At 51.3% G+C, this 69,426-nt stretch overlaps 3 protein-coding genes across 8 annotated transcripts; all 3 read left to right on the top strand.

Annotated features, from left to right (window-relative positions):
* Window positions 1-2,870: 2,870 nt before the first annotated feature.
* On the top strand, window positions 2,871-11,812 carry Theg (theg spermatid protein). Of its 2 annotated transcripts, XM_041669970.1 has the most exons (8): window positions 2,871-3,166; window positions 3,915-4,037; window positions 4,298-4,369; window positions 4,844-4,905; window positions 5,510-5,579; window positions 6,387-6,504; window positions 8,830-8,989; window positions 11,546-11,812. In XM_041669970.1, exons 1-8 carry the CDS (start codon window positions 2,871-2,873, stop codon window positions 11,782-11,784), a joined length of 1,140 nt encoding a protein of 379 aa, XP_041525904.1. In that variant the 3' UTR covers window positions 11,785-11,812. The 2 variants fall into 2 exon arrangements, with proteins under 2 accessions (XP_041525904.1, XP_041525905.1); XM_041669971.1 differs by lacking the exon at window positions 4,298-4,369.
* A 12,430-nt stretch (window positions 11,813-24,242) lies between these two features.
* Window positions 24,243-44,381, top strand: Mier2 (MIER family member 2). 5 transcript variants are annotated; one of them, XM_041669990.1, is made up of 14 exons: window positions 24,243-24,279; window positions 28,743-28,833; window positions 29,417-29,559; window positions 29,793-29,918; window positions 30,317-30,428; window positions 30,628-30,713; window positions 30,994-31,063; window positions 32,742-32,893; window positions 33,134-33,215; window positions 33,287-33,381; window positions 41,947-42,071; window positions 42,184-42,272; window positions 42,742-43,183; window positions 43,435-44,381. In XM_041669990.1, exons 1-14 carry the CDS (start codon window positions 24,271-24,273, stop codon window positions 43,454-43,456), a joined length of 1,644 nt encoding a protein of 547 aa, XP_041525924.1. In that variant the 5' UTR covers window positions 24,243-24,270; the 3' UTR covers window positions 43,457-44,381. The 5 variants fall into 5 exon arrangements, with proteins under 5 accessions (XP_041525924.1, XP_041525923.1, XP_041525927.1 ...); XM_041669989.1 differs by having other exon boundaries at window positions 24,244-24,279; window positions 30,311-30,428; XM_041669993.1 differs by having other exon boundaries at window positions 24,261-24,279; window positions 29,317-29,559; window positions 30,311-30,428.
* A 6,090-nt stretch (window positions 44,382-50,471) lies between these two features.
* Window positions 50,472-57,475, top strand: Plpp2 (phospholipid phosphatase 2). Its single transcript, XM_041669224.1, is given in 7 exon segments — window positions 50,472-50,631; window positions 53,031-53,182; window positions 53,312-53,586; window positions 56,089-56,146; window positions 56,333-56,509; window positions 56,699-56,805; window positions 56,807-57,475. Coding segments are annotated over 7 exon segments (915 nt in total). The 5' UTR covers window positions 50,472-50,579; the 3' UTR covers window positions 56,901-57,475.
* Window positions 57,476-69,426: the final 11,951 nt, after the last annotated feature.

Raw genomic sequence — 69,426 nt, 5'->3', positions numbered from 1 at the left:
AAGTCCTGAATAGTTTCTTTCATATGTTTGATTTCTTTTACTTGATTTTCTTTAAGGGATTTGATGATGTCTTCCAATTTTTTGTTTATCTTTTCCTCCAATTCTTTGAAGGAATTTCTCATTTCCTCTTTAAGAGTTTTAAACATTCTCTTGAAGTTATTTTTTAGGTCATTTTCTTCTGCTTCTTCTATATTTGGTTGTTCAAGTCTTGCTGTTGCAGGCAGTGATAGCGCATGCCTTTACTTGGGAGGCAGAAGCAGGTGGATCTCTGTGAGTTTGTGAACAGCCTGGTCCACAAGAGCTGGTTCCAGGACAGGCTCTAAAACTACAGTGAAATCCTTTCTCGAAAAAAGAAAAAAAGAATTGCATGCCGGGTGGTGGTGGCGCACGCCTTTAATCCCAGCACTCGGGAGGCAGAGGCAGGCAGATCTCTGCAAGTTCGAGGTCAACCTGGTCTACAAGAGCTAGTTCTATGACAGGCACCAAAGCTACAAAGAAACCCTGTCTCAAAAAACCCACCAACAACAAAAGTCTTGGTGTTATAGGGTCTCTAGATTTTACTGGTGTCGTGTTACTCTTAGTGATGTTGTCTGTGTTTGTTGTAATAGGGAGCGGCGGGGCTGTGTCCCTGGCACCCGGCCGCCCACATGGCTAGCTTATGCCCCAAAATAATTACACGGAAACTGTATTCTTTTAAACATTGCCTGGCCCATTAGTTCCAGCTTCTTATTGGCTAGCTCTTACATATCGATCTAACCCATTTCTAATATCCCTGTAACACCACGAGGTGTCTTACCAGGGAATATCTTAACCTGCGTCTGTGTCCGGTAGGAGAATCGTGGCGACTCCTTGACTCAGCTTCTTTCTCCCAGCATTCTGTTCTGTTTACTCTGCCTACCTAATTTTATGTCCTATTAAAGGGCCAAGGCAGTCTCTTTATTTAACCAATGAAACAACAGATAGAAAGATGACCCTCCTCCATCATGTGTTCTTGTCTGCTCATTTATCCTCTAATTGGTGTGGTTGGGGCTGTCTGTGATTCTGGTGATTAATCTTCTAGGTGCCAGTGACTCCTCGTGGTACATCAGTGCCACAGTTCTAGTTTCCCCATTGGTCACTCCATGTTCCTGGAGGTCGCTCAGCGCTCCTGGGCTTTGCTCCGCTCCTGTGGAGTTTCCTGTCTCAGGCCTGCTCTAGCCTAGGTTTTGGCTCGGACCTGTTTCTATAAATGTCCATGGTCTGGATCCATTCCTGCAGAGGTCCCTGGCTTGGGGTTGGTCCTGTAAAGGTCTCTAGCTCTGAACTCCTTCCTCAGAGTTCCCAGACTCAGATGTACCCAGAAGGGCAGAGGACTTGGCTCAGGCCTACTCCCTCAGAGGTCCCAGACTCACGCCTGGACCTGCAGAGGTCTCTCATTCCTGCCTACTCCCTCTGACGTCCCAGATCGAAGCCCAGACCCACAGAGGTCCTGGCTCAGGCTTACTCCCTCAGAGGTCCCAGACTCAGAGGTACCCAGACGGGCAGAGGACTTGGCTCGGGCCTACTCCCTCAGAGGTCCCAGACTCAGAGGTACCCAGACGGGCAGAGGACTTGGCTCGGGCCTACTCCCTCAGAGGTCCCGGACCCTCATGTCTGCAACAACTCTTATAAAAGAAAACGTTTAATCAGAATGACTTGTTTGCAGTTTCTGGGGTTCAGTCCGTTGTTGTCATGGCAGGGAGCATGGTGGTGTGCAGGCAGACATACGCTGACTACATCTGGATCAGAAAGCTGTGTCAGGGAGCGAGCAAAGTCTGTCCCCATAGTGGCACACTTCCTTCAACAAGGCCACTCCTTGTGAGCTTATTGGGGTCAATTACATACAAACTACCACAGCTCCCTTGAGTGCGGCCTCTCCCACACGCCCCTTGACCTCCTCTCAGTCCCACCCCAGGTGGAGGCTCTCGAGCCATGGGATGAGGGCCAAGGTCCTCAGTGCCCTTAGCTCCCTCCATTTCCAGGCTGGAGATGGGGGATGTGCTGGCCATACCCTGTGTCATAGCCATATTTTTATTATGAGGATGCAAGCTGGCGTATTTGGAAGGTGCTTCTTACATAGCTTGGTGGCGAAGTCTTCTCATGTCATGGTGCTTTGAGCTGTGAGGACCTGAGAGTCGGCTACCAGGGGAGGACACAGCTGTGAGGACCTGAGAGTCGGCTACCAGGGGAGGACACAGCTGTGAGGACCTGAGAGTCGGCTACCAGGGGAGGACACAGCTGTGAGGACCTGAGAGTTGGCTACCAGGAGGACGTAGAGCTCTAGCACCATCTCTGAGGGCGTACAGTTTGGAAGCCCCAGAAACGGAAGCCTCATCTTGGTCACTTGCTATCCGATTAGCTGGCTCCGTGGTCACAGAGTGGCTGCTTGAGCATCAGACATTAAAAACAGACCCAATTCTAACCAGGAAGAAGAGATGCGCTCTCTTTGAGGGAAAAAGAAAGAAAGAACGAACGAACCTATCCCTAGAAATCCCCGTGGAACCCACAAGCCCATCGATGGGAGAGGTTGCAGCCTCTGGTGAGATCCGAGTCTTGGTTTGACTCTGGAGTCCAGTGCAGATGGATCATCTTAGCACTCTGGAGGCTGAGGCAGGAGGAGCTTGGGTTCGAGGCCAGCCTGAGCTATATAGCGAGACCCTGTCACCCCTTGTCCCCCACTCCAAAAGAAAGACATGTATAGTTGGACCCTGAACCACGCACCTCAGGCTTAACTCCCAGGCTGGATGGAATGGGGCCTCAGAATCAATGGGTGGGCATTCTGTTACTGTGGCAACCACATATCCATTTGGGTGTTGAAGGAGTGGGGTTAAAGGGTTAGGAGGACCAAGCACATGGGGGAACTCGGTGAACGCAGAGCCAGTTTGCTCAGCAACCCTGTCCCGGAGGCCAAGACTTCAGGGGGGTCAGAGCGTGGGCAGAACAATGGCGGTCTGGGGAATGGCAGTGTGGGCCCCCAGAGCACGTCATTTGACAGCCACTGGCTCCAGGGCTCCCAGGCCACCTCAGGGCTAGCCTCAGAAGACACGGAGGAAGACATTCCCCAGGAAGAGGTGGCCGGGGAAGAGCTAGCTGAGGCTCCCAATCCAGATGGTGGTCGAGAGCTGGAGGTGGAAGTAGTTGAAATGAGGTAGGTGTTGGGGAGCAGGAGGCTCGCGCTGACACACCAGTCCACCCTGGCCATCTCATTGTCCTTCCCCTCAGAGTCCCCAGCTCCCCCTGAGGCTGGGGATGCTGTTGGGGTCCAGTGATCGCTGCTGAGAGAAGTGAGCGTGACAGCTCCCACATCATGACACAGAGACTTCATATTCATTACGAATGCTCAGCCTTAATTTAGGCTTACCCCACTAGCTCTTATAACTCAGAATTAACCTGTTTCTCTTCATCTATCGCCTCATTCTGTGTGTCCTGCTTTCCTGAGATGGCAGCTGCCTGCCTGGCTGGCCCCAGGCGTCTCCCTGTCTTTCCCTCTTCTCTCCTCTATCCCTTTCCTGCCAGCCCCGCCTATCCCTCTCCTGCCTCGCTGTTTCCTGTTCAACTTTGTATTAGACCAACCAGGGGCCTTGGGCAGGCAAAGCAACACATCTTTCCATGGTTAAACAAACGCAATACAAACAAATGTTAACACCTTTACATACTTAAAGTAATAATCCACAATAAGTGAGCATTGTGTTCTTCATTCTCTCACCGGCCCCAGGAGGTGGGAGCTGCTTTCTTCCAATTCCATGGGCTCAGGGCTCAGTTTCTAGACGTTGTGGAGCCTGGGTGACAAAGAGACCAGAGCCAACCAAAGATCCCTGATTGTGGGGGACTGTTCTGTAGTTTCTCTGACACGTCAAGGTGGACCAGTAGACCCCTGACACCATACTCTGTTGCAGCCAGCTGTCCATCACTGAGCGGACTCCCAGCATCTCCACAGCCAAGAGCAGGAGGAAGAAGAAGGGCCGGAGACTGTTGGAGCTGGCAAAACCCAAGACCAACTGGCAATGCCTGAGAGACAGGTGAGGGTTGGGGCCCATGAGGTGCTGAGACAGTGGGAACTCCAGGCCTGCTATGCTCTTCTGAACCTTGTCTCCAACCCGTTTCCCCTTCCCCGCATCACCATGGGCAGGGCACCTAGAGAATAAATGGGCCATTGGGGAGGCATCAGGCAGGACACCAAAGGTGGGGTCCTTGGGTGGTAGCAGAGGAGATTGAGGAATCTGGGAGTCAGTGGGGACCCAGAGGCAAAGGCAGGGCCTGGGACCCTGTCTCATCGCAGGAAGGGGTGCTGTTGTAAGGGCTATGCCTGGATTTCCCCACGTAAGAACAACTTGCAGTTCTGCCTGTATTGGTGAGTTGGGGTGTCCCCTCCCTGTGTCACCTGTCCATGTCAGGGACATGCCAGGCCCCAGGGTTACACCTGAGCTGCCTTTTCTCCAGGGATCAGGTTCTGGGGGTGAAGGGCTCTTGGCTGGGGGCTCCCGCGTGCTAGGATTGTCCTGCTTGAGCTCCCCTGCTGTGGACTGAGCCTGATGGCAGTGTCTGTGTCGCTGGGGGTCCTAGGTCTCCAAAGGGCACTCGGCCTTCCCACCTGCCCCGTCTTGGTTGGACTGTGGGCATCGCTCTACACAATCTGTTTTCCCTGGTACTCGCTGCCCTTGGTCGGCCCGACCTCTGTCTCCTCCAGGCCCTCCCTCCAGTTTCCTAGGGCTGCCCTTCCTGGTTCCCCAGCTTCCGGTTCATTGTTCCAGGACCCCGGGCTTCCTTTCCCCAGCAGGGCGCAGGGCACAAGGCCTCTGCCCTGAGCTGCTCGGCTGTATTCCAGGCCTTCTGTATACTGGACCGAGCGGTTTATCGAGGACACCACCTTGAGCATCACAGTCCCCGGTAGGTCCCGTCTCTTCAGGGCAGCCTGGGTGTCCTCTGCCTGGCCTGGGACCACCTGATTCATCTCCCCAGTCTTCCCCGACCTCCCCAGGACCCCAGTCCTCCTCCACCTCCCTGAGTGGCTCGAATCCTGTAGACACATCACAGGGCATGGGGCTCCGGGCAGTTTCCTGGGCGAACCTGGGCAGGGCTAGTATTTGTTTCACAGAGAGTCCCACCTTCCCCCCGAAATGGGATCCATCTTCTTTGAAAGCACAGACTTTTAACAAGAGCTCTTGTGTGGATGAGCGTAGCAAGCAGGGTCTCTCTTGGGGCTCCAGATTCAGTCACAACCCACAAGCACTAGAAATCCTAGGCCAACACTAACTTCCAACAAAAACCCAGTTTCTGAGCCTCTTGTGCTCAGCCCTGGACAGGGAGGAGCTATAGTCCCGGTGTCCTGTTGTCCATTGTATTATGTATGCCTGTCCTCCCTATGAGAGGGTGTCTGTGGACACCCATGTCTATGGCCTGGACCGGTGGAGGGTTGATAGGACCCCTGGGGTAGAGGGTGCTTCCCACTGAGGCCCAGTGTAACCATGGTGACTGGACCATTTCTGTTCAGAGGTATCCCACCGAGTGGAGGAGCTGTCGCGGCCCAAGAGGTTCTACCTGGAATATTACAACAACAACAGGTGAGAGAGGGCAGGCAGATGCCACAGCTTGGAGGCCCTCCTCTTCCTCTCCCAGATGGGCTTTGCATGTTCCACTTCTGGGTCTTGATCTCAAGAGCTCTTAGCCCACATCCGATGGTGGACTGACCTCAGGGGTCACGGGGACAGTACCCATAGGTGATCAACCTGGCCTCGTGTCATTGCTGCTCTTGACTGAAGGCTATAGAGGTGGGACCTAGAGGACAGCCATGCTTTCTGAAGCCTGTCCTCAGAGCCACTCAGACAAAGCACTGTCTCTGTGCACAGAGATGATAAATCCCCACTGATGGCTGACGCGAGCCCCGTGCCACCACTGTGGAGTCCTGGGTTTCCATACCTGTGTTTATGCCGTGTTGTCACCTGAGGGGGGCAATGCCCTGGCACTAGAGTGGATTTCAGGGTGAGCCTCTGGCAGCCAATGGGAGAGGTGGCTTAGCAGTTGCAGAAGACCAGGTCGCAGCAGATTCTTGTAACAGTGTTTACTCCTGGACAGGGAAGACAGGGACCCGGTTTTACCCTTTGAGCTCAGCCTTTCGGGGGTAGCCGCAGGACATGTTATGTCTGTGTCTTCATCCCTGTCAGGATCCTGATAGGGATGGAGCTGGCCACTCTACTCTCCGGGCGGGACATCTGGGAGAGGCCTGTTTTGACCCTCGCTGGATGTCCCAGTGTCCCCTGGCTCCCACATCCAGGAGCATTCTGAGAATTCTAGGAAGACCACACACACTGTTAGTCCCTCACGGGGACCCAGAGGTGTGGGGTGACGGCGGAACTCGGGGTGCCTTTTAGGACCACACCCATCTGGCCCATCCCTCGATCCACTTTGGAGTACCAGCCTTCTAACCGGGTGAAGCAACTGGCTATTCCTAAGGTCCGCAACAACATCTGGAGCATCGACATGTCTGAGGTAGGTAGCGCTGGCCATACTCTGAGTGGGGGGGGACAGCGGGGACAGCTGCATTTGGGTGTAGGTGAGGGGGACAGGGATGCAGCCTTACGGAGTGGGTGGGTTCCCCCTCCCCCACCGTGGAGTCCAAGGACCACCCCCAGTCAAGCCAGCATCTGGCCTCTGGCTAGGGTGGGGTTCCACTGAGAAGTGACACCACCCAAAGGGATGTGACCAGTCACTCTGTGTGGTCATTTGAACCTTCTTTTTAAATAATTTTAAAGCCCAGGTGGGGTTCCCTGGCCAGACAGTCTGGCTGAGTCACTGAGCCCCAGCTTTAGTGAGAGACCCTGTCTCCAAAACCAAAAACATGTCAGGCATGGTGGTGGTACAAGCCTTTAATCCCAGTCCTGCAGAGGTAGGAGGAGGCAGGAAGAAGCAGGTGGATTTCTGTGAGTTCAAATCTAGCCTGGACTACATAGTGAATTCTATGACAGTCAGGGCTATGTAGAAACCCCGTCTCAAAAACAAAAACAACTCCCCCCCCAAACGAAAAAGCAAACTAAATTCCCTGCTTATCTCAGAGGTGAATTTTGAATTTGGTTTTCCTTTGGATCCAAATGAGAAGACGGTTCTTCTGACCCACTGCCTCCTGTCCCTGCCCTCACACTCGGTGTGACACACCCAACCTCCTTCCTGCTGGGTCCTGCATTCAGGTCACTTCCAGTGCCTCAGGGTTGCAATCCCCTCAGGCCTCTGTGGTCGCCAGGACCCTCTGAAGAGTCCAGGTTCCCTGGCCTGGAGTTGAGGCCCCATGGGGGACTTTCTGTCCTTCTCAAGCGCTCCCTCTGAAACAGGTGAGGGTCTAGCCTCAGCCAAGCCCTTCTGTCCTTCTCAAGTGGCTCCCTCTGAAACAGGTGAGGGGCTAGCCTCAGCCAAACCTTTCTACCCTTCTCAAGCGCTCCCTCTGAAACAGGTGAGGGGCTAGCCTCAGCCAAGCCTTTCTACCCTTCTCAAATGGCTCCCTCTGAAACAGGTGAGGGTCTAGCCTCAGCCAAGTCCTTCTACCCTTCTCAGTGGCTCCCTCTGAATCAGGTGAAGGTCTAGCCTCAGCCAAGTCCTTCTACCCTTCTCAGTGGCTCCCTCTGAATCAGGTGAAGGTCTAGCCTCAGCCAAGCCCAGGCTTTGCCCAGTCACACTGGTCCTACACAAGGCCCAATTTGTGTGTGTCTCGTTCCTGTGCTCCCTGGCCTGGTCTCTCTGGTTACAATCCATCCGTTGTCCAGAAACCAGCTCGCCAGGGCTAGCACTGCGTCTTCCTGCATGCGTTGGCTCTTGTGGAGCTCAGCAAGTCCCGCTAGTATCATGTCTGTGCTAGTATATCCAGTCCGTGTATCAGCATATACACGCAGGCTTCTCTCTGGGCCCGTGAGAGTGTCAGTGGGGAAGACTCAGGCTGGGGAATGCAGCAGCTTTTCAAAGGTGGGTGTTGAGCCGCAGCCACGGATCTAAAGCTGAGGCCGTGGACAGTGGGCTCAGTTGTTATTAGCCCTGGCTGTTCTTCTGGAGGACCTGGGCTCCACCCACAGCACACCCCTGTGCTGACTCCAGTTCTGGAGGATTTGGCGCCCTCTTCTGGCTACTGAAGGCAGTGCACACATGTGATGCACAGACTCAAATACACATACAAATTATAAAAATATTTTTTTAAAAAGAACGTACCGTAGGAGAATATGTCTTTTGGCTTGCTTCCCTTTCCTTCCTCAGCAGCCCCTCCACGTCCTCCCACCTCTGCCTCAGCAGCCCCCGCATACCCTCCCCCTTCCAGGTGAACTCAGCATTGCTACCCGCTGGCTTTGCATGTGTGTTACGCATTGATGCCAGAGCTGTGAGGTTCACTCTGAGTCACAGGAAGCTGTGTAGAGTTGCTCTCCTGCTCTGGTGTCTGTAGCCTCTGCGACCACACTGTCACCAGCGATAGCCTCTTTTCTCTCTGTTTATTATTTATTTTATTCATTTTGAGACAGGGTTTCATTCTGTAGGCCAGCCTGGCCTCGGACTCACAGAGATCTGTCTGTCTCTGCCTCCCCAATGCCAGACTAAAGACATGTTCTGCTATGCTGGGCTATTATTATAGTATTTCTGGTATTTCGCTTGATGATTTCCTTCTCCGAGTCAGCTGAGAGCACTGTCATTTTGTTCCTGGATGGGTTCTTTGTGTATTAAGGTCATTAATCCTTGTTGACCACATTGCGGACCTCACTTCTCTCCAGGAGAAGGGCACTCTTGCTCCACAGACTTGAGGGATCGTGTCTGCTTCACTCTTCCCCCTGGTCCTGTTTTCAGGTTTCCCAGGTGTCCAGAGCAGCCCAGATGGCAGTCCCCACCCCACGGACCCTTAGCCTGGCAAAGCCCAGGCCCCCAGCCATCCTCATGGAAGAGTGGGACCCTATGCCGAAACCCAAGCCTTATGTGTCTGACTATAACCGTCTCCTCCAGCTGGCAAGTGAGTGGCTGCCCTCCTGCTGTGGGGTGGCTGAGGAGCCAGGTGGAGGCCTGCACTTGCCAGGGCTGTGTCTTCCTTGGGCTGCATCCCCCGCAGCTGTAGACTAGTTGTCTGAAACCTGGCAACTATCAGAGGGTACAGCAGGCAAAGTGGGTGCAGGGCATGAGGTTGAGGGCAGGCACCTGGCAGCCAGGCTGAGCTGGTAGGGCTGGTTTGAAACAATTATTTGTTTAATTCCCTTCTGTGTGAACGTCGAATAGCCATTCACCAGTGGCAAAAGTAATGCGTACTGTTCACAGGAAAAATGAAAGAGGCTAAAGAAGAAAGTGAAAATAACATTTAATGTCACGGCTTAGAGGCCACACACACTGCAGCCCCCGTGTGGGCTGGTTCATACACCTCTTCCAGGCTATCACCCACTCTCATACTGACCAGTGGGCTGAGCCGTTGGCACGCTGGAGCCCCGTGACTTCCAGGGCACAGCAGTCAGTGGGCTTTGGTGACCGTCACTGGATACCTTGCGTGTTGTTGGCCTCAGGACTCCCCTTCCTGTGTCGTTCCTGCACCCTGTCCACCTCAGACACAGAACCCTGGCACAGTTTACGTGCTTTCTGCACATAGCGTGACCTGTACGCCTTTGTTCTGGTCACTGTGTGCTGGCCCCCAGAGCCCACCAGCTCGTAGAGCCGCTGGTCTGTGCTGCCCTGGGCCTGTGCCTGCACAGCTCGGGGCTTCCCCACCTTCTCCCCAGCTGCCTCTGTCCCAGGTTCTGGTTACAGTTTGGAGGTCTCTTTAGGGAGGATGGTGGCCCCCTGAGGTGATGCATTCCAATCCACTTGTCCTTTTACACTTTGCCTGTGGGGTTTTCTGTTTGTTTTCTCAACAGCAGATGGTGAGGGGTGAGGCCGAGGTGGCGTGAGCATGTGTGAGCATGCATGTCTTTGTGTGTGTGTTCCCTCTCACCCAGGCCTTACTGTGTACACTGTGGGCTAGGGTTTTGCTGCCCAACACGAGTGCCCAGTCCAAAAGACTGTGACCAGCACTTCCAGGCGCTAAGCTTTCCAGGCGCTCCCTCTGCTGCTGACAAGTGGGGTGTGCTTAGCGGTGTGTGGGAGCGTGCACCCAGTTCTGCTTCTATCAGTCCTGCCAGAGCGGGAGGGGGTGGGGAGGAGGCGGGGCTCTTCTCCGCTGTCACGCTGTGCTTCAGAGTTTTAACGCCCAGATGTTGGGGTTAGAGAGGTGGCCCAGTGGCTGAGAGCATTGGCTGCTCTTCCAGCGGACTGGGATTCAGTTCCCCCTAGCCTCCATGTGGCAGCTCAAAACCAGCAGTAACTCCAGCTCTAGGGGACCCGGCATCTTCTTCTGACCTCTGAGGGCACCAGGCACCCACAGATATGCACAGATGTGCATATGGGCAAAAGCATTCATACATATTAAACAATAAAATTATTCTGAAGCAGAGATAAGCTCAGGCATTACCATTGCTGGAAAGCTCAGGTGCTCTGAGTCCAGGGAGTGTAGAGTCTCCTGCCTTGGGGCCGCTGGCTCCCAGACGCTGGCTCAGTTTTGTCCCAGGACCTTTGCTCGTAGAGCTTTGATCCAACCTGAGGTCCTTCTGGGTTCTGAGGACAGGGCTTGTGTTAGCTGTTTACCCCGCAGTTTGAGGACACAGCCCCAGGGTTGGTGCCCCCACATTCAGGGTGTTCTTTCCTGGCTCTGTGAGAAAGGCTCTTGTAGACAGGCCCAGAGGCGTGTTTCCATGGTGATGGAGACATCACAGGGTTCCAGTTCTCTTCCCCGGGGCTTCTGTGGAGTAGGGCTGTTGACCCTGGTGTGTGTGTGTGGGTGGAGGGCTCGTCCATCTTCACCGGGGCCCAGGCAGACAGGGACTTGATAGAGGCTGTGGCTGCTGTTCTGGGAGGATGGGACTGTGAGGTGGGCTGGCCAGGAAGAGGCCCATGGCCACTGGCCAGGGAGAAGTCCTGTAGCCTTGTACCCCATCTCATAGTGATGCCAAAGGCATAGAACACACAGACCAGGGTTGTCTTCTTTCCACCACTGCCACCAGGTCCAGGTGGAGAAGGATCCACGTTCTCCCTGGTGCCTGTGTCTCCTTTCTGAGCACCATGACCAACTGAAACGTCTTCTCAATTCACCCTCTTAAAAGATGGTTTTTGATATATTCACCAAGTTGTCCAATTATCACCTATCCGGCTCTAGAACATTCTTTTACCACAAAAGAAAACCTTGTCCTCTTGAGCAGTCTCTTGCACCCTCGAATCCACCTCCTCTTTTGGGTTCCCCTGTCACGGACTCCTGTGCCATCGTGTGGTTTGAGTCTGGTCCTCTCACAGCCGCTCACGCGATTGTCTCCCAGCCTCGCTTGTTCTGGTCATGGCTGTGTGTGTGCACGTGAGTGCCGTGTGCTGTGTGCTCCATGTGACACTGTGAGCGTGGCCCACAGATTCTGTCACTCATTTGCTGGTGGGCGGACCCAGCTTGGAGCTTTGCCTGAGAAGGCTGAGCCTGGCCTTGTTCCTCTCTTCTGCCCTCCAGCTCCCAAGGCTCTGTCAGAGAAGTGTGTTCCTGACCGCAGCCCTCAGTGGGAGGTCCTGGAAGCCACCAAGAGAGCAGTGGCCAGTTCACGGATCCTCTCCCTGGCCCAGCCTAAGATCCGCAAGGACCTCAACGAGGGCTACAACCCGTACTACATCTCTCCAGCCTCTCTGGTGGCCCAGGCGTCTCCTCGCATTTATGAGCTAGCCACCCCCAAATTCATCACCAAGAAAGTGTGACAGCCAGGCCCGACCTCCGGCCCACCCCCAGTAAACACCCAAGTGCATCCTCACCTGTGTGCCTGATTTGCTGAGCTTCGTGGCCTGGGCATGGGCGGGCAGGGACGCCTCAGGCCACAACAATAATAACGCTATTTTCACATTCTACCTGCAATGTGCCGCCCTTTTATTTCCCATCTCAAGGGACTCTGAGGCTGGGCCTCAGGCCCTTGCCCCATCTCCCTGACCTTCCTATCCTGTTGTCTCCCACATACCCACACGGACCTCAAGTTCAGCCCCATGGCATGCTGGTCCTCCTCTTATGGGGTTCCTGCCAGCATCCTGAGTTTCACCGTTGAAACTGTCACAGGGTCATGGTGTTTGGAGGGAGGATTGGGAGGCAGTGAGGCTGGGAGGGGAGCACTCTTGGCCACTTCTGCCATCCGAGGGCACGTCATTGCACAAGCTGAAGGCACACAGCAGGACATGGCTTCCAGGGCTGTCGGAAACAGACTTCTGTCTGTCAGGTCTTCAGACGTGGCAGCTGGTTATGCAGACGTGTGGAGCAGGCTCCGGGTTCCCAATGAACCTCCGCGGGGTCTCTCACCTCTCAGGTCCATGAGAGCTGGATGAAATAGAGGTACTTCTTTCTGGTAGATCCTGGGAGCACATACTGGTCCCGTTGTCCCAGAGTCTCCGGGGCCATATTAGCACGAGGCCCTTCCTTCCTCCTCTGGAGCCAGCAGCTCCTGTCTCCCAGTCTCTGCTCCAAGTCTCCTCTTCTCTGAGGATCCCATGGTGACACTTGGTCCACTATGGTCCCCAGTTTAGGGGTCTTTACCTAATCTCAATGAGAATATTCTAGAGGGGGGAACTGCACAGGAGAACTCTCCCTTATTGTGGAACCTTCCATAGAACCTCCTGGGTGGCTGGCTGTGTCACGGTGAGCCAGCTGCCCTGGTCATGACAGTGAGAGAGGTCTGCATTATCGCTGTAAGCATCATCTCACAGATCCTGGGCTAAGCCTGGGAATCCGACAGTCTTGCTTGTGAGTTCTCGGAAAACATGAACTTTTCTGGTAATTCAGAGGATATGATTGAGCACTTGCTGCCCAGACCTAGACCAAGAGTCAAAAAGTCAGCATCCAAAATGAGACAACGGGGATGTCTCTGAACGGAGCCCCTCATGTTGTTGGAGGAGGCCGTTCTCGCAGCACTGGCAGCTGCCAGGCAGAGGTGGTCATCCAGGACAGTGGGGGTGGGGGTTCCCATTTCTGCAGTGCTTGGGTAGTGCACTCAGGAACTGGGGGAGGTAGTTGGATGTCTTATGTGGCCTGAATGAGGCTCTACCTCTTTAGAGACAGACCATGCTCAGCTCTGGTTAGTGACAGGGCAACCAATGTGCCCTTTGGGGCACAGACTGTGTGTGGCTGCTGCCTGTGGTCATGCTCCCCCTTCACAGACGCCTGGGGTCCTGAGCTGGGGGTAATATCTGATCACAGGTGGGTTCAACAGATTGCAGGATGGAGGCAGAGGCCCTGACAAACGGAATGATGGCCATCTCGGGGTGTCAGAAATAGGTTAGTTTGTTTTCTGTCAATGAACTAACCAAAAGACAGGAAAAAAATGTTCCAGGAAATCTTGGGAAGTCCCAGAAGAGTCATCATATGATACCTGGGAAATTGGGGTCCCCCTCTTTGGGGTTCCCAGTCTTATTCATAAAAGAATTTAAGAATTGCTACAAATGGCAGTTGGAGGACCATTGATTAGAGTTTCAGATGGAAACTCCAGGGCAGGCAAGCTGAACAAATCAGAGCTGCCTGGAAGGGGCTGCGGGTGCGGGGGAGGTGGGGGAGAGAAGTAACAAAGGCTATACCATCTGAGATAAGGCAGAGAGTAGTGGCAGGAGGGCAGCTAAGGTGGACAAAGGAGAAGAAGTTCAGAGCATTAGTTCAGAGGTTGAGGCTCTGGACCAGCATCTGGAAGAAAAAGATACTTAAGGGAAAAGGAAATAGTTCCTTCTGCATCAGCCTCAGAACAGCCTCACAGTGGCTCCCAGGGGCTGCACTAGGGGCAGGGAAAAGGTCTATTATCTCAAGGTGAATCTGCCTCCTTAGGGGTGATTCCCTTCTGAGGTTCCTGGCAAGCTCTACTGTCTCTACCTAGAGGTAGATGTCATTCCTTACAGGGGCTCTGTGTCACCAAAGCAGAAATCATCAGTACAAACACAGGAGGCGACCAAGGAAGGGAGGAGAGCAACCCAATCACCTGCTCAGGAACATTCTGATCTTCTGGCCTGGGCCTTACCGTTTAGTCCAGGCTGACCTTGAACTCAAGGTATCATTCTGTCTGTACTGGAATTCTGTAGACCAGGCTGGCCTCATACTCACAGAGATCCGCCTGCATCTGCCTCCTGAGTGCTGGGATTAAAGTCGTACGTCACCATGTCTGGCCTCTCTCTAGTTTTGCAAACAGACTTGCCCCAGAGGGCAGCTCTCTGTGTCACTCTCTCTGGGGAAGCCTTAAATGCTGAGGTCATCACGGGCTCTGCCCACTGCCTGGCGGTTCCCTCACCTTCTGCCTCCACGTCCAGAGATATCCTTTCCCCAGTATGAGTCTCTGTTTGCTTCTGTCTTCATCGAGGCTTCTACTGCTGTGATAAAACACTATGACCAAAAGCAGCTTGTGGAGGAAGGGTTTATTTAGTTCACACTTGCACATCACAGTTCATCACGGAAGAAAGTCAGGACAGGAACTCAAGTAGAGAAGGAACCTGGAGGCAGGAGTTGATGCGGAGACCACAGAGGGGAGCTGCTTACTGGCTTGCTCCCCATGACTTGCTCAGCCTGCTTTTTTTTAATTTTATATTTATTTATTTATTTATTTATTTATTTTGGATTTTTCGAGACAGGGTTTCTCTGTAGCTTTTGGTTCCTGTCCTGGAACTAGCTCTTGTAGACCAGGCTGGCCTCGAATTCACAGAGATCCACCTGTCTCTGCCTCCCGAGTGCTGGGATTAAAGGAGTGCACCACCACTGCCCAGCTCAGCCTGCTTTCTTATAGAACCCAGGACCACCAGCCCAGGGATGGAACCACCCACAAAGGGCTGAGTCCTCTCCCAACTACCACTAATTAAGAAAATGCCCTACAGGGGTGTCTACAGCCCGATCTTTTGGGGGCATTTTCTCAACTGTTGTTCCCTCTTCTCAGATATACCTACCTTGTGTCTAGTTGGCCTAAGAATAGCCAAGGCTGCTTCCTAGAGAGTATGACCTACAAAAGGATGGGAAAGGCTGGCTCCCCACACAGGAACTTTTGGCGGCCAGGCTGTGTCTGGCAGTGACAAGGCACAATTGTGGGACCTTGTGCTGGTGACTGGGAGAATAATGCAGACATACGGGTTGCTCGTAGGCTGTCCTGCCATGCATTCTGAGGGCAGTTCTGACACAGCTCCTCACAGGACTAGGTGCCATCTCGTTTGGGGACATCTTTCCTACTGTGATGCTTCTTGTGACTCAAATGACGGCGCCCCTTCCGAGATTCATTCCTAAAGTGACATTGTTAAGAGGGTGATTGAGTCTTCATGGGATTAGCACCTTATAAAAGGGTTTGAGGTTGAGGAGGTGGGGGGGCTGTTTGCTTGCCCTTCCACCCCTCCACCACGACAAGACACAATCAAAGTATGCCCCTTCTGGAGGACCCAGCACTCGGGGTCAGCCACTGACTAGATTGGCCAGCCAGTGAGTTTTGGGACCTACCTGTCTCCACATTCCCAGAGCTAGCTACAGACATGTAGGTCTGGCTTCTAGATGGTGCCAGGGATCCGAACTCAGATCCTCATGCTGCGTGTCAGGCACTTTACTGCACCTTCTCCCCTGCTCTGGGAAATGCATTTCCGTGGAAGCAGTCTTTGAGACTGGATCTCCTGACGTCTTGCAGGGGCTAGGATTAACATATGGGCAATATGCCTGTTTTTTTTTTTTCCTGTAACTGTAACTTGAGTTACAGGCAGTTGTGAGTTGCCATGTAGATGCTGGGAATAGAACCTGGGTCCTCTGGAAGGGCAGTGGTACTCTCACAACTGAGTCACAGCCCTGAGGGTTTTTTTTTCTTCTCTATACAAGGTTTCTCTGTATAGGCCTGGCTGTCCTGGAACTTGCTCTGTAGACCAAGGTGACTTTGAACTTACAGAGATCCGCCTGCCTCTGCCTCCCGAGTTCTGGGTTTAAAGGAGTGCGCCACCACTGCCCAGCTCAAGAAGCCAGTTTTAGCCGGGTGGTGGTGGCGCACGCCTTTAATCCCAGCACTCGGGAGGCAGAGGCAGGTGGATCTCTGGGAGTTCGAGGCCAGCCTGGTCTACAAGAGCTAGTTCTGGGACGGGCATCAAAGCTACAGAGAAACCCTGTCTCGAAAAACCAAAAAAAAAAAAAAAAAAAAAAAAGAAGAAGAAGCCAGTTTTAATTTATGTCCTTTATAACCCATTTGTGGCATCATTATTATCGAGAAGTATCTTGTGGTGGTGAATGAGAATATGACCTCCACAGGCTCCTCTGTCTGAACAGTTGGTCCCCAATTGGTAGAACTGTCTGGAAAGGACTAGAATGTGTGACCTTGTTGGAGGTTTTAAACACTCACACTATTCCTCGTAGTGCTCTGCTCCCCTCCCTCCCTCTTCCCCTTCCCCCGCCCGTCCTGGGCTGTGGTTAAGATGCCTGCTTGCCTGCTGCCTCCCTGCCATGATGGTCATGGATTCACCCTCTGAACTGTAAGCCCCAGTTTGAACACTTTCTTTTGCAGGTTGCCATGGTCATGGTGTTTTGTCATGGCAATTTAAAAGTAATTAAGATACCTTGCTACACCACCACATTGTTCTTGAACTCTTGGGTTCAAGTGATCCTCCTGCCTCTGCTGTAGGAGGCTGCTGGTTTGTTCCCAGCCAGTTAGACCAGAAATAACCACATAGAAACTGTATTCATTAAATCAATGTTAGGCATATTTCTATCTCACTCTTATCTCTTAAATTAACCCATTTCTATTATTTTATATTTTATCACAAGGCCTGAGACCTACTGGCAAGGTTCTGGCTGTTCCGGCTGGCAGCTTGCATCTTTCTCCTCTGGCGGCTCCATGGCATCTCCTGGACTCTGCCTACTCTCTCTATAGATCTCTTCAAGCCTGGCTATATTCTGTTAAGCCATTGGCCGAGAGCAGCTTCTTTATTCATTAACCAATAAAAGCAACAAATATAGGAAAGACTTCCCACACCATTTCCTCTTTTCTGCTTAAATAAAAAGGAAGGTTTTAATTTTAACATAGTAAAATTACATTTAACAAAAACAGGTATCAAGCAAGAATTGCAGTTACAATATTGATATCTACTTTATCTCTTATTATAACTAAGGAAAACTATAACTATCTATTCTTCAACTCCATCAAAGACTCTAGAATGATATAATATTACCTAAGTTAATAGGAAGTGCATTGTAAGCAACTTCCAAAACTCTAGAATCGACAGAGATGTCTCACTGCCTGGACAGTCACACAAAGTTCTTCTGTAACATTGGGAAATCCATATTCAGCCTACAGGCCCATAGTATCTGGCAGACTTTTCCATGAAGCATAAATTTCAAAGACAGTTCCGCCTATATTGGCAGTTTGTCAGTCACTTTCTGTGTCCTGCAGAATGTCTGGTAGACTCTTTCATAGGTCAGAAACCCCGAAAGACCATCTCACCTTTAGGCAAATTTAGCAGTCATTTCTCTGTGGGTCCTGAATGTCCAGTTCATCAAGCAGTCCAGGCAAGAGCAGTTTCTTGCCCAAATGGCTAACCAACTCCATATGGAGCCTCTTCAATGCCCATCGTCCTCTTGAAGTTGATTGGTGCTGCCAGGAGCAGATGTGCCTCACTGTCATGAAAAGTCCTAAGTTCTTAAAATGTTTTAAATGCCATATTCTGAAGGTCTCTGAAAGATTTGAAGAATATCTATCTAACTGAAATGTATCTCTATATATCTAAAAAACCTAACTAACTTGACTACAAGCTTGACTATTATAGATGACTATCTACTAATCTGCATTTCTTAATTATATATTACATTTTTAAATGAGCTGCACAAACACAATACCTAAATCAAGAGCAGATACACACACACACACACACACACTTGACCTTAAATCTGTATCAACAAACCAAGATCCATACCTATGCAAATTTCTATAGCATATCCCCCTTTAAATGTAAACAAACCTTTATAAACAATATTTGGGAATATGGGCATAGTTCTCTCCAAACTGCTTCCTGCTTTTTGTTGGGTGAAGTATATTTGGCGGTGTTCATGGCGACCTTTTGGGGGTCTCGCTCCATCAAACCACATTAGTCTGGAATTAATCCACAGGTTCTCATCTTCTGTGGAAACAAAAGCAGAACCTTTTTTTCCAAAGCAACAAATCCTTAGACCCAATTTTTGGAATCAAGATACATTTAAAATATATAGGCTGGTTTAGGTTAACAGCCCATACAATAAAATGTTTCTCTGTACTTAGCTCCTTCACAGTCAAAAAATTCAAAGAAAACACAATAATATACATAATTCAGATTCTCTGTGTATTTCCCATCTTTACGTGGCTTATTATTACTTTTTTACTCCTTTTAATTTATGACTGTCTGTACTTTGTCTCTTTAAAGACTTTGTTTTTAAAAGCCATTTAAACTTCTTTTTAGAACTTCTATACCCCTTTTCTTCTCTCTCCCAAACCTACATACATTTATCCAACACTGTGACCCATTTAGAGGTCTTTTTTTTAAAATCTAAATCTGTCTTTATTGTGTATCTGTATTTTCTGACCAGAAGCATCTTTTTTTTTTCTTTTTCTTTTTGCTAAGCGAGTATGGCTAGGGCCAACAAGCAAGGCCCTGCCTGTTGGCTCTGCCCAGTCTCACATGGAGGAGGCATGTTCACTGCCTCTGAGGCTGCCTGGTGGGAGCCATCCTCACCACCTCAACTCTAGGAAGCACCGTGCAGCATTTAAACCCCTTTTATCTGAGTAAAAGCTAAATCTGCCATGCAGTGCACTGCATGGCCTGGGAATATCTTTGTGTATGGTGGTGGGAACCCGCCATGTTCTCCTGCACATCTAGCAGACCTGATTCTGCCGCCTGCCCAGGTGGGGAGTGCTGAGCCACGGGCATGCTCTCAGTTTCCTACTGACCCTGAGTGAGCACATAGGCATCAGGACCCTAAGTGGTCAGCCACAAACATTTCAGACCACTTGGTGCTCCAATTTGTTGTAGGAGGCCACTTGTACATTCCCTGCCACTTAGACCAGAAATAATCACACAGAAACTGTATTCATTAAATCACTACTTGGCCTATTAGCTTATACATATTTCTAGCTCACTCTTACCCTTTAAATTAACTCATTTCTATTATTTTATATTTTATCATGAGGCTCATGGCCTACTGGCAAGGTTCTGGCTGTTCTGGCTAACAGCTTGCATCTTTCTCCTCTGGCAGCTCCATGACTCTGCCTACTCTCTCTATAGATCTCTTCCAGCCTGGCTATATTCTGTTAAGCCATTGGCCAAGAGCAGATTCTTTATTCATTAACCAATAAAAGCAACACATGTGCCGGGTGGTGGTGGCGCACGCCTTTAATCCCAGCACTAGGGAGGCAGAGGCAGGTGGATCTCTGTGAGTTCGAGGCCAGCCTGGTCTACAAGAGCTAGTGCCAGGACAGGCTCCAAAGCTACAGAGAAACCCTGTCTCAGAAAAACTAAAAAAAAAAAAAAAAGCAACACATGTACAGAATGGGTTCCCACACCATGCCTCTGGCTGCCAAGCAGCAAAGATGCACATCTCCCATCTCCATTGTGGTATTGTTGGAGCAGCACTGACACATCAACATAGTCCTCCAGTCTGTGACTTCAAATCTTTACGAATATGATTCAAGGGACTGGAGAGATGGCTCAGAGGTTAAGAGCACTGACTGCTCTTCTGGAGGTCCTGAGTTCAATTCCCAGCAACCACATGGTGCCTCACAACCATCTGTAATGAACATCTGGTGCCCTCTTCTGGCCTGCAGGCATACATGGAGGCTGAACACTGTACATAATAAATAAATAAATCTTTTAAAAAAGAATATGATTCAAGCCATATTATGACATAATAGACTTAGAGACATTATGGGCAGGAGGACACTAAGATCACCATTGGGGTCAGCCTGGGTGCAGTGGAATACTGGCCTTCTCCTGAGCCTAACAGCCATCATCACTTTCATGAGGGCAGTCATGAAGACTGTAAGACATCCTCAAGGTCGGGCCTGTTGATTCTCCCTCACAGAAAAGTTGAGAACTGTCATTAGCCCTCCTCTGAGATGCCATTCCTTCCTACACCACCCTCCCATCTGAGTGGTCCCAGTCTGTTCACGGCCTCAGGAGCTGATAGAGTTCACAGGGTGCAGGGGGATCGTCTGAAAGGAGAATCCCATTTACACAGCTATGGGGACATTATCATCATTCCTGGGTAAGACTTTTGATTGTTCAGCTGCCTTGGGGTCATGCACAACTCTCTGTGAACCCAATACACTCACTGGCTTGCCAAGTCTGGCTTCAGGGAATAACACACAGTCTGTTGTAGGAGCCCTAACGGTGAACCCCTGCTTGTAGAGAGAAGTTTATGTGATACTGGGCCAGAGGGTGAAGGGGACGGGGCTGTGTGGAGGAACCACGGTGGCAAAGCCTCTGGAGTTACGGATGGTTGGGAGCCGCCATGTGTGTGCTGGGAACCGACCGTGCCCCTGCATCTCTCCATGTGTGTGCTTGGGACTGACCGTGTCCTCTGCATCTCTCCACATGTGTGTGCTTGGGACTGACCGTGTCCCTGCATCTCTCCATGTGTGTGCTTGGGACTGACCGTGTCTCTGCATCTCTCCATGTGTGTACTTGGGACTGACCGTGTCCTCTGCATCTCTCCATGTGTGTGCTGGGGACTAACCGTGTCCTCTGCATCTCTCCATGTGTGTGCTGGGGACTGACCGTGTCCTCTGCATCTCTCCACATGTGTGTGCTTGGGACTGACCGTGTCCCTGCATCTCTCCATGTGTGTACTGGGGACTGACCGTGTCTCTGCATCTCTCCATGTGTGTACTGGGAACTGACCGTGTCTCTGCATCTCTCCATGTGTGTGCTGGGGACTGACCGTGTCCCTGCATCTCTCCATGTGTGTACTGGGGACTGACTGTGTCCTCTGCATCTCTCCATGTGTGTACTGGGAACTGACCATGTCTCTGCATCTCTCCATGTGTGTGCTGGGAACCAATCTTGTGTCCTCTGCATCTCTCCATGTGTGTGCTTGGGACTGACCGTGTCTCTGCATCTCTCCATGTGTGTACTGGGAACTGACTGTGTCTCTGTATCTCTCCATGTGTGTGCTGGGGACTGACCGTGTCTCTGCATCTCTCCATGTGTGTGCTTGGGACTGACCGTGTCCTCTGCATCTCTCCATATGTGTACTGGGAACTGACCATGTCTCTGCATCTCTCCATGTGTGTGCTGGGAACCAATCTTGTGTCCTCTGCATCTCTCCATGTGTGTGCTTGGGACTGACCGTGTCCCTGCATCTCTCCATGTGTGTACTGGGGACTGACTGTGTCTCTGCATCTCTCCATGTGTGTGCTGGGAACCAATCTTGTGTCCTCTGCATCTCTCCAAACTGTTTTTTTTTCCAGATTTTTATTTTCTGTGTATGCATTTGAGTGCATGTAATATGTAACACATTCGTGCAGGTACCCTAGGAAGCCAGGTGACATTGGATTCCCTGGGTCTGGAGTTACAGGTAGTTGTGAGTTGCTATGTAGGTACTAAGGTGTGGAAGCCCATATGTGACTCAGTTTCCATCTGCAGCTCATTCTGACTTTTAAGTCATTTGAATTTAATCTTGCCTACTCTGCTTTTTAAAATAACCTTGAGGGCTATAAGGGACTTCTGATTTAGCCCACGAGAAAAGAGCAGTGCTGGCGGCAAACCTCAGGAACAAGATAGAAAGTAAGGCAGCTTCTGAGCAGCAAGCACGTGTTGGAGGAGGCTGCTCAGTCAAGGACAGGGACGGTCTTGTGGTTGGTAACTGACTGACTGTGCTATGCTTTGTTCTGCTTTTGTATAGAAGCAAGTTCTGAAATAAACTCTGGGCTGTTTGGCTGTTTCGGCATGACCAAACAGATCGCCTGATTCTATCCTGTGTTTTCTGTCTCAGCTTCTTTCATCTGAAATTTCCTCAGCTTTGATGACCCCAATCCAGGAACCCTAGCTGACTTTGTAGGAGTGGGTTCCTACACTAGGGATGGAACTTGGGTGCTCTTTAAGAGTGGCAAGGGGCAACTGAGCTGGTCCCCGGCCCCTTTGGGCAATGTTTCAGCCTATATCCCATGGTGAAGTCACTCTGTCGCCCAGACTGGCCTTGATTTGACAGCAATCCTCCTGCCTCAGCCTTCTCAATGGCGAGATTACAGGTGTGAGTTACCATATCTGGCTTTACTGTGAATTTTCCTTTTTTAAAAAAAGATTTATTTATTTATTATGTATACAACATTCTGCCTCCATGTATGCCTGCACGCCAGATCTCATCACAGATGGTTGTGAGCCACCATGTGGTTGTTGGGAATTGAACTCAAAACCTCTGGAAGAGCAGAGGTGCTCTTAACCACTGAGCCATCTCTCCAGCCCGTGAATTTTCAAACAAGCATATTCTCTTGCAGATCCATAAGACAGTCATCAATTTTGGGAAACTCAACACTGATCCAATCCTTTACATCTAGACTTCAGTTCTATCCATAAAGTCTGAGAGTCCTGTGTGGCATTTCCCTTCTCTCCTGGGTCACTAAATGTCAAGTATTGCATGTTGTTGATGGAACTGGAAGACTTCTACAGCTCCCAGTCTTCCAGCATCGGCTACAGAATGTTCCTTTTCAGGCTTGGTCTGGAGCCCACGCCTCTGTCAAGTTTCGGCAGTCTGGATGAGAGATGCGTCCCAGCACCACCTGGGAGGTGCAGTGGCCACCTGCTTTCAGTAGGGATACTCACGCTTGCCACTTGGACAAAAGGTCACCTCAGTTCTCCATGGCAATCATTGAGTCCATGGGGAACAAAGACCCCATCTTGAAGAGTTTTTCTCTTCATCCACTTGTCCAATTGCTTAACCTCCTGTGATAGATTAATTTGGTTTTTGTTGTTTCTGGTTTGTTTATTTTGATATAGGGTGTCTCTATGCAGCCCTGGCTGGTCTGGAACTCGCTGTGTAGACCAGGTTGGTCTTGAACTCACAGAGATCCACCTGCCTCTGACTCCTGAGTGCTGGGATTAAGGGTGTGCACCACCATACCCAGATTTAGTTTGGTTTCTTGAGGCAGGGTCTCGAGCCATAGCCTGTGCTGGCCTCAAACTGATAATGACGCTCATGTCTCAGTTCGCCAGGCATTGGAGTTACAAGTGTGAGCCACTATGCCTGGCTTTCTCTAGCGATCCTGTCACAGCTCTGTAGGCAGGCTCAGCCTTTCTCCTGAGTTCCCTCTTGTGCTTGTTGAAGTGTCTCAAACACTTCTGGATTCAGAATCCAGGGGGCAGTTGTATAGTACATGCATTTAGTTCATGGAATGAATGAATCCACAAGTTTTTTTTTCTCCCCTTTTCCTGAGGAATCCCAACCACAGGGCCCAGCAGATGTGATGGCTGTGAACAGGGGAGTGGAGGAGGGGGGCGCTGGCGCAGGGGCAGGAAGCAAACCTTCTGTCTTGGGTTGGCAAGTTCTCAGGGCCAGGGCAGAGCCTTTTTCTTCCAGCACCCAGTGGTGCCTTCAGTTCTCAGCTCAGTTGCTCCTGGCCCCAGTGGGAAGGCTCATCGGGTGACCTGTGTAGACCAGAGTACTTTACCTCCGCAAACCCAGGTTTGCCTACCCGAGGGTCTCCATGTATCTCCCGTTCTGTGTGCCTCCTCCTGACAAGGTCTGTGCACCTGTTCCTGAAGCTCCCGTGTGCGCCTGCCCTCTGCACCTCCTGGTACCGTTCCTCACCACAGGACCACCTCCTCATTCCCCGCCCCTGTGAACTGTATCCTTCATCTCCGGACTAGCCCTCTTCCTCATCACCTCTGGACCATCGCTCTGACCTCCAGGCCACCCATTTCACTTCGGGACCAACTCCCGACAGACTGGCCCCTCACCTGTGGGACATCTTCACTTGTAGACTGTTCCTCCTCACCTGTGAGCCACTTCCATTCCCCTACAGTTCTGTCTGCCCCCCTCACCTGTGGCTGGGCATCCACACGAGAATCAGCAGGTAGGCTGATGCCGGAGTGGGGTACACGGGCTGAGCTACAGCCCTTCCCTCCGCCCCAGCACACCTACTACGTGCCTGCTGCGGCCCGCCCCACCCCGCCTCCCAGCGCCTCCGCCAATAAGCGCGCTGCACCGCATCCGGGGACCCGCTTGGCCGCCGCCTCCCGCGCGCACGCTCGGCCATGGCGGAGGTAAGTGCGCGGCTGGGCAGCGGCCCCTCCCACACGCTGCCCTCAGTCGGCTTGGTCTGGCTCGTGCTCTCCCAGCCCGAGCGCCCCGAGCCTCCCTTCCACCCCCGGGCCGGAGCGTGAGCCCCGTGGGCGCCCGCCGCGCCCCAGCTCGGCCACGGCGCGCATGCGCGGGTGGGCGAGGGGGAGGGGCGCGAGGCGCGGGCGACCGGGTGCCGGGCCGAGACCCGGGGCCGCGCGGTGGGAGGGCCCTGCGGACGGGGTGGGTGGACGGCGCTGGCGTCTGGGACGGCGACGCGGGGCCCGCAGCCGAGCGCGCTGGGGTGAGCACGGAGCGGAGTCCGCGGCGCTTTGCGAGTGGAAAGTTTCGCGCGTGGAGTTCGTCTGGCTGTAGGAGGTAGGGCGCGGGCCTCCCCGCGGGCGCGGGGTTGCGGAGCTCTGCCCAGAGCCCACCTGCACCACTGGGTGCGGCCGCTGAACCCCGGAACCGGCCCCCATTGAGGCGCCGCGAACCCGCCACTCCAGGACTGCAACTCAGCACGGTGGGCGAGTGGGGCCGCTTGGGTAGCAACAGGCCCGCGCTCGGGCCACAGGGTCGCGTTCTGGAAGTCCACTTGGACCTCTCTGGCTGGTTGATCCGGAGGGCTGTTAGGGGCGTAGTTCCTTTTTTAGGGGGCTTTTGGGGAAACTGAGGCAGATCATCAACCTTCGGGACATGGTGGCCAAGTGGGTGCTGTTGGGCCCCAGGCTACTCTGCCCTGGGTGACTTGGGTGGTGGAGACTTAGCAGACTGCCTACGTCCTGTTCTGGAGTCTAGGATTTAGAAGGGGTCAGTTTAGAAGGCCTCAGTTTCCCCATCTCAAGTGGGACCGTGTTGGTATCTTCCCATAGCTGAGAGGTCCAGTGGAGTCCTGATGCGTCGTCCTCTCATGTGGTGGCGTCCATATATCTTTAAGTCATAGAAGTGGACACGGTCATCTAGAAGTCCTCTTTGTTAGTGCTTGTTAGTGTGTGGCTCAGTGAAGGGTGGAACCGTCTTCGTCTTCACAGGGAGACGGCCACCAGTCTCAGCTGTGGGGGCCCTGGTGGCTTGTCCTGCTCTTAGTCTAAGCTTTATCTTTTCCCTGTGCCTACCTTTGCTGCCCTCCTGAGACCACCCACCCCATGGAGTCCTCCCTGGTACTCTGAATTCCCATGGAGCTATCCCCCAGTTGTCGCACCTCATCTGGCCCTGGGATGCCTTCTGTGACCCCACTGCCCAGCCTCCACCTTGTTTTCTTCATGCCTATGCCATCGTTTAGCCCCCATGTATTTGTCGTCCTGTGTCCCAGCTCCACGTGGGTGGAGACAGGCTGAACCCGTCTCTGGAGATGTCCTAGGTACCACAGTGGAGGGGTGAGGCTGGGACACCGGGGGTACGGGGGCACTTGCCTGGGTGTGGATGAGTCTTTCTCTGTAACTCCTCGGCATTCATTTAACCTCATAATTCTTGGAGTTTACTTGAGATCTTGTGAGTTGCCATTGTAGGTAACTGGACTTAGAACTAATGCTGAGGCTCCTTCCCCATGGGGCTGTGGGCTTCCACACATGTATGAGGTCTCTGCACGGCTTGGGCTTCCTCACATCATGGCGTCCATACTGTAAAAGATGCTCTTTGGAATGCTGGGGACAGCCTCCGAAGTTAGTACCTCTCCTAACAGTCTCAGTCTGGTGGGTCCTGGGTGGAGACCTGCCTGTGAGGCGCCGCCTGCACTGTGTCTGGGCTTCTGATGGTCAGGGTGATGGTGGTCATGCTAATCCACTTGCATGCTCATCCTCTGTTCTCAGGGACCTGGATGGGGGGCCCTGCTTGCCTCTGGCCTCTTCCTTGGGTTTCAGCCTCTAGTGTGTTTGTCACTGTGTTATCTTAGCTCCGAGGGGCATTGCTGTCCTTTGTCTTTCCTGATGTAGGGAAATAGGGCCTTGGACCACCCTTTAAAGTGATGTACCTGGTTTTCCAGTGATCATGTCTATCTTGGGGATGTTGAACTTGGCCTGGTTGGCAAGTAAGAAACTGTGTGGCTCCCCAGTTGGCTGAGCCTCTCACTGTTCTTAGCTCCTCTCTGCTTGAGACTGTTTAGGTCTGACCCCACTGAGGAGCCCTGACCTCTGACCTGAAACAGGACATTTTTCTCATTTTGTCTAGATAACGAGACTGAGACTGTTGCTAGGCTGCTGTGCAGCTGTGGGGCCCTTCGGGGTCTCCCATCTTAGTTAGGGCTCCTGACTGTAGGGAGAGAGGCCAGTCCTTGGACACTGGGACACCCTCCCCGTGCCTTCACATCTGCCTGTTGATCTGCTTGTAGCCTGTGTTCCTAGAAGGTTAGGACGCCTTGCCTCACCACACCAGGTACAGCCTGCCTGAACGCCTTGTTCTTTCCCTGCCTTCAGCCCCTGCGGCTGTCCTAGGTGGGTCCCTTGCTGAGTGAGCAACTTGACTTCTCTGGGCTGTAGTTTACTTGTTTCTTTTCTGGGAGGGATGAATGCTTCACCTCTGAGGTTCTCTGAGGACCTAGTGCTACAGTGCTCTAAGTTTTAAACTTTCTTTAACATTCTAACCTTTTTTGGGGGGAAAATGTATCTTTATTTCTTGTGTATTAGTGTTTTGCCAGAAGAGGGTGCAAGATCTCCTGGAATTGGAGTTACATGGCTGTGAGCTGCCATGAGTGCTGGGAATTGGACCCCAATGCTTTTAACCACTTAGCCACCTCTTCTGCCCAAATAATAATAATAATAATAGTAATAATATTAATATTATTCTTAGCAGCAGCAGCTTTGCTGCGGTACACCCTGTCTGTCTCCCTTTTAGTGTGTACAGTTTGGTAGCTTCTGGTGTTTTTGAAGTTGGTATAACTGCCAACACAATCAGTTGAGAGTGTTCGGTCACCTCTAAAGGAAACCCTGTCCCCATGAGTAGTCACCCTGGCCCCTTTCCAGCACTCAGCCAGTACAAACCTACTTCCTGTCTCAGGATTCACCCCTAGTGTGCATCATGGTGCCCCCACACTGTGTGACCTTGTCTTTGTAGTGCTCACAAGGTTCCCCTTGGTTCCAGTGGCACGTGTAAGAGAGCCTTGCTTGTTCATGACTGTGTGATACTCTGGAGTTTCGTTCATCTGTTCCTCCCACTTCTGATTGAGGTGAATGACTCTCCTGGAGTAGAGGTGCTGGTCACATGGTGGTGTGACTTTGGGGATACTGCCAAGCCGTTCCTGGTGCTACATTCTTGTCTCCAGGAATGCAGGCTCTGATGCTCCTTCCCTGTTCTGGGCTTACTCTTGGAGTGCGCTCTGTTCTCATAGGAGCAAGATATGTGCTCTGGGTCTGAGACATTGCAGGCAGGACCATTGTCTTTCTCTTCGCTCAGTAAACGGTCTGTACATGCTTGTGCCTCTTTCCAGATATGTCTTTGCCAGTGTTTCCTCCCCATTCTGTGAGTCCTGTCACAAGCATGTTTGTTTGGTTAGGTGTGTTGAACTCGTGTGTCCAGGCCCTTGGGGAGTTTGTCTCAGGTCCCAGTTGTGCCTCTGACCTGAGCCTGTCTGTGGACGCATACCGCCCTGCTGAGATGTCTCTGATAGTCATCTGTGAAATTGGGAGCACCCTGTTGCAGGATGGTTTTAGCTCTTCTGGGTCCCCTTCTGTGTGCTGTTTGGAATTGGCTTGTCGATTTCTACAATTTAGGTGGTGTTGGCTGTCTAGGTCACTTCCGAGGGTCTCCGTCTTCCAGTGTGGGGACCTTGGCCAGGAACATGGTTATCTTTTCTCTCATACCAGTTGTTTCTCTGTCAGCAGAACATGGCTGTGTTCTTAGGGAGCATATGCTGTGTGCACCCCAGCTGTTGTGAGTGGAGTTGTTTACTTAATTTACGGACTCTCCATAGCTGGAGTTTGGGACCAAGATGGCGTTTAGCCCTGCTGAACCATCTCTGTGTCACCACCTGGAAGAGGTGCCTGTCCTCTGTCCCTTCATTTCATTCTCTTGCAGTGACACTGGAGCCTTAGCTGGTGTTGATGGAATGGGGGATGTGTCCAGGCTCAGCCCTGAGGTCGCTTGGTCCTGGTTTCACAGACATGGCCTCAGTTTGCTGCCACTTGTCACCTCCTCTCAGTACAGTGGGACTGGTGTAGCTGCTGCTTTCTTTTCTAGAGCTGCTCTCCCCAGCCAGCAGAACCCTTGAGTCCAGTTCCGCTCTGCTTTGTCAGAAGTGCTACAAGTCTATCCTTCTGTGTCTTTATCTGTCGCCAAGCCCCATGTTTTCAAGGTCCCTCCACACAGGATCTGTGATTGGGCAGTCCCCAGACTGCTTTCCCTGCTGTCCTCAAAGTTACCCAGTGGCTGGGCTCTCACCAGGGCCTCAGTAGCTGCGTGAAGTCTGCTTGTGGGTTCTGGCTCCTGAACCAGCACCACCTTTCTTTCTTTGCAGGCCTCCTCGCTGGAGAGGCAGAGTCCTTGTGTGGCCCCCTGCCTTGCACACAGCCTGTGCCCTTGGGAGTGCAGCTTGCAGGCCACAGCAGGTAACCATCCTCACCCTTGTGCCCTAGACCTCCAGAGACAGAGCCCGTGCTCAGCCTGACTGAGAACACTGGGCAGCTCAGTGTCCCCATCAGGTGGCATCGCGCTCAGGGGTCAGGACGCTCCCTCTCCTTGGAGCCATGGGACGGTGGCTAGCTAACTGAGAATGACAGGGGTGGCTACATGCCTGATGACTCTAAGGTCTCTGGCCGGTCTGCTGGTCGTCTGCTGTGGGCCCTTGTGGGTGAAGTGATGAAGGTTTCTGCCACCATAAATGTCACATGGATGGGCCCTGCAGATAGCAGAGCTTGGTGCAGCTACAGTGACTTGTGTGGTGTTGCCTATGTGGCCCCGCATGTGAATTGGGCACCATGTCCATATTGTCCATAGCCCAGAACCAGGGCTATGGCTGTGGGGCCGGACCTGGGACACCTCCATTGCCTTCCACAGTCACCTGACTGATGCCTCCCCTCTTCTAACCCCAGTGCCCTTCTAGACCCATCTGCTTCTGCCCAGTCTCTGGGCCCTCCAGACCTACCCCTGTTCAGTCCCCACACTCTGCCTACCTGCTGAACTCTCCCACAGTGGTATCCATGGGCTCTGCAGACCACCGGTTTAACCTCGCTGAGCTCTTGTCCCAGAACTACAGCCTCCGAGAGGGCTGTGCTGAGACCCCGCAGTGCCCTGACAAGCCGGAGGACCAGCTGGACAAGGACTTCATCGCACAGGTGTGGTCACTCACCAGTCCGATCCAGTTGCTCCCCTTGTTCTCCATGTGGTTTGCATGGTGCTGTGCTGGCCCCGCCTCAGCCTGCTTATCTCCTCTGTGGTCCTGATGCAGTTGTAGTGCCCCATGGGGACTTACTGAGGGGTGTCAAGGGGTCTCAACTGTGGAGGTCAGCGGGACTCAGGCACAATACTAGGCTTAACGTCCCACATGGGTCCGGTACTCCTTCCCCAGAGCAGTGACATGCCCTTGGATGAGCTGCTTGCACTGTATGGGTACGAGGCGTCAGACCCTATCTCTGAGCAGGAGAGCGAGGGCGGAGACGCAGCCCCAACCCTCCCGGACATGACCTTGGACAAGGTGAGTGGAAGTGCCCCTGAAAGGTCCCCAGGGAGCCACTGGTTGCCCTGAGTTGGAGGTGAAGAGCAGGGATATCAGGCCCAGGATGGGGAGCTACTCAGTCAGCAAGTGCGACAGTTGCCCAGGGTTGCTCTGCTGCTCTTCCTCCCTCTCTGGTACAACCACAGTGACCCTGCCCTGGGGTAGGGCTGACACCCATTCTGGTTCAGGTGATGGATGCCATCCAGGGGAACTGTGGCAGGGAAAAGAGCTGGAGCCCCAGAGGGCATGTGGAGTCTGCATCTTGGGCTAACACAGACAGTGTCTTGAGTCCCCTCCGCCTGGCAGGCTTGGCGTTTTTTGTTGGTGTAGATAAAGTAATTGCCACACTTGATTTGCTGTCCCGTTCAAAGGAGCAGATAGCCAAGGACTTGCTTTCTGGGGAAGAGGGGGAAGAGACACAGTCCTCCGCTGATGACCTCACCCCATCTGTCACCTCCCACGAGGCCTCGGACCTCTTCCGTAACCAGAGTGGGTATAGTGTCACTGTCACTAACATTGCTGCTGTGTGTCACCTAGGCCTGCACGCACAGCCTCGGCTGGGGGCTTTGCCAGGGAGATGCTATGGTGGCCCAGGGTGGGGCTGGGGACCGCTGTGCGGACTGCCATCAAGCCCCTGGAAGGGCCGACCGTACTCTGGTAGGTCCCCTTACTGCCTCTCTCTCTTCAGCTCGGTTCTTGGCTGGTGATGATGGCCCAGGCTCTTCGGTCTCCTCCGACACTGAGGACACGCTTCCTGCCAACAAGTGCAAGAAGGTGTGGAGCTGTGTTGCCACGCGCCTCCAGGGTGGGCGGGGCCACCGTGTGCCTGGACCTCGTTGTGTCTCTGCTGCTCTGGGGATGACTGACCCAGCATCCTTCAGGGCAGGGCAGCAGAGTGTTCTGTCTCACCCACCAGAGTACAGAAGGGGGCATTGTCTGGCAGACCCACAGTTCTGGGTGGCAGCCTCTGCTTGGAGTCCATGGTGCCTGTGGGGTCCTAGCTTCATGTCTGCCATTCACTTCCTGACCCTCTCCCTGGTCCTTGCCTCTGCAGGAGATCATGGTGGGGCCTCAGTTCCAGGCTGACCTCAACATCCTGCACTTGAGCCGACATTGCGACAAGAGTAAGTGGTCCCGGAGGCCTGGGGTTTTGTCCAGGGACTCCGGGATTAGGCAGCACCTCAGCAAGTTTCTGTTTGCTGTCTGCAGGTGGAGTCCACCAGCCTTAGCAGTACCCTAGGGTAATGTCCCTTGCCCAGGCTGTGGGTTCCCACTGCCCGTGTGTACTGGCACTACCAACAGCACCCTTCCCTGGATGGGTCTAGTGTCTCTTCCGGGCCTACCCTGGATACGATATGCTTGCTGCTCCTGTGTCCCCTAATTGTTCCTTGATCTGGGAGGTCACTTCCTGTCTGGACTTCTTGCCTCCTGCCTGCAGGGCACTGCCAATTGAGCATTCTGCTCTGCCTGGCAGCAGGGGTCAGAGACCTTGCAGGGGATGACTGCTGGGTTGTGGACTGTGCAGGGTGTGCCCACTTAGGGTGCGGCACAGAGACACTTAGTCAACAGACACCTACACTTGCCCCGCTGTGTCCTTGAGGACTGGTGTGCACCCAGCTCTCAATGTCATTCAGGCGTCTTCCGTGGCCTCCAGTAGTTGTCCCTCTGTGGACTGTCTGCTGCTGTGCAGTGGGTGTCAGCTATTCCTTAGTCTCACATTCATTCATCTCTTGGCTTGTGTCACATTGTCCCCAGGTGGGTGGAGAGTTCCTGGACTGTGGATCCAATGCTTTATCCAGTGCCCATATGGTTTGCAGGAGTTGTTATTTATTTGCATGTTTGGGACACAACACAGGTTGATTCTGTTCCTGGTAGTTGCCAGCTCGTGGCTTCCCTCCTGCTGTCAGGGTGGTGTCAATCTCCGTCCATTTGTTCAGTAGCTGGCCAACGCTTTGTGGGTCGTCAGTGTGTATATTTTGTGCAATTCACTGGGGACATAGTGGCCTCTTCCTTTGCATCTTTTCACGTTATGCCTACAGTGTGTGTGTACACCAGGTTACACTGCCCTGTGAAAGTGGCAGGAAGACTCTGCTGTCCCAGGAAGTGTGTGTCCTGCTGCGAAGCTGTCTGGGTTGTGCTTCACTTCTGCTTTTACTCATTTCAGTTTTTTAAAACAAAAAGTTTCTCTTTGTAGTCCAGGCTGACCTGGAACTAGTTCTGTAGCCCAGGCTGACCTGGAACTAGTTCTGTAGCCCAGGCTGACCTGGAACTAGTTCTGTAGCCCAGGCTGACCTGGAACTAGTTCTGTAGCCCAGGCTGACCTGGAACTAGTTCTGTAGACTAGGCTGGCCTTGAACTCACAGAGAACTGTGAACTTTTAGCTGAGTTCATAGACTTCAGTGTGTGTGTGTTCTCTTGTTTATTTCCCTTTTTGAGACAGGCTGGCCTAGAATCTTCTGTGTATAGATGGGCTAACACTCTCAAGTGCTGGGCTCCTCGGTGAATGCCACCATTCTGGTCGAGCTCTGCTGCTGTCCCCTTTGTTTCCGCTGTGTTTACTGTGTACCAAAGCTCTGCCTGCAGCTGGGCATACCGAGTGGTGCTGCCTCTGGGGCCCTGTTCACTGACTTCACACCCCGCCTTTTTTGTTCCCTCAGTGCCCATAGCCCCCTTGGGTCCATTTGATGTTGAACTGCAAGTGCCAGGAGTTGGTTTCACCCATTGGGAGGTGCTGAAGCGCCTGCCCTGGCTCCCCTGGTGTGGGTGGCCATTGTCACACCTGACTCCCAGCCTCTTCCACAGTCTATGAGAATGAAGACCAGCTGCTGTGGAGCCCCAGCGTGCTCCCAGAGCAGGAGGTGGAAGAGTTCCTGTACAGGGCAGTGAAGCGGAGGTGGCAGGAGACGGCTGGCCCCCAGATCCCAGAGGGCGAGGTGGTTAAGGACAGTGAACAGGTAGGGGTCACACACTGGGCACATCCCGGGAATGGTCAGGCAGTGTGCTCGTAGGGTGGACTTCACATTGAAACAGCTTGTGGGGGGGCAATGGTGTCAGTCTGATCACACCTGGGGGCCTTGGTGTGGGTGCTGTGGCCATGGCTCTGGGGCTGTGGTGTGGGTGCGGTGCGTGGTGTAGGTACCCTCCATGCTGGCCCTGATAGGCTGGTGGAAAAGCTAAACCACTCTCTGCCCTAGGCGCTGTACGAGCTGGTGAAGTGTAATTTCAACGTGGAGGAGGCCCTGCGCAGACTGAGGTTCAATGTAAAAGTGATCAGAGGTGAGCTGCAGCCCTGGGCTCCCCTTTGTCCCTGCTGCCCCCAGCTGCCTGAGCACCCCCTCTCTTTGCAGACGGGCTCTGTGCCTGGAGTGAGGAAGAGTGCAGGAACTTTGAACATGGCTTCCGTGTTCATGGGAAGAACTTTCACCTGATCCAGGCCAACAAGGTGGGTGAGGTTCACTGTCCTGGCAGACCTGCCCTTCCTGTTGATGGCTCCCCTGGGTCTTGGCCACGCTTACCAGGCCCCTTTCTCACCCCAGAGTTAGAAGCTCCTGTCCCGAGCTGGCTCCTTCTCACCCACACCCTGTCACCTTTTTGTCATCCAGTGCTGCACACTGGAACGGGACGCCTGGGTCTTTCTTCCTTCGCAGACCTGGATCCCCATGGGCACCTGCTCCGCTGCAGTGCCACTGGCCCTGCTCTGGACTGACGTGTGCACAGGCCTCCGCCTGGGTTGTTAGGTTTTGTGGCTGCTGGCAGCCTAGCCCTGCGCTAGCCTGATTGCCTGGAGTCCGGTTCACTTGAGGAGTGTTGTGTTATCTTTAGTGAGTGGTGGTGCAGGGGTGACTGTCACTGTGCTGGGTGCTGGCCAGAGTCAGTGCTCAGTCCTGAACTGTCCCACGAGGAGCGCACTGCAAGGTTGGGTTCCTCAGATGATGACCTGTGCCTGTGGAAACCGGCCCTGCCTACACATGCGCAAGGCCTGCCCTCTGGGCAGGAGGTGTAGATTCGGGGCCTCGGGGGTGGGGCCGTGAGTCAGGGGATATCAGGTGCGACACTACTGGGGACATTGGAGTAGCAGTGCCATAGGTCATAACTTGGCACAGCTCTGGGATTTGGGATGCATGGTGGCCGTTGTATGATCTGCCACCTGTAGTCCAGTGTAGTAAGGGAGCTGCGGGCTGCGTTCCTGCCACCTGGCTCCCGGCTGCCTGGCTAGCTTATGCCCCAAAATAATTACACAGAAACTGTATTCTTTTAAACACTGCTTGGCCTATTAGTTCTAGCCTCCTAATGGCTAACTCTCACATCTTGCCTGACCCATATTTAGTAATCTGTATAGCACCAGTCTTACCAGGAAAGATTCAGCATGTCTGACCTGGCGGCTTGCTTCATCGCGGCTGCCCTGGAGAGGAGAGGCATGGCATCTGCTTAACTTCCTCTTCCTCCCAGCAGTCTGTTCTGTTTACTCTACCCACCTATGTTCTAACCTATCAGGCCAAGCACTTTCTCTATTGTTTAACCAATGAAATCAACAGATTGATATGACACTCCCACATCATTTCCCCTTTTTCGGTTTAAACAAAAAAAAGAGAAGGCTTTAACTTTATCATAGCAAAATTACATATAACAAAACAGTTATCAAGTAAGAATTACAGTTACAATATTTATATCTATTTTATCTTTTACCATAACAAAGGAAAACTATAACTATAACTAACCATTCTTCAACTCCATCAAAGACTCCAGAAGGATATAATACTACCTAAGTAAACAAGAAATAAGCAACTTCCAAACTCTAGAAATGATAGAGACATCTCATTGCCTGTACAGTCACCCAAAGTTTCTCTGTACTGTTGGGGCATCCATCTTTGGCCTACAGGCCCATAGTTTCCAGCAGACATTTTCATGAAACAGGAAATTTCAAAGGCAGTTCAGTCACTATCTACTGTGTCCTGCAGAATGTCTTGCAGTCTCTTTCATGAATCAGGAACCCCGAAAGATCATCTCACCTTAGGCAAGTTCAGCAGTCCTCTCTCTGCGGTTCTCTGTGTCCAGTTTACGCAATAGTCCAGGCAAGAGCAGTTTCTTGCCCAAATGGCTATCAAACTCCATAACGAGCCTCTTCGATGCCCATCTTCCTCTTGAAGTAGATTGGTGCTGCCAGGAGCAGAGTGTCTCATTGTCATGAAAAGTCCTAAGTTATTAAAACATTAAATGTCATATTCTGTAGTCTTTGAAAGATATGAAGAATGACTATCTAAAATATATCTATACACATCTAGAAAATCTAACTAACATGACTACAAACTTGACTATTATAGATTATCTATTAACAACCTATATACATTACATTTTTAAATGAACTACACAATCACAATACCTTAATCAAGATCAGAAATACATATACATATAACAAAATTGACCTTAAACTTGTATCAATAAACCAAGATTCATACCAATGCAAATTATTCATATCTATATCATATCCCCCTTTAAATGTAAAAGAACATTTATAAACAATATTTGGGAACATGGGTGCAGTTTTTTCTCTCCAAACTGCTTCCTGCTGTATGGGGGTGCTGTTAATCAGGTCTTTCATGGTGTAACCTGTGTGTTAGATTCCTCTCAGTTGGCAATTGAGCAAAGTAATTTTTTGAGGGTGTTCACAGCAACCTTTCAGGAGGGTGTGGTCTATCATAGCATATTGGGATAGAAGCAATCCACAGGATCTCATCCTCTATGAAAACAAAAGAAGAATCTCTTTTCCAAAGTATCTTATCCTTAGATCCAGATTCTGAAGTCAAGGTATTTTCAAAATATCTATCTTTTATAAACAAATATCTTTTAGCAGCTGTTGCTCCTTCCTCAGCATTCAAACTACTCAAAGAGAGCATAATAGCATACAGTATCAAAATTCTCTGTGTATTTTCCATCTTTGTGTGGCTTTGTTTTAACCTCTATTTTGTTTATTTTTACTTTTATTTTTTGAGACAGGTTCTCTGTATATCTTTGTCCTAGAATAACTCTGTAGACCAGGCTGTCCTTGCACTCACAGAGATCCTTCTGCCTCTGCCTCCTCAATGCTGGGATTAAAGGTGTATGCTACCACTACACCTTGAACTCACAGAGATCTGTCTGTCTCTGCCTCCCAAGCATTGGGATTAAAGGTGTGTGCTACCACACCTAAAGTCACAGAGGTCAATCTACCTCTGCCCCTTGAAGTCTCAGAGGTCAATTTACCTCTGCCTCCTAAGTGTTGGGATTAAAGGTGTGTACTACCACACACCCAACTACTCTCTCTCTCTCTCTCTTTCTTTTTCTTTCTTTCCTTTAAGAACTTTAACTTTTAGCCTGCATATATTTTTTTTAACACACTAAACCATTTAGACATTTTCTTCAACTTTGAATCTTTCTTTTACTGTATATCTCTCTTTTTTGACCACATGAGTCTTTCATTTACCAAGCAATATTGGTAGGACTAAAGCCATGGCTTTGGTGGCTGGATCCTTAGCTTTACAGCCTCATGGCAGAGGTACCGGCTGTAGCCATGTTTATTGCCACAACTCTATGGTGTTTCAAGGTCCCTGCCAGCAAGCAAGCTGCAGCACTCTGCTCACAGGCCACACTCAATAGGTTTGCCCTGGCAGTATGGACCAGAACACCAGTATTTTAAAACAGCACAACTTTTTTCCTGCTATGGCTGAAAACAAACAAGCATGCAGTCAGCTTTTATCAATACCATTTAAGTGTTTCATGGCAGGACCTCTTAAGAGCTGCAGGGTTTTGCAGCTAAAGCTGAGTCAGGAAGCCTCTCTTAAATGAGAGCACTTGCTTGCCTCTAGCAAGCAGAGCAGACCTGAGAAATTGCCGCTACCAAAAAAAATGCTTTATTCTTTCCCAAGCCTTCTCAAGCTTTCTGCGGATTCAGTCATCCACGTCTGGGCGCCATTCTGTAGATGGAACTGTGGGCTGTGTTCCTGCTGCCCGGCTCCCAGCCACTGGCTAACGTTACCCAAAATAACAACACAAACTGTATTTATATAAACACTGCTTGGCCCATTTCTATTAATTTGTATAGCACCACGAGGTGGTGACTTACCAGGGAGATTCTAGCCTATGTCCATCTTGGGTCGGAGCTTCATGGCGTCTGCCCTGGAGAGGAGAGGCATGGCGTCTGCCTAACTTCCTCTTCCTCCCAGCATTCTGTTCTGTTTACTCCACCCACCTATGTTCTAACCTATCAGGCCAAGCAGTTTCTTTATTGATTAACCAATGAAATCAACAGATTGATACATGGCACTCCCACATCATTCCAGCCTACCTGGTGCACCACAGATGAAGCCTGGCATCTGCACCTGTGTGCTGTCAGTCGCTTCCTGTCACTGCACCTGTGTCCTGTCAGTCACTTCCTGTCACTGCACCTGTGTGCTGTCAGTCACTTCCTGTCACTGCACCTGTGTGCTGTCAGTCACTTCCTGTTACTGCACCAGTGTCTTGCCAGTCACTTCCCTGTCACTGCACCTGTGTCCTGTCAGTCACTTCCTGTCACTGCACCTGTGTCCTGTCAGCCACTTCCTGTCACTGCACCTGTGTCCTGTCAGCCACTTCCTGTCACTGCACCTGTGTCCTGTCAGCCACTTCCTTCACTGCACCTGTGTCCTGTCAGTCACTTCCTGTTACTGTACCTGTGTCCTGTCTGTCACTTCCTGTCACTGCACCTGTGTCCTTTCAGTCACTTCCTGTCACTGCACCTGTGTCCTGTCAGTCACTTCCTGTCACTGCACCAGTGTCCTGCCAGTCACTTCCCTGTCACTGCACCAGTGTCCTGTCACTTCCTGTCACTGCACCTGTGTCCTGTCAGTCACTTCCTGTCACTGCACCTGTGTCCTGTCAGTCACTTCCTGTCACTGCACCTGTGTCCTGTCTGTCACTTCCTGTCACTGCACCTGTGTCCTGTCAGCCACTTCCTGTCACTGCACCTGTGTCCTGTCAGTCACTTCCTGTCAGTGCACCTGTGTCCTGTCTGTCACTTCCTGTCACTGCACCTGTGTCCTGTCAGTCACTTCCTGTCACTGCACCTGTGTCCTGTCAGCTACTTCCTGTCACTGCACCTGTGTCCTGTCTGTCACTTCCTGTCACTGCACCTGTGTCCTGTCAGTCACTTCCTGTCACTGCACCTGTGTCCTGTCAGTCACTTCCTGTCACTGCACCTGTGTCCTGTCAGCCACTTCCTTCACTGCACCTGTGTCCTGTCAGTCACTTCCTGTTACTGTACCTGTGTCCTGTCTGTCACTTCCTGTCACTGCACCTGTGTCCTTTCAGTCACTTCCTGTCACTGCACCTGTGTCCTGTCAGTCACTTCCTGTCACTGCACCAGTGTCCTGCCAGTCACTTCCCTGTCACTGCACCAGTGTCCTGTCACTTCCTGTCACTGCACCTGTGTCCTGTCAGTCACTTCCTGTCACTGCACCTGTGTCCTGTCAGTCACTTCCTGTCACTGCACCTGTGTCCTGTCTGTCACTTCCTGTCACTGCACCTGTGTCCTGTCAGCCACTTCCTGTCACTGCACCTGTGTCCTGTCAGTCACTTCCTGTCAGTGCACCTGTGTCCTGTCTGTCACTTCCTGTCACTGCACCTGTGTCCTGTCAGTCACTTCCTGTCACTGCACCTGTGTCCTGTCAGCTACTTCCTGTCACTGCACCTGTGTCCTGTCTGTCACTTCCTGTCACTGCACCTGTGTCCTGTCAGTCACTTCCTGTCACTGCACCTGTGTCCTGTCAGTCACTTCCTGTCACTGCACCTGTGTCCTGTCAGCCACTTCCTGTCACTGCACCTGTGTCCTGTCAGTCACTTCCTGTCACTGCACCTGTGTCCTGTCAGTCACTTCCTGTCACTGCACCTGTGTCCTGTCTGTCACTTCCTGTCACTGCACCTGTGTCCTGTCAGTCACTTCCTGTCACTGCACCTGTGTCCTGTCTGTCACTTCCTGTCACTGCACCTGTGTCCTGTCAGTCACTTCCTGTCACTGCACCTGTGTCCTGTCAGTCACTTCCTGTCACTGCACCTGTGTCCTGTCAGCCACTTCCTGTCACTGCACCTGTGTCCTGTCAGTCACTTCCTGTCACTGCACCTGTGTCCTGTCAGTCACTTCCTGTCACTGCACCTGTGTCCTGTCAGTCACTTCCTGTCACTGCACCTGTGTCCTGTCTGTCACTTCCTGTCACTGCACCTGTGTCCTGTCAGCCACTTCCTGTCACTGCACCTGTGTGCTGTCAGTCACTTCCTGTCACTGCACCTGTGTCCTGTCAGCCACTTCCTGTCACTGCACCTGTGTGCTGTCAGTCACTTCCTGTCACTGCACCTGTGTCCTGTCTGTCACTTCCTGTCACTGCACCTGTGTCCTGTCAGTCACTTCCTGTCACTGCACCTGTGTCCTGTCAGTCACTTCCTGTCACTGCACCTGTGTCCTGTCTGTCACTGCCCTGGTGCCTTGGTAAGATACTGTGTTACGAGGGGTTCAGGAAGGGCCTGTGTTTGCCTTCCAGAGTGAAAGGCTGTCACTCATGCTCACGTTCCATCCCCTGCTTGTCGTTGCTTCCCCTTTATTCACCCAGAACCACTACTTATTGGATGGTGCCTTCACATTCAGGGTGTGTTCTCCATACCCAGTTACATCTCTCTGGAGACTCTGACACGCCGATTATGTGTGTCACTTAGGTGACTGGACACTGGAGTTCCCTTTCTCCTGGATTCTTCCTGAAGAGAATGCATCCAGTTCCCTGTACCTCTCTCTGCATAGCATTTATAGACTGGGGAGATGGCTCTGCAGTCAAGAGCACCGGCTGCCCTTGCAGGGCAGTGCCTCACAATGCCTGTCACTTCAGTTCTGAGAGATCTGTTCCCTCTCTGATTTCCAGGTACACCACGCATACACATGATGCACATACATACATGCAGATAAATACTCACACATAAATTGCTTGGCATGGTGGCTCATGTCTTTAATTTCAGCACTCAGTGAATCTCTTTTTAAGTTCAAGGCCAGCCTGGTCTACAGAGCGAGTTCCAGGACAGCCAGGGCTCCATAGAGAAACCCTGTCTCAAGCAAGAAAACAGAGAAAAGCAAAACTCTAAGCTCCATACTCTGTCCAGTGGGGCTCAACATGCAGTACTGTTCTTTCTGCATGAGCCAAAAGCACTGTTGAGAGACCCTGCTTGGCTGATCCCACATGCCACAGCTTGTGTCCTGCTCCTGATGACTTCATAGTCCCGCCACTGTAGCTGTGTTGCCACAGCTCCACACTATGCCTGCCGTTTTTCCTGGTTCTGGTACCTCCGGCACCCCGGCATCTCCACTGGACTTGGGCTTTACCTTCGGAGCTTGCAGTGGCTTTCCAGCATGCCGGTGCAGGCCTCCGTGCCTTCTTGCACTTGGCATTTAGCATCTGCAAAGACAGCGCTTGTGCTTGTTGCTGCTGGGTTTTCCTGCCAGCCCAGCTTGTGGTAGCCCTTGGTGCCGGTGCTTTGGTACCTCTGCTCCTTGGCTGCACCTGGGGAGCTAGTTTGCTTGGGCACTTGCTTTGAGGAAGGGGCCCTGTCAGCGACCTCGGTCCGTGCTCCTTTCTCATGGACTTAGGCTTCAGTAGACCTTCTGTGCTGGTTTCTGTGTCTGCTCCACTCTCCCATCGCAGGGCTCAGGGACACGGTGCTCGAAGCTGCACTTGCAGCTGGGGATCTCACTTGAGGTCTGTGTTCCCACTGAACCTCAAGTTCTCTTCTCTCTGTTCTGTCACTGTTGATCTGAGCAGGTGCAGTGCACAACGCATGTGCTGCAGCTGCTGCGGCCGTATCTGGACAGGGTGCAGTTCACAGTGAGCGCACTGGTCTACCTTGAAGTCTCCACGGAGCAGCTGTATCTATATTTTGAGACAGGAACTCTCTACATATACCTGGCTGTCCTGGAACTCACTCTGTAGACTAGGCTGGCCTTGAACCCAGAGATCCGCCTGCCTCTGCTTCCCTACTCCTGGGATGAAAAGTATGTGCCACTGCCCAGCCGTGTCTGTTACTTTTGAGTTCAGCCGCACTCCAGTGTTCAGCAACCAAATAGGAGGAAGCTAGAGGTTTTGCCAAAATGTAGCCAGCCTTGTTCCCTATGGGAACCTCGGCTTCCACTGTGCATGTTTCTCTCCACACTCTGCCCTTCGGGGTTCCTACCAGAGTGGTTACGAAACTCTGCTAGGCACTAGAGCCTAGAGCTTCTAACTCAAGTTTCAAACTTTTTCACTGTCCTCCCAGATACTTGAGGACCACACCGTCAGTCCAGTGACATTTCTCAGCACTGGTTTTCTGTATTAGTCACTTGCTTATTGCTGTGACCAAACCTCTAGCCACAAGCATCTTAAGGACGTCTGTTATTGGTCATGATTTGATGGTGCAGTCTACCACGGTGATGGGAACAAGAGGTGATGGTCATATGAGTTCTCTCCCAGTCGCCAGGTGGATACTGGTGCTCGGCTGATATCTTTTTCCTGATTCATCCTGGACCCCACCCGTATGCAGCTTGTGGTTTCCTCTTGTAAACCCAGAAACACCCTTGTAAATTATGTGTGAGCTGTGTCTCCTGGAGGTTGACTGTGGATGGGCAGCACTGGCCCAGCAGTGCACGACCTCAGCTGTGTGTGTCCTCAGGACGGCTCCAGTCCGTGTTCACACTAGCCGCTGACTCCCGGGGCCAGCACCCTACACTTGCACTGCCCTCTGGCTGGAGGCTCTGTTTGTCTGTGCACCTCATGGGGAGCAGCGCAGATGTCCTGGGCGCATGGAGCCGAGATGCAGGAGGCAGTTGCCCACGGGGTGAGGCCAGTTCTCACGGTGTCAGGAAAAGAAGGCTGGGAGCTAGTTGATGGAACAGGTGGGGTCTCAGAGGTTCCTGTGGGGAGCCTTTCCTGCTGCCCTGTGGCCGCAGCTGTGCGGTAGGCCCAACACATGCTTGTGGTCCATACAGGTGCGCACGCGGTCAGTGGGCGAGTGTGTGGAGTATTACTACCTGTGGAAGAAATCTGAACGTTATGATTACTTTGCCCAGCAGACGCGGCTGGGCCGGAGAAAGTTCGTCTCCTCTGGAATCACGTGCGTGCTCATGCTAGCCATTGGCCAGGGTGGGTGTGTAGGGGGTATGAGGCAGTCCCTCCTGCTGGAGCCCTGCTTCCCTGGCTTCCTTCTCATAGCCCTCTCTCCACAGGGATGCTGAGCAGGACCTGGATGGCCTTGACCCCGATGGCCCTGCCCGGTTGCGCCCTGAGCAGGAGTCTGAGGCAGGGGTGCCCATAGGTGAGTTCTCATGAGGCAGGGCTGTGGGTAAGGACGGGGAACCCAAGCCTTGCAACACTGTCTCTGTAGTGAGCAGTGGGCCTGCGGGGTCTCGCTCCTAGTCCACCCGTGCTGACCCTGACTAGAAGGGAACAGAAGTGTATTCACGCAGAGCACACGATTAAGGACTCTGTTTCTACGTCTGTCTGTTGGCAGAGGCCTCATCTCAGTGCTCTGGCATCGGGTCTTAATGGTTTCCTGTGTCGTACTTGTGGGTTCGCAGGACTGTCCAGTGTTCACACTGCCCAGCAGGGTCCTGTTTCATTTCTGTCCACTGAGCTAGTTTACAAAGCCATAGCTTGTCCGTAGACAAGGCCTGCTCCTGATCTCAGTCTCTGTGGCTGGGCCGGCTAAGGCCCCACATCCGTGAGACCCAAGAGGAGCATGTGGGGCTGTGGGGGCTGATGCCATTCCCCTGTTCTCCCTTCAGAACTACCGAGTGTGGACATTCCAGCTGGTGGTCTCGATCTGCCCGGAGTGGGCTCAGCTGAGCTCCCATCCTCAGAGCCAAAACCATGTTCGTTCCAGCCTCTGGAGAAGCCCCCTGCCGTGGCCTCGCTCCAGCAGCCCAGCAGCCTGGCCACCCCGGCTGAACTCCCACTGGTGGTGGCTGCTGCCGCTGCCGCTGCCGCTCCTGCTCCAGAGCCGGGCACCAGCCCCAGACTGGCTGTGGACCTTGCCCTACCTGAGGAACTGCCGCTTGTGTCCAGCCCTGTGGATCTGAGCGAGGACACTGCAGAGCCCATGGCTCCAGCACAGATGGCCTTGTCAGTCACTGAATTTGGACTCATTGGCATCGGAGATGTGAACCCCTTCCTAACTGGCCACCCCGCGTGCCCAGCCTCCACACTGCGCTCGGAGCCTTTGTCACAGTGAGTGCCGTCCTCAGCACCTTCTGCGGGCTGGCCAGTGGACTGTGGCTGCCCTGTCTGTACCTCTTCTGTGGCTTCCTTAGTGCTTGGCGTGGTGATATGTTCACATTGTTCACAAAGCTCCAAGCGGGCGCAGGCTCCAGGTTCTGTCTAGGCAGAAACCAGAGCCGTGCTCTGGGTGGGAGCAGTGGGTGGGGATGGGCAAGGCCTGGGTCACTCAGCTACTGACCCTTTCTTACGATTTCTCATAGGTGCAATGTGATGACCTGTTGACCCCTGGTCATCTGTGGGCACACGTGCTCAGAATGGACATGGCAGCACTGCCAGGCCTGCCCGTCAGTCTTCCTGACCCCTCCCACGCAGGCCTGCATGGTGCCTCCTTTGCTTCAGAACATGATGGGACTCAGTGAAGTGGCCAGGGCCACACAGACCCCAGACCTCAGCATCCAGTACCGCCACAGCCCCTGGCTGCCACCATGCCATGGAGTCACCCTGGAACTGGTCTCAGAGAGGGCCCATCCCCACGTGGACCCAGCCATTGGCCTCAGCCTGCAGGGGCTGGGCAGGCCGTGCTGCCGGGGCTTTGGGCAGACTCATTATGAACCAGAAGCCTCTGCCCAGGCGCCCTCCACAGGCCAACTCCTTCCCCACCTCAGCGGGGTTGTGGCCGCCAGCCTCTGCTCAGCGTGGGACCCTGGGGCACAGAGCCATATACCTCGCCCTGTGGCCGCCCTTTCTCAGCCCTTTGCCGTCTCCACTTCAGGAAAAGCCGCACTTTATACCCCACTGCCTCCTGCCCGCACCCCTCCCCTGTGCTGAGGTGGGGCCTCAGCAGCCCTGGTGGGTGAGGAGCAGGTGGTCCGTTCCCTTCCTGCCCCTCTCCTTGGGGCACCTTGGGGTACCGCTCTGGAAGCACCACCCTGCCATCCCCCTGTCCTGAGGGTCTCATTTCTTTGGAAGCTCCTAGCAGGGTGGCTGGGTCTGTCCGTCTCGTCCTCAGCCTCCCTCATTTTATTTATGTTGGTGTTTACAATTCGGAGTGGGGTCCCTGGGCAGGCAGCTCCGCCCGGTGTTGGCAGAGCGGTGCTGTTTGAGCCTGTGTGGCTGGACTGGACCGTCCCTCGCCCCACCGAGGACACTGTGATGTGAGACTGCCTTTGCCCAACTCTATTTTATTTATTAAACTTGATTTGAAGCCCGGGGTGTCTATGGTGGCTTGGCAGGAGCTGGGAAACCTACATTGCCCTTGTTAACGCTTAGGGACTCTGGGTAAGAGTCTGGCTGCACAGCAGAGCACATCTGAGAGGTGTGGGGTCAACAGGTCACACAGGACCCCATGGCATAGGCCCAGGCAGCCTGGAGGTTGCCAGTAAAGCTCAAACGTGGATTATCAGTCGACTTTGGGTGGAGCCAATGGCAGAGGAGACACTTGGGGCAGAGCCCTAGGGTGGTGGGCAGAGGTCAGTGTTTGCTGGGACAGTAGGTTGGGAAGGTGTTCTGTGTGGCCACCATTGGAAACTTGTACCTGGCATCACTTCCTTGGGTACTGCAAACAGGCTGGGCAGGGACAGGGCGATTGGACCCAGACATTGGGGCCCAAGGCAGAGAGGAAGGAAGGCAGTCTGGGAGAGAAGAGAGAGCGCGTGGGATCTGAGAGTCCCATGCTGTGGGAGGCTTTTCTTCTGTGTGGACAGTGGGTCTGTTCCCATCCACCCCTCTGTTCATATGGCTCCTATTAACTCCAGGCCCATTCATAGTCTTGAAATCTTTTTTTTAAATATTTATTTATTATGTATACAATATTCTGTCTGTATGCCTGAAGGCCAGAAGAGGGCGCCAGACCTCTTTACAGATGGTTGTGAGCCACCATGTGGTTGCTGGGAATTGAACTCAGGACCTTTGGAAGAGCAGGCAATGCTCTTAACCTCTGAGCCATCTCTCCAGCCCCCTCTTAAAATCTTCTTAAATTTTTCTGCTAAAACACTCCGTGTTGTGTCTGCTGTCTCTTTGTATTCTGTTACTGTTGTATTTTATGTGTTGGTTTTCTGTTTTGTTTACAGGGTCTTGCTGTGTAGTTTAAGATGCCTCAGACTGTAGAACAGTCTGGTCTGAAACCTGCCATTCTGCTTAGGAGGGGGAAAGGAGAGAGGGGAGGGTGTGTGTCTGTCCATCCTTCCTTTCCAAGTTCTGTACTACGGACATATTTCCAGTCCTGTGTTTTCTATTTATATGTATGTATACTTTGGATGTACCCATGTCATGGGAGGTCAGAGAGTAGCCTGGGGTTGGTTCTCGCCCATCTTGTTACCAGGTCTTCGGTCCTCAGGCTGCTGCTGAGCCAGCTCTCTGGACTGACCCCAAACTCACTGTGTAGCCCAGGCTGGCCCATGCTAATCCCCTTTTCTCAGTTTGCTGAGTGCTGGGATTATAGGCCTGAGCCGCCACGCCCAAAATACCTGTGTAGTTTTGACAAGTTTTGATTGCTGATTCGGGTCCTAGAAGACTCCGCCGACTTTCCCATTCCCTCAGCTCACTTGCTGCCACGTCAGCCTTGCTTGTGTCTGGCTGTTTCTGAGGATCTGAGTCTATTTTTTTTTTAACTTAAATTAATTTTTCTCAGGCCAGGCAGTGGTGGCACACACCTTTCGTCCCAGGATTTGGGAGGCAGAAACAGGTGGATCTCTGAGGTTGAGGCCAGCTTAGAGTGAGTTCCAGAGAAGACTCCAAAGACTCTGAGAAAACTGTCCCGAAAAACTGGGGATCCGAGAGATGGCTCAGTGATTAAGAGCACTGGCCTCTCTTCCAGAGGACCTGGGTTCAATTCCCAGTACCCACGTGGTAACTCACGACTGTAACTCCAGTTCCAGGGCTCTGACACCTTCACACCAATGCATATAAAATAAATTTAAACAAATTATTAAAAATTATTTTTTCTCATATAATACATCCCTCCTCACCTCTCTGTCTCTCCTGTCTTTCCTCCCACCTCCCATCCACTCTTCTGGGGGCAGGCCTCCCGTGGGTATCAACCAATCGTGGCATATCAAATTGCAGTACGATTAGGCACTTCCCCTCATGTTAGGGTTGGGTAAGGCGACCTGGTATGGGGAAAAGGGTCTGACAGCAGGCCAAAGAGTCAGAGGCACCCCCACTCAGAGGCACCCCCACTCACATTGTTAGGAGTCCCACAAGGACACCAAGCTACATAGTCGTAATATATGGACCTAGAGGACCCAGGTCAGACCTGTGCAGGTTCCCTGGTTGTCAGTTCAATCTTTGTGGTCTCCCATGAACCCTAGTTAGTTGGCTCTGTGGGTTTTCTTGTGGAGGCTGCTGGGAATGGGTCATCGCCTGGCTTGGGGCTGCAGCCCTGTGTCTTCCCTGTGGAAGGCCTGTGTCTTTCCACTTCTGCCAGCAGGTCCTTGGGTGAGATTTCCTGGGTCTCATGTCGTAGATGGGATTTTCTGGTGTGAGTGCAGGGACAGCTGAGACCCCAGGGAAGTTGCTGTGTCTGTGGTGTGTTCTGCTCGGTTCTGGGAGCATAGACCAGCTGCAGGACATGCTTCTAGGCCAAGAGGTTTGCAGATCCTTGTATGGAGCCTAGGAGAGCCCTGGGCTGCTGCAGAAGTTATGTTGGGACACCAGGGGGGCTGGAATTGAGAGGAGCACCCTGAATTCTGCATCATGCTGACTGGTGACTTCACAGCATCTGTGCCTTGTACAGGAAACTGACGACTTGGGGATCAGAACTGGGCTGGCAGCCCTCACCATCTGCAGCTGGGGCAGATGCCAGGCCACCCTCATGAGTTCAAATGGCTACAGTTCCTACCAGTGCTGTCCCTGTTTTTTTAGCCTAGCCCTCAGGCTGGTGACAGCCCTTGGCACCAGGCCTTTGTGTACAAGAGTGGGGGGTCTGTGTTGGACCAAGCAAGTGGATGTTGGCTTGTGAACCTGGATGGGGCTTCTCCAGACTGCCTTGGAAGAGGGAGAAAACCTTCCAGAGCTGGAGGATCTGGGCCTGCCACTCCCCTGAACTCAGGCTCTCTGACTTGGTCAGAGCTCTAGGATATGATGGACCCAGGCCTGACTCCGTTGTCTAGACTTCTGCTCAATTCTCAGTGGTCCTCAGTCTCCCAGTCTGTAGTTTCTTCTTCTTTTTTTTTTTTTTTCTGATTTTTTCGAGACAGGGTTTCTCTGTGGTTTTGGAGCCTGTCCTGGAACTAGCTCTTGTAGACCAGGCTGGTCTCCAACTCACAGAGATCCGCCTGCCTCTGCCTCCCGAGTGCTGGGATTAAAGGCGTGTGCCACTACCGCCCGGCCCTAGTCTGTAGTTTCTTGATGGGGTCACCGGGTAAAATATGGGTACTCAGATTCCCCTGAAAACCAGCTATTCACTGCCTTGGCTCCATATTACCAAGAATTATGTTTCTGCTGATAACAACTTGTTAGCCCGTTGCTCAGACCCTCTGGGCTTTGTCTTTTCGTTTGCTTGGTCCACAGCCCCACCCAAGCAGTCATCTGGTCCAGGCCTTGTGGCTGGCATGAGGTCACAGGAATGGTGACTTGAGGGGGATGTACAGAGCCTCCGTGTAGACAAACTGAGGGCAGGTGGTCCGTGGGGGTGGGAGTCACTCCCTGCTCCTTTGGAGCTCTGCCCAGCAGACACTTGTCACACCCTGAGGGACTAGCAATAACAGTGGGGTCACAAGGTGTCTACCTCGTGTTCCAGAGCCCTCAGCTGGCTGCCACGGAGTCCCTCTGTGCCTGCCCCTCAGTATGGTGCTTCCGCTTTTTATTTTTGTATGTACTAGGTCCTGAGCAGCAGCAGCAGGGAAGGAGGCAGCCGTGTGAGGAAGGGCTGTGTGGGGACTGCAGTGCTGCTCACACCTGCCCTGTCCCACTGTGTGTGAGAGCAGCTCACCACTGCACCACCGCAGCCAGTGCCTGCTCAGCCGTCCCCAGTCCTGCATGCTGCTGGTATGCATCCTCTAGCCGCTGCCTCCTGGTGCTCACGCAGGGGAGTGGCTAGGTAACGGGCAGGAGCTGCCCAGCTTGGACCTTGCAGGTGACTGGCATGGGGTGAAGACTCAGAGAGGGCAGAAGGTTGGTTCTGCAGTGCCCTGGGTCCCATTGCTGATGGCGGCCCACTCCCCTCTGCTTGTGGGGTGCTTCCTGCTGAGTATTTCCAGGGGTCCTAGGCTGCAGGGTCTGTCCACAGGGACGCATCCAGATTCCCTGCCTTGGCCTTCATCTTGCCTGCATCAGACTGTGTGGAACCCTTACCCTGACTCTGGGGAGGGGAGCCCTGAAACACCCTCCAGATCCCCAGGGAAAAGGAGAGTTGAGACCGCCTGTATGCAGGTGGTGTCTAATAACTGTAGATCCTGATGGCCACTTTGAGTGTCTTGCAGCATTCCTTCAGAGACACTGAGTCCCCAAGGCTGGAGCTAAGCCTGAACTCCATTGCCCCAGGAAAAGGCCACTCCTCCCGGGGGCCCCTGTGCAGGATAGGCAGCTTGGCCTAGCATGGAGGGAGAATTCTGCTAGGGAAGTTTCTCACTATTTGTGGCCACGTTGGTAATTGATTAGGAGCCATGACCCCAATCCTAACCTTAATCCTAATTTTTGCCACCTCCACAAGGTTTTAACACTGACCCCAATCCTTCCGAGCTTGTTCAGGCTTCTCCTCCCCCAGTCCCTCCCATTCATCCCCTCTAGGCTCACCCTCCTCCTTCCTCACACTCCCCAACCCTGCTCCAGCCTATACTCTCACTCCCTATTCTCTCAGCACACAGTAGGCATTCAGCTTAAGGGACCCTAGCGTATTTTACACACAATTGCAGTGCTGTCCTAACCTGCTAAGACTTTTAATGGTTAGGTCCCAGGTAATCAGAGGTTGAAGGAGGCAGAGAGGATGCCACATGTGTCGCAGGCATAATCCTGGCACCCGAGTCATGTGCCTCCAGGAGCAGCAGCAGGGAAGGATGTCCTCTACACTTGTGTGGATGGTGTGAGCGAAAGCTGGCATCGGGGAGCTCTGCTCACACTGCTCTCAGAGCCCAGTCCTCAGAGTCCAGCCTGCGGCCTCGGTGGGGGTGGATGCTGGAGATGGGTGCAGACAACCTGGAGCCAGGTTTCTGCACAGTCCTTGTCCAGACTCAGTGGCTGGCAGGTTACTGTGTGTCGAAGGTGCTGCCTGCCAACTTCATAGGTGACGTCTAGGGTGCAGGGGCCCTCTCTTACCCACGAGCAGGTCACTGTGCTTCCCTGTCCCAGCACCAAAGGGTAGGCAGTTGGGTTCTCTCCGGACCTCTCTGCACAGTCCTACACCAGATGACATCCTGCAGGAGCAGGTTGGGGAATCTTGGACTTTCATCCAGGGTCTGGTCCTCTCCTGTCCTCCCCTATCCTCAAGTCTCAACCATCTTGAAACTCAACCCTGTGATGGGAGAAAGGCTGATGGTGGCCATGAGTGTGGCCTAAGTGGAGCCTCAAGGAGTGTGATCTCCCGAGTGAAAGGCTTCGTGAGGTGGCCTTTTACACATGCATTGGAGCCTGAACTTCCTCTCCAGTGTCCACATGCCCACTGACTCCCAAATGTCCCTGGCCCAGGGCTCCAGGACACCCCTGGGACAGGGTGGTCTGGGACTGCATTCATGGGTCAACCTCAGAACCTCTGTGGTGGTGGATCCCTACAGTGTGCTAAGGGGCGTGATCCTGACGGGAATGTTAAGGAACCTCTTTAAATGTCAGGGACCACAAGATGCTAGCTTAGAGGAAAGGCGGGTCTCTGTCTGAGCCCGGTCACCCCGTGCTGGTTTCAGAGGTGTCAGGTGCCCTCCCTTGGAAAGGCTGAGGAGATCAACTCCTGAGTGTGAGCTCAGTGCTGCCCAGGCGGCTGTCGGCTTGCTCTACCCGCAGCTCTCTGCACACTCCGCAGAAGTGCTGGGACGCTTGGGTGACCTCCAGCCTGAATCCTAGACATTGGGTGGCCAGAAGACTCCTTTCCAGGTGAGAGACCCCAGTCAAGCTTTGGAGGCATATTCTCAACCCGGAGAATCCAGAATGCTAGCCTGGAGACTTCTCCCAGCTAGGAGACTTCTGTTTGTCCTGAGACCCCTCCCAGCCCGAAGCCCCCGCCCTTCCTCGCCGGGGTCAAGGTGGTAAACACACCTCTCAGGGCCTCCGCCCTCTCCTTCCCCCTCCTGCCTCTGCACTTTCTCATCGTGCCACGCCCTCCCCCAGCCCCGCCTCCGCCTCGCTCGGGCCCTTTTTTCAAGCCCAGCCCTTTCCCTGGGCCGGGCAGTCTCCACGGCCATGTGATCCTGGGGCTGCTGGGACGCTCCGGAACAACTGGGACCAGCGGGAGTCGCGGGCGTCCCTGGGCAGGGACGACATGGAGCGGAGGTGGGTCTTCGTGCTGCTGGACGTGCTGTGCGTGTTGGTCGGTAAGAATCTCGGGACCCGGGGACGGGAACTCTCTCCCAAGTGCACGCTCCCACGGTCCCTCCTGCCAGTGCGCGTTCGGGATGCCGACGGTGGTGACCGGTGCTCCCCACTTCCCTGTGCACGCCCTGCCAGCCCTCCTGGGCGCTTGGCAGGATCGGGGCTGCCTCTCTACCTGTGGCTATTCCTGGGGTGTGGGTCCCAGCAAGCCAGCAACAGGAAGTCGCTCGAGTACCTCGGGGCGACGTGACTCACTTGGGCGGGGCGGCACCAAGACCCTGCAGGCCAGTGACTCGTGGCCAAGGTCCAGCACGGTGCCCTCGGAAGGCGGGGACGTCCAGGCTCGCACAGACAAACCTGCCAGTCCGGTTCAAGCCGTGGGGAGGAGCATTCCGAACCCCCAAGGCGCGAACAAAGACCAAGTGTTTGTTGGGGGGGGGGGCGGGGGGGGGCAGGAGACAGTGAGTGACTGGATCCTACACCGAAGGTGACAGGGTATTGTCTGTCCTCCCCTATTCTGCATCTCCCTCTCTTGGTTCACCTTCCGTATCCCGGAAGGATACTTTATTTAGCTTCGCCCTTCGGCAGCCAAGAGGCCCCGAGGGACATCCCCGAGCCTTGGGCACACTTTTTGACCGTATGGGTTTATTAAAACATTTCTGTTGCTTTAACTCTGTGCTAGGGGCTGGAGGACTTGGAGATAGTTTGCATTTTTTCCTTGGGAAGTCCTGGGTCCTCAGAGGCGGAGTTACCCAGGGAGTCACAGCAGCAGGAGGAGGCCAATGCCAGCCTGTTCCCCTTAGTCAGCACAGACTTCGGGTGCTGGCAGGGGAATGAAGGAGGCCCTTGCCTGTTGATGGGTCCCGAAAGATACCCAAGGAAGGAGGAAGGGAGTCGGTGCCCTGGCTCACACCTGCCATGCAGCCCAGCCATGCTCTGAGCTTTAGGTCTGCCCAGACCTTGCACAGAGGTCTGTCCCTGTGCCTGTGGTCTGCCCGGGATGTTCACTAAGCAGACTCATTGACTCCAGTGTCTCCCGGGATGATGTCACCAGATCCTTTGACTTTCCACTTCCTATAAACGAGATAAGGGATTTGCTCAGACCTGTTTCCTCGGACCCTCTCTCCTCTCACCCTCTACCCTTTCTCCTTCTCTCTTCTCTCTGACCATCCCTTTCCCTCTCCTCCTCTGTGATCATCCTACCTTGTCCTCTGACCTCTTCTCCTTCAAGCCTTCTCTCACTGTCATGAAGCCTGACCCCTCCCAGGGGACATTGCTGCTGTCACCCTTACATTTTAGTCCTGCCTCTTAGCTTCATGATGTTGTCACCTTCCTGGATCATGTCCCCTCTGGGCCTTGGGATGGCTCAGCCATGTCAGGGACTGTTTTCTGGCCGTCTGCTCCCCCTTTCCATGCTGAGGGAGGCTATCTCCTTGTGTTCTCCTGGCACTCACGGCCTGAAAGCTGCGTCCTCCACACCCAGCTTCCCTGCTCATGGGCAAAGGGCACTTGCCCAGGTTTGCCTCTTTGGGGTGTCTGTCTTCCCATGCCTGTGGAACAAGGTGCTACTCGCTGTCTTGTCCTTGTGACCTGATCTCAGGTTGCAGCTCTGTTCACAGCTTCTCTGCCAGGTCATTTTCCAAGAGGTTCTGTGTCTCTGGGCTCTGGTCTGAGCTTCCCATATCCAGGGCTGGGTCCATCTTGTCCAGTGTGTAGCTGTCAGTGGCTCAGGACTTGGAATGAAGGCAGATAAAGAAGCAGAAACTAGGGGCTGGAGAGATGGCTCAGCACTTAAGAGCACTGACTGCTCTTCCAGAGGACCTGGGTTCAATTCCCAGCATCCACGTGGTAGCTCACAAATGTCTGTAACTCCAGGATCCAACACCCTCACACAGTGCAAAACATCAGTGCACCTTAAAAAGGGCAAACTCTAGGGAGAGCCCTCCGACTGTGCCCTTGATGTGGTGACACAGCCCCACAGCCCTGCAGTCTCGCCTTGTGTTGCTAGATGATCTCACCTACCTTCCTAGGCAGTGAGCCCCCAAAAGTGCCTGCCGCAAACACAGCAGGCATCTTGGTGTTCTTATGCAGATGGAGCAGTCCAGCCAACTGTTGCTAAGGCAACAGGAGCCATGAAGGGCATCAGGGGCTGGAATGAGATGGGAAGAAGCCATTGTGCTTCAGTATGGTGTCTAGAGGCTGTGGTTGCTGGTGCTGAGTCAGCCCGAGGGAGGCCTAAGGTGGGGCCAGAGTGCAGCATGGTAGAGCTGCTCAGTGGCTGGGCTCATTAACAGAAGTCACTGAGGAGTTTCCCATGGGGTCATGGCAGAGCGACCATGATCCCAGGACAGAAACCATGTGGGCAGGATTTGCACTGTGTGGCTTCCCTGGCTTCCCACAGCCTCTCTGCCCTTCGTCATCCTGACTCTGGTGAACACACCATACAAACGAGGGTTCTACTGCGGAGATGACTCCATCCGGTACCCCTACCGTCCAGACACGATCACCCACGGACTCATGGCTGGGGTCATCATCACGGCCACCGTCATCCTTGTAAGGTGGAAAAGTGCTCGGGTGGGGGCCGGGTGAGCCCTGCCCTGAGGTAGGTAGGGCCCAGCTCCCTAGGAGGATCCACCGTGGGAGCGGTGTCTGCCGCGTGCTCTGCAGCTGTTCCGTTGGCAGGTCTCATCGGGAGAGGCCTACCTGGTGTACACAGACCGTCTCTATTCACGATCCGACTTCAACAACTACGTGGCCGCCATCTACAAGGTGCTGGGGACCTTTCTGTTTGGGGCCGCTGTGAGCCAGTCTCTGACCGATCTGGCCAAGTACATGATCGGCCGGCTGAGACCCAGCTTCTTGGCTGTCTGTGACCCTGACTGGAGCCGGGTCAACTGCTCTGGCTACGTGCAGCTGGAGGTGTGCAGGGGCAGCCCTGCCAACGTCACTGAGGCCAGGTGGGTACTGACTGCAGCCCAGGCAAGGCTCTGAGGGACAGAAAATCTGGGGTCTAGTCAATGAGAAAACCTGTCAGCAGAGGCAGGCAGAGAAGCTGGTCATGGGTCTTCCTGTGTGCAGGCACATAGTGGGCAGATAGTCTCAGGATTCAGGTGCCTGGGAGGCAGTGGCCCGCCCTGCAGAGGTGGACTGGCTGCCGTTTGCGCCTCCAGGCTTGTGACTGAGTTCTTTCCTCTTCAGCGTCCTCTGTGGTGAGCTTGTTTGCTGTTGGCACCATTTCCCTGCCCATCCTGCTCTTCTGAGCTCTGCTGCTCATGTCTGGTGTGGCCTGTGTGTCCGCACCCACTCTCTGTTGTCTCCACTGACCCCTCTATCTGCTGGCTCTGATCAGCCATAAGTCCTCCAGTGCTTTCTCTCCTTCAAAACTACAGGCATTTTCACACCCATAATGCAGTTTTAGATTTTTGAGACAGGATCTCCCTGTGTAGCCCAGAATGACCTCAAACTTCGCGTCTTTCTGCCTTAGTCTCCCGAGTGCTGGGGTGACAGGCTTGCGTCACTGTGGCTGGTGTAGACTGTCTCCTCGGCTTCTGTTTCTTCCGTCCTCACAGATGTTCTCATCTCTGGATGTTTCCGGTGACTGGTTGAAGTGTCTGTCCCCTAAGCTTGGCACTTGCTTCTCCGTATGGACAGCTTTATGTGCGTGTGCTTGTGTGTCCACATGTGTGTGCAGGCCGGTAGTCAGTCAATGGCAAGTGTCTTCCTCAGCTGCTCTCCACCACACACGTGTGTCTTCCTGCATGTATGTACGTGCACCACATTTGTGCAGGAGTCCATGGAGGTCTGAGGAGGACATCAGATCCCCTTGACCTGGAGTTACAAGAGGTTGTTATCTGCTGTGTGGGTGCTGGGAACTGAACCCTGGTCCTCTGCAACTCCAGAGCCACCTCTCCAGTCCACATTTTATTTTAAGACAAGGTCTCTTGCTGAAGCTGGAGCTGTACAATTCTAGACTGGCCAGCAAGCTCCAGGGAGCCGTCTGTCTCCAGCTCCCCAGGCCTGGGATTACGGGCATGCTGGGATGGAGTCTGCAGTCCCAGGATTATGGGTGTGCTCCACACCTCACTTTCCCGTGAGTGCTGGGATGGAGCTCAGGTCCTCATTCTTACAGAGCAGGCTCCTCTCTGACCATCTCCCCAGCTCCTTAGACAGCTTGTTTATTAGTCATGATATGTGTGTGCATGTTTGTTTTCTCAGTATGTGCTCTCTCTCTCTCTCTCTCTCTCTCTCTATATATATATATATATATATATATATATAATGTATGTATGTATGTGTGTATGAATCTATGTATCTAAGTATCTATCTATCTATCTATCTATCTATCTATTTTCCTGCAAAACAGTGATTTTTGTCTGTTTGTCTCTTTATGGCCTTACTGATGATCAAATCAATGGCTTTGACTCACACACGCCAGGCATTTCCCGGGGAGAATGGACAGTGTGGTCACCACTTAGTGACTTCCCTGAGGGAACAGTGTAGATGGCCATGTCTGAGGGTCTGCTGTCAGCTGGTTGGCAGGATTGACATACATTTCTCTGTTTTCTGGGTGCTAGGGTGGAGTTAGGGGCTCTGCCTTAGCCCTACTTTGTCTGCCAAGGTTGTGGAGTGGCTCTGGGGGTGCCCTGGGGGTGCCTGGTCCTTCTGAGCCTCCAAAGCATAGCCCCCAGGTTGTTGCGTGAGCTCTGAGGCAGCAGTGACTGATATCTTTATAAGCGAGGTGATATCAGTACCTCAGACCACCAGCTGTCGCAACAGAGGCCGTGACAGTACTGGGTGATTGCCACCCTCAGTGTGGTCTTGCTGGCCAGGCTTGCTCCAGGAGCAGGTAGGAGCAGGTCGGGGAGTTGGAGTTGGGGAAGTGAGAGTGAGGAGGGGAGGTGACCGCTCCATGGTGAGTGTCCTGTGTGTGTAAGCCTTCCCTCAGGCTAAGAGACAGGAGAGATGGCTCAGTGGTTAGGACCACTCTGCTCTTCCAGAGGACCTGGGTTAGATTCTCAGAACCCACAAGGCATCTCACAACTATTTGTAGCTTCAGTTCCAGGGGATCTGATGCTCCCTTGTGGCCAATTTCAGGCACTGCAGGAATGTGGCACACAGACATAGATGTAAATAAAACACCATATACATAAAGATATATAAATCTTAAAGATGATTTATTTTTGGTCTCTCTCTCCCTCTCCCTCTGTGCATGTGAGTGCTGCTGCCCTCAGAGCATCAAATCTTCTGGTAGTTGTGAGCAGCTGATGTAGGTACTGGGTGATGTAGGTACTGGATGATGTAGGTACTGGGAACTGAACTTCGGTCATCTGCAAATGCAGTCAGGACTTGTAGCTGCTGAGCCATCTCTCCATCCCCGCTTTCCATAGTTTAGAGTTGCACCCCTCTGTGGCTGCCAGCTCCCCAAGGGGTTCCACTGACTGGCTTGCCCTCCCTCCCAGGCTCTCCTTTTACTCCGGACACTCCTCCTTCGGCATGTATTGCATGTTGTTCCTGGCGGTGAGTGTCTCCCTTCCTCCCAGGGAACCTTGTCCAGCCTCCCCTTCCCTGGGCCTGGGTCTTCCCTGCTGCACAATGGAATACGTGGAGGAGGCCCTGAGGGTAGGGGGTTTACCACTCTTGCGTTGGGCTGGGCAGGGTGTGGACACCCACGGGCCCAGCTAATGCAGGCTGATTCCTCCACAGCTCTATGTGCAGGCCCGGCTCTGCTGGAAGTGGGCGCGGCTGCTGAGGCCCACGGTTCAGTTCTTCTTGGTGGCCTTTGCAATCTATGTGGGCTACACCCGTGTGTCCGACCACAAGCACCACTGGAGTGATGTCCTCGTCGGCCTCCTGCAGGGAGCCCTGGTAGCGTGCCTCACGGTGAGCCCTGCCTGCCTCAACCTATAGGACCCAATGTTGCTGTGACCTCTGCCTGCTCATCTGCTTCCCAGAGCTTGCCCCTCACCACTGGCCCCATCTCCTTTACAACCCTCATTGGCTCCTCCCTCATTGGCTCCTCCCTCTGGGCTTCTTCCTTGGCTTTATGCACTGCTTTCCCCTTCCCCGCAGGTCCGCTATATCTCAGACTTCTTCAAATCCCGGCCGCCCCAGCCCTGCCAGGAGGACCAGGAACCGGAGCGCAAGCCCAGTCTGTCCCTGACGCTGACCCTCGGCGACGGACCTTAGCCACTATGAGTACCCAGTCTCTTCCTGGAAGCCACCTGTGGGCCAGTCACATGTTGGCCCCTTGGCCCTGGTCAGGCACCTCTGACTTTGGAGCTGCCCCAGGGTCCCGGCTGGTGACCGTTGATCAGGGTCTGGGGTACCTGACTGGTCCTGAGTGTGGGCAGGATCCATCCTCATTGCTTCTTGAGTGCCCCAGGAAGATAAGATGAGGTCCTGCTCCGAGGGCTGTCTCCCACCACAAAGGCTTTTCGAGGAAAGCCATCCCTGCGTGGCCCCAGGAATGGGCCGGTCTATGATGGTTTATGAAGTCGGCATCCTCCCTGTGGGTCCTGCGGGGACAGACCGCTTGTCTGCCTGGGTGGAGCAGTTCACCTTGGCCTGGGTCAGGGATCACAAGTGTGAAAAAGGTTGCTAAACCGTGGGCTACCTAGGAACAGACACACGTGACTTTTGTCTGAATCCTGTTCTCAAGCCTGCAGAAGATTCCTGCCCGAGCCCTCCAAAGCCCTCCCTCATAGCTTGCTGTCCAGTCCTGCCTCCACTCCCCCGCATGGACCGGGTGTGTAGCCAGGCTTTGCGAGTGGGCCTAGGTCTGCCGTTCCCATCTATTTCAGAACACTTAAAGTTACCTTCATGGGAGGGTGAGCTATAAACTTTGTTACCAAATGTCTTGGCCATGAGTGTTGATTTTAAGCTCTCCTGGTGAGATGGCCCTGCTACACCTGCCTTCTTGCCCAGTGCACTGTGTTGGACCCGCCCAGTCTCAGCATTGACTTAGGGGACAGAGACCTGGCCTGGTTGTTCTGTATACAGCCCAAGATGGAGGCCTTATAGCCGCTGTGGCCTTCCTTGGTGTGTGGTGGATGCTTATGCTAGGCCCACTTTAGAACACAGAGACCTTTTGTGGACCATGTTACTAGATGCCCAAGGAAGCTCCCAGGGTGCCTTGCTGGTCATCCAGGGGCAGCAGGAGTGGTGGCAGGCCTTGCTGTATCCCAGGACAAGGTATGCGTCTGTCTGGGAATGGGCAGGCTCCTTGGGCCAGAGAGCATGGCGGGGCAGTTAGGGACACCCCCATCTCGCTCCTCTCCTTAGAGGCTGGGTCAGAGAGCATGGCGGGGCAGTTAGGGACACCCCCATCTCGCTCCTCTTCTTAGAGACCGGGTCAGGATTGAGTCTAAGTCCTGTCCACCAGGTTCCTATAGGGGTCAGCTGCTCCATTACAGTCAGAAGACCCCAGGGAGAAGGTGGGTTCATGTCACCTGAGCTCAGCAGGGCTCTGCTTCTACAGATCCTCCGCTCGGCCAGCCAGAAGCTGAGCTGTGCCTCTTCCAGGCACCTATGCCTGCCTGTCAGACGGGCAAAGAACTCAGTTTAGTAAGCAGAGCGGGAGTGGGGTACATGCCTGTGACACTAGCCCTGGGAGGCTGAGGGAGGCTGGCGAGTGTGAGACCAGCCTGCACTAGGGTGGTTCTTCTGTGTATGTCCGTGGGGTGGGTGTTCATGGGCGTTCATGTGTGTGCCTGTATGTGGAGGTCAGAGGGTGACTGTTGTGTCAATCCTTAGATGCTTTCCACTCTTTGTTTGAGACAAGGTCTCTCATTGGCCTGGAACTTTCAAGTAGACCAGTGTGCATGGCTGTAGCTTACAGGCTTGCTCTTGTCTCTGTCTCCCACTGCAGGCATTACATCATGCCTGCGTTACTGCATTGCTCCTGGGGATCCAAACTTAGGTCCTCATGTTTTGGAGAAGTGTGCTGCTGACACCCTTCTCTCACGACCCTAGAGAAGGATTCTTTATTTAAACAACAAGCAGGGGCTGGAGAGATGGCACAGTGGGTTAAGCGCCTGTAACTCCATCTCCTGGGGGTACCTGATGCCCCCTTCTGGCCTCTATGGGCACTGCATTTATGTGCACATACCACCCCACTGACCCCCACACACTAAAAAGGGATAAATCCTTCCATTATTCCTTTTATCAAAAACACATCTTCACTCACAATGTACTGTGGCTCCTGCTCCCTTCTAGCTCCTCCCCACTCCCTCCTGTCTGCATCCACCCTTCTCCTAGTTCCTCCCCACTCCCTCCTGTCTGCATCCACCCTTCTCCTAGTTCCTCCCCACTCCCCTCCTGTCTGCATCCACCCTTCTAGTTCTCCCCACTCCCCCTGTCTGCATCCACCCTTCTAGTTCTCTCCACTCCCCCTGTCTGCATCCACCCTTCTAGTTCTCCCCACTCCCCTCCTGTCTGCATCCACCCTTCTAGTTCTCCCCACTCCCCTCCTGTCTGCATTCACCCTTCTAGTTCTCCCCACTCCTCCTGTCTGCATCCACCCTTCTAGTTCTCCCCACTCCCCTCCTGTCTGCATCCACCCTTCTAGTTCTCCCCACTCCCCTCCTGTCTGCATCCACCCTTCTCCTAGTTCTCCCCACTCCTCCTGTCTGCATCCACCCTTCACCTAGTTCTCCCCACTTCCCTCCTGTCTGCATCCACCCTTCTCCTAGTTCTCCCCACTTCCCTCCTGTCTGCATCCACCCTTCTCCTAGTTCCTTCCCATTCCCCTCCTGTCTGCATCCACCCTTCTCCTAGTTCCTCCCCACTCCCCTCCTGTCTGGATCCACCCTTCTAGTTCTCCCCACTCCCCTCCTGTCTGGATCCACCCTTCTAGTTCTCCCCACTCACCTCCTGTCAGCATCCACCCTTCTCCTAGTTCCTTCCCACTCCCCTCCTGTCTGCATCCACCCTTCTCCTAGTTCTCCCCACTCCCCTCCTGTCTGCATCCACCCTTCTAGTTCTCCCCACTCCCCTCCTGTCTGCATCCACCCTTCTAGTTCTCCCCACTTCCCTCCTGTCTGCATCCACCCTTCTCCTAGTTCTCCCCACTCCTCCTGTCTGCATCCACCCTTCTCCTAGTTCTCCCCACTTCCCTCCTGTCTGCATCCACCCTTCTCCTAGTTCCTCCCCACTCCCCTCCTGTCTGGATCCACCCTTCTAGCTCTTCCCACTCCCCTCCTGTCTGGATCCACCCTTCTAGTTCTCCCCACTCCCCTCCTGTCTACATCCACCCTTCTCCTAGTTCCTTCCCACTCCCCTCCTGTCTGCATCCACCCTTCTAGTTCTCCCCACTCCCCTCCTGTCTGCATCCACCCTTCTCCTAGTTCTCCCCACTCCTCCTGTCTGCATCCACCCTTCTCCTAGTTCTCCCCACTCCCCTCCTGTCTGCATCCACCCTTCTCCTAGTTCTCCCACTCCTCCTGTCTGCATCCACCCTTCTCCTAGTTCTCCCCACTCCCCTCCTGTCTGCATCCACCCTTCTCCTAGTTCTCCCCACTCCTCTCCTGTCTGGATCCACCCTTCTCCTAGCTCCTCCCCACACCCCTCCTGTCTGGATCCACCATTTTCTTTTCTCTTCACTAGAAAAGCACAGGTTTCTAAGGGATAGCAACAAAACAAAATGTGATGATATAAAACAAAAGCTAACATGTCAGAAGAAGACAAACAAGGAAAAGAGCCCAAGAGGCAGTGCAATGAGCAGAGACCCACTCGTCCGCACACTCAGGAATCACATAAAAACACTAACCTGGAACCTACCATGCACATGCGCAGGCCCTGTGCATGTGGAGAAGCTGTTCGGTCCCATGAGGCCCTGTGCATGCGGAGAAGCTGTTCGGTCCCATGAGGCCCCATTTATTAATCGTTGATCTTAGTGCCTGTGTTAAAGTTGTCTTAGTCAGGGTTTCTATTGCTCTGATGAAACACCATGACCAAAAAGCAAGTTGGGGAGGAAAGGGTTGATTTATCTTACACGTCCACATTACTGTTCATCATTGAAGAAAGTCAGGACAGGAACTCAAGCAGGGCAGGAGTTGATGCAGAGGCCTTGGAGGGGTGCTGCTTACTGGCTTGCTCCCCATGACTTGCACACCCTGCTTTCTTATAGCACCCAGGGCCACCAGCCCAGATGGCACCACCCGCAAGGGACCGGGCCCTCCCCTATTGATCACTAATTATGAGAGTACTCTACAGCCTGATCTTATGGAGGCATTTCCCCAATTCCAGCTCTCTCCTCTCAGCTAACTCTACTTGTGTCAAGTTGACTCATGACTAGTCAGAACAACAATGTTACATGTTCAAGGCTGTCCTTCACTTTCTCTTCTATGAGGTTCAGTGGATCTGGTCTTTTGTTGAGTTCTTTGATCAACTTGGACTTGAGTTTTGCACAGGGTGATAGATAAAGGTCTATTTGCATTCCTCTACATGCAGATACCCAGTTAGACCAGTGCAGTTAGAGACTGCTTGTTTGTTCCCGGCCACCCAGACCCAAAATAATCACAGAGAAACTATATTAATTGCAACACTGCTTGGCCAGTGACTCAGGCATATTCCTAGCTAGCTCTTACATCTAAAATTAACCCATTCTTATTATTCTGTTTGCCACAAGGTTGTGATTTATTGGGTAAAGTTCTGGTGTCTGTCTCCTTTGGTAGCTACATGTTGTCTCTCTGACTCTGCTTACTCTCTCTCTACATCTCTGTTGGGATTTTCCACCTTGCTTTACTCTGTTAAGTCATTGACCAAAAGCGCTTCTTTATTAACCAATGGCAGTAAAACATATTCACAGCACACAGAGGGGAATCCCACATCACCTTCCCTTTTCTGTCTCAATAAAAAGGAAGGTTTAACCTTAACATGGTAAAATTACATATAGCAAAACAGGTAATAAGCAAGAATTACAGTTATAATATTTATATCTATTTTATCTTTTGTCATAACTAAGGAAAAGTATAATTATAACTATCCATTTTTCAACTCCATCAAAGACTCCAGAAGGATATATTATTACCTAAGTTAAGAGGAAGTGCATTGTAAGCAACTTCCAAAACTCTAGAATTGACAGAGACATCTTGCTGCCTGGACAGTTACTCATTCTGTTACAGAAATTCTTCTGTAACAATTGAGTAATGGGAGGCTGCTGGTTGGTTCCCAGCCACCCAGCTTAGCTTATAATAATCACACAGAAACTGTATTAATTAAACCACTGCTTGGCCCATTAGCTCTAGCTTCTTATTGGGTAACTCTTACATATTAATTTAACCAATTTCTATTAATATGTGTACTGCCACATGAATGTGGCTTACTGGCAAAGTTTTGGCATGTCTGACTCTGGCGGCAGTTCCATGGTGTCTAATTCGCCCTCTTTATCCCAGAATACAGCCTAGCTTTCCCCGCCTACCTCTGTTCTTCTCTGTCAAAGGCTAAAGCAGTTCTTCATTCATTAATGGTAATCACAGCACACAGAGAGAAATCCCACAACACCTCTATTTTTCTGTTTAAATAAAAAGGAAACTTTTAAATTTAACATATTAAAATTACATAAAACAGTTTTCAAGCAAGAATTAGAGTTATATCTATTTTATCTTTTATCATAACTTAGGGAAACTATAACCATAAATTCTTCAACTCCATGAAAGAATCCAGAAGGTTATAATATTACCTAAGTTAACAAGAAGTGCATTGTAAGCAAATTCCAAGACTCTAGAATTGACAGAGATGTCTCACTGCCTGGACAGTCACCCAAAGTTCTTCTGTAATGTTGGGGCATCCATCTTCAGCCTACTGGCTCAAAGTATCCAGCAGACTTTTCCACGAAGCAGGAAATTTCAAAGACAGTTCCACCTATATTGGCAGTTTGTCCATCACATTTTTCTGTGTCCTGCAGAATGTCTAGCAGACTCTTTCATGAAGCAGGATCCCCAAAGGATCATCTCACCTTTAGGCAAATTTAGTAGTCATTTCTCTGTGGGCCCTGCATGCCCAGTTTATCAGGCAGTCCATGCAAGAGCAGTTTCTTGCCCAAATGGCTAACCAGCTTCATAAGGAGCCTCTTTGATGCCCATCCTTCTCTTGAAGTAGATTGGTGCTGCCAGGAGCAGATGTGTCTCATTGTTGTGAAAGTCCTAAATTCTTAAAACATTTAAATGCTATATTCTGTAGTCTTTGAATGGTTTGAAGAATACCTATCTATCTGAAATACATCTCTGTACATCTAGAAAATCTAACTAATATGACTACAAGCTTGGCTATTATTGATGGTTATCTATTAACCTGTATTTCTTAATTATACACTACATTTTTAAATGAGCTTCATGAACACGATATCTTCATCAAGAGCAGAAATATATAAATAACAAAATTGGCCTTAAGTTTATATCAATAAACCAAGATCCATACCCATGCAAATCTCTATAGCATATCCATCTTTAAATGTAAACAAACATTTATAGAAAATATCTGGGAATATGGGTGTAGTTTTGTTCAAACTTCTTTCTGCTGTTTATTGGGTGAAGTAATTTTTTTTTAATTTATTTATTATATTATGTGTATAGCATTCCTTCCACGTGTGCCTGCAAGCCAGAAGGGGGCACCATGTCTCATTATAGATGATTGTAAGCCACCATGTGGTTGCTGGGAATTGAACTCAGGACCTCTGGAAGAGCAGTCAGTGCTCTTAACCTCTGAGCCATCTCTCCAGCCCCCGGGTGAAGTAATTTTTTGAGGGATGCTTAAAGCAACCTTTTATGAGGTTTTTGTTCATCAAACCATATTAGTATGAAAGTAATCCACAGATTTTCATCCTCTGTGGAAACAAAAGAAGAACCTCTTTTTTAAAGCAACATATCCTTAGATCCATATTTTGGAATCAAGATACTTTTAAGATATATATGTTGGTTTAGCTTAGCAGCCCATACAATGAAATGTTTCTCTGTACTTAGTTTTTTTTACAGTCAGAATTAAAGAAGACACAATAGGGCTAGAGAGATGGCTCAGAGGTTAAGAGCATTGCCTGCTCTTCCAGAGGTCCCTAAGTTCAATTCCCAGCGACCACATGGTGGCTCACAACCATCTATAATGAGGTCTGGTGCCCTCTTCTGGCCTGCAGACAGAATATTGTATACATAATAAATAAATAAATATTTAAAAAAGAAGACACAATAATATGCATAATGCAGACTCTGTGTATATTTTATCTTTATGTGGCTTATTTTTTTTACTCTACTACTTTTGTACTCTGTCTCTTTAAAGATTTTAAAGATTTTTTTTTGTTTTTTAAACTCTCTGTATTCTTTTTATTTTCTCTTTTAAGCCTATGTATATTTATCTAACAATGTGACTCATTTAGAGTTCTTTTTTCTATCTGGATTTGTGTTTATTGTATATTTGTAGTTCTTTACTGTTTAGGAGTGCTTTTAAAAATGCTAAATGCTTCTTAAAACTTAAGCTGTGCCATTGCTAGGGGAAATACTGTACCTTCTGCTTGCTCTACCTAGCCCAGCATTGCGGAGCTGCTCACTGTCTCTGAGAGCCATGCACAATGCTCCATCTCTAGGCACACAGCCAGTCCATGTTGACACCAAGCAAGCCGTAGCACATTGCTCACAAACCCATTTAAATGCTAGGCCTCCTGAAAGAGCCAGAGGTCATGCTGGCATTTTAAAACAGAGTGGCTTTTTTTTTTTTTGCTATGGCTGTATCAGGAAAACTTCTATTAAAGGAGCCCTGCCTCTACTTGCTTCTAGCAAACAGTGCCCACCCAAGAAAATGCCACTTCCAAACCATGTTTAACTCTGTTTTTGTGTGTGTCTAGGATTTTTTAAAAGCTTTTTTAGGTTTTACATGGATTTAGCCCCACATTGCTGCCAAATGTAGTGGGGGGCTGCTTGTTGGTTCCTGCTACCTGACTAGCTTAGACTCAAAATAATCACACAGAACCTCTATTAATTAAATCACGGCTTGGACCATTAGCTCTAGCTTCTTATTGGGTAACTCTTACATATTAATTTAACCAATTTCTATTAGTCTGTGTATTGCCACGTGGATGTGGCTTACCAGCAAAGTTTTGGCATGTCTGTCTCTGGCGGCAGCTCCATGGCATCTCTCTAACTTGGCCCTTCTTCCTCCCAGAATACAGCCTAGCTTTCTCTGTCTAGTTCTGTTCTTCTCTGCCATAGGCTAAAGCAGTTCTTTATTTATTAAAGGTAATCACAACATACAGAGGGAAATTCCACGTCACACTGGGGCATCCATCTTCAGCCTATAGGCCCATAGTATCCGGCAGACTTTTCCATGAAGCAGGAAATTTCAAAGACAGTTCTGCCTATATTGGCAGTCTTTCAGTCACTTTTTTCTGTGTCCTGCAGAATGTCTTGCAGACTCTCTCATGAAGTAGGAACATTGAAGGACTGTTTCACCTTCTTTAGGCAGCTTCAGCAGTCATTTTTCTGTGGGTCCTGCATGTTCAGTTCATACAGTATAATATCAATCAGTCCAGGCAAGAGCAGTTTCTTGTCTAAATGGCTAGCAACTTCACAAGGAGCATCCTCGATGCCCATCATCCTCTTTAAGTAGATTGGTGCTGCCAGGGGCAGATGTGTTTCATTGTCATGAAAAGCCCTAATTTCTTAAACATTTTAAATTTCATAATCTGTTAGTCTTTGAAAGGTTTAAAGAATACCTATCATCAGAAATATATCTCTGCAAATCTAGAAAACCTACCTAACATGACTATAAGCTTTACTATTATAGATGACTATTAACTTGTAGTTTTAATCATATATTATGTTTTTAAATGAGCTGTACAAACACAATACCTTAATCAAGAGCAGAAATATACAAACAAAATTGACCTCAAATTTGTATCAATAAACTAAGATCCATACAATTGCAAAGTATTCATCTCTATATCATATCCCTCTTTAAATGTAAACAAACATTTACAAAGAATCATTTGGGAAATTTTGGCTATCTTTTCTAGACTACTTCCTGCTGATTGGAAATGCTGTTAATCAGGTCTTTCTTGGGGTATCCTGTGTGGTAAGTCCATCTTATTCAGCAGTCCTGAAGCTGTCATGGATGTTGGACCGTCTGGGCCATGGCTTCAGGGGGGCTTTTTTAAAATAATTTATTTATTATGTATATGGTGTTCTGTCTGCATGTATCCCTGCAGGCCAGAAGAGGGCACCAAATCTCATTACAGATGGTTGTGAGCCACAATGTGGTTGCTGTGAATTGAACTCAGGACCTTTGGAAGAACAAGCAAAGCTCTTAACCACTGAGCCATCTCTCCAGCCCCTTCAGGGGGTTTTGTTTGATCAAACCATATTAGTTGGTAAGGAATCCACAGATTTTTATCCTCTGTGGAAACAAAAGTAGAACCCCTTTTCCAAAGCAACATATCCTTAGACCCAAATTTTGAACTTAAGATACCTTTAAAATATATATGTTGGTTTAGCTTAGCAACCCATACAATGAAATGTCTCTCTGTATTTAGCTCATTCACAGTCAAAAATTAAAAGAAAATAGAATAATATACATAATCCAGACTTTCTGTGAATATTCCATCATTTATTTATTTATTTATTAAAAAGTTCCACCTCCTCCCCTCCTCCCATTTCCCTTCCACTCCCTCCTCTCTATCTCTCCTCCCTCTCCAGTCCTAAGAGAACTCAGGGTGCCCAGTCCTATGGGAAGTCCAAGGCCCTTCCCCCTCCATCCAGGTCTAAGAAGGTGTACATCCAAACAGACTAGGTTCCCAAAAAGTCAGTACATTCAGTAGAATCAAAACCCATGCCATTATATTGGCTTGTCAGTCAGCCCTCATTTTCAGCCACATTCAGAGAGTCCAGTCTAATCCCATGCTCATTCAGTCCCAGCCCAGCTGGCCTTGGTGGGCTCCCATTAGATCAGCCCCACTGTCTCAGTGGATGGGCACACCCCTTGTGGTCCTGACTTCCTTGCTCATATTCTCCCTCCTTCTGCTCTTCATCTGGACCTTGGGAGCTCAGTCCAGTGCTCCAATGTGGGTCTCTGTCTCTATCTCCGTCCTTTGCTGGATGATGGTTCTTTGGTGATATGCAAAATATTCATCAGTGTGGCTATGGGAGAAGGCCAGTTCAGGCACTGTCTCCTCTGCTGCCCAAGAACCTATCTGGGGACATTCCCTTAGACACCTGGAAACCCCTCTAGAGCCAAGTCTATTGCCAACCCTAAAATGGCTCCCTTAATTAAGATATCTTCTTCCCTGCTCCCATATCCACCCTTCCTCCATCTCAACTATCCCATTCCCCCAAGCTCTCCCCAATCTTCCCCTTCTACCTTCTCTCTCCCCATCTTCCCTTCCACCTGCCCCACCCCAATCCCCATGCTTCCAACTTTTGCCCGGCGATCTTGTCTACTTCCAATATCCAGGAGGATAAATATATGTTTTTCTTTGTGTTCACCTTATTATTTAGCTTCTCTAGGATCATGAACTGTAGGCTCAATGTCCTTTGTTTATGGCTAGAATCCACTAATGAGTGAGTACATACCATATTTATCTTTTTGGGTTTGGGTTAGCTAACTTAGTAAAGTGTTTTCTATTTCCATCCATTTGCATGAAAAATTCAAGATGTCATTTTTATTTACCACTGAGTAGAACTCTAATGTGTATATGTGCCACACCTTTATCCATTATTCCACTGAGGGGCACCTAGGTTGTTTTCAGGTTATGGCTATTACAAATAGTGCTGTTATGAACATAGTTGAACAGATGCTTTTGTAGTATGATTGGGCATCTCTTGGGTATATTCCCAAGAGTGGAATTGCTGGGTCCTGAGGTAGGTTGACTCCCAGTTTCCTGAGAAACTGCCACACTGATTTCCAAAGTGGTTGCACAAGTTTGCATTCCCAACAATGGATGAGTGTTACCCTTACTCCACATCCTCTCCCTCATAGGATATCATTGGTGTTTTTGATTCTAACCAATCTGACAGGTCTAAGATGGTATCTCAATGTTGTTTTGATTTGCATTTCCCTGATACCTAAGGAAGTTGAATATGACCTTTAGTATCTTTTGGTCATTTGAAATTCTTCTGTTTAGAATTCTCTGTTCAGTTCAGTACTGCATTTTTAATTGGGTTATTTAGAATTTTAATGCCTAGTTTCTTGAGTTCTTTCTATATTTTGGAGATCAGACCTTTGTCTGATGCGGGATTGGTGAAGATCTTCTCCCATTCAGTAGGTTGCCTTTTTGTCTTAATGACAATGTCCTTTGCTTTACAGAAGCTTCTCAGTTTTAGAAGGTCCCATTTGTTCATTGTTCTGTTTAGTGAATGGGCTACTGGTGTTATACGCAGGAAGTGGTCTCCTGTGCCCATGTGTTGCAGACTACTTCCCACTTTCTCTTCTATCAGGTTCAGTGTGGTCGGATTTATATTGAGGTCTTTAATCCATTTGGGCTTGAGTTTTGTGCATGGTGATAGATACAGTTCTATTTTCATTCTTCTACAGGTTGACATCCAGTTATGTCAGCACCATTTGTTAAAGATGCTTTTTTTTCCATTGTATGATTTTTAGCTTCTTTTTCAAAAATCACTTGTGTATAGGTCTGTGGTTTAATATCCAGGTCTTCGATTTGATTCCATTGGTCAATGTCTCTCTTTTTATGCCAATACCAAGCTATTTTCATTACTGTAGCTCTGTAATAGAGTTTGATGTCAGGGATGGAAATGCTCTCTGAAGTTCCTTTATTGTATAGGATTGTTTTGGCTATCCTGGTTTTATTTTCCATATACAGTTGATTATTGTTTTCTCAAGGGCTGTGAAGAATTTTGTTGGGATTTTGATGGGGATTGCATTGAATCTATAGATTGCTTTGGTAGAGTTGCCATTTTTACTATTTTGATCTTGCCAATCCAAGAGCATGGGAGATCTTTCCATTTTCTGGTATCCTCTTCAATATCTGTCTTCAAAGACTTAAAGTTTTTGTGAAATAGGTCTTTCATTTCCTTGGTTAGTGTTATTCCCCAGATATTTTATGTTATTTGTGGCTATTGTGAAAGGTGATGTTTCTTTGGTTTTCCTCTAAGCTTCTTTATCCTTTGTTTATCAGAGGGCACTGACTTTTTAAAGTTGATCTTGTATCCTTCCACATCACTGAAGATATTTATCAGCTATAGAATTTCTCTGGCAGAGTTTTTGGGGTCAATTATGTATACTATCATATCATCTGCAAATAAGAAGTTTGACTTCTCCCTTTCCAATTTGAATCCCCTTGATCTCCTTATGTTTTCTTATTGCTATTGCTAAAATTTCAAACACTATGTTGAGGAGATATGAAGAGAGTGAGTAGCCTTGTCTTGTTCCTAATTTTAGTAGAATCACTTTGAGTTTCTCCGATATTTAATTTGATGTTAGCTCTTGGCTTGCTGTATATTGTGTTTATTATATGTAGATATGACCCTTGTATCTCTAATATATCCAAGACCTTTATCATGAAGGGGTGTTGAGTTTAGTCAAATGCTTTTTCAGCATCTAATGAAATGATCATATGTTTTCTTTCAGTTTATTTATATGATGGATTACATTGATAGATTTTCTTACATTGAACCAGCTCTGCACTCTGGAATGAAGCGTACTTGATCATTATGATTTTTAATGTGTTCTTAGATTCAGTAATTGCCAGTATTTTATTGAGAATTTTTGCATTGATGTTCATGAGTGAGGCTGGTCTGTAATTCTCTTTCTTTGTTGAGTCTTTGTGTGGTTTTGGTATCAGGGTAACTGTAGCTTCATAA

The sequence above is a fragment of the Microtus oregoni genome, unplaced genomic scaffold, assembly GCF_018167655.1.
Source record: "Microtus oregoni isolate MIOR12 unplaced genomic scaffold, Mior012 000019F_ref0000042, whole genome shotgun sequence".
NCBI lineage: Eukaryota > Metazoa > Chordata > Mammalia > Rodentia > Cricetidae > Microtus > Microtus oregoni.
The sequence above is the reverse complement of the archived record's forward strand: the minus strand, read 5'-3'. Positions and strand labels throughout refer to the sequence as shown.

Coding starts and splice junctions, on each gene's coding strand:
- Theg (XM_041669970.1), top strand. CDS start 2,871: ATGGGGGAACTCGGTGAACGCAGAGCCAGTTTGCTCAGCAACCCTGTC. Junction 5,580..6,386: donor GAATATTACAACAACAACAG/GTGAGAGAGGGC, acceptor GGTGCCTTTTAG/GACCACACCCATCTGGCCCA. Junction 6,505..8,829: donor GGAGCATCGACATGTCTGAG/GTAGGTAGCGCT, acceptor TCCTGTTTTCAG/GTTTCCCAGGTGTCCAGAGC.
- Mier2 (XM_041669989.1), top strand. Junction 28,834..29,416: donor CAGCTTGCAGGCCACAGCAG/GTAACCATCCTC, acceptor ACTCTCCCACAG/TGGTATCCATGGGCTCTGCA. Junction 29,560..29,792: donor ACAAGGACTTCATCGCACAG/GTGTGGTCACTC, acceptor CTCCTTCCCCAG/AGCAGTGACATGCCCTTGGA.